Source organism: Callionymus lyra, chromosome 4, assembly GCF_982586985.1.
Source record: "Callionymus lyra chromosome 4, fCalLyr1.hap1.1, whole genome shotgun sequence".
In the NCBI taxonomy this organism is placed as follows: domain Eukaryota; kingdom Metazoa; phylum Chordata; class Actinopteri; order Syngnathiformes; family Callionymidae; genus Callionymus; species Callionymus lyra.
In genome coordinates, this window is record NC_141821.1 from 298,957 (window position 1) to 371,045 (window position 72,089).

At 40.2% G+C, this 72,089-nt stretch overlaps 1 protein-coding gene across 4 annotated transcripts; it reads left to right on the forward strand.

Annotated features, from left to right (window-relative positions):
• Positions 1-17,949: 17,949 nt before the first annotated feature.
• LOC148080516 (enhancer of polycomb homolog 1-like) lies at positions 17,950-55,247 on the forward strand. 4 transcript variants are annotated; one of them, XM_087788380.1, is made up of 15 exons: positions 17,950-18,172; positions 18,543-18,597; positions 27,706-27,865; positions 29,030-29,175; positions 29,255-29,461; positions 29,545-29,693; positions 31,071-31,224; positions 31,332-31,490; positions 31,558-31,647; positions 31,709-31,854; positions 36,563-36,954; positions 49,417-49,538; positions 49,590-49,719; positions 52,612-52,972; positions 53,821-55,247. In XM_087788380.1, the coding sequence occupies exons 3-15, from the start codon at positions 27,766-27,768 to the stop codon at positions 53,888-53,890; spliced, it is 2,226 nt and encodes a 741-aa protein (XP_087644506.1). In that variant the 5' UTR covers positions 17,950-18,172; positions 18,543-18,597; positions 27,706-27,765; the 3' UTR covers positions 53,891-55,247. The 4 variants fall into 4 exon arrangements, 2 of the variants coding, with proteins under 2 accessions (XP_087644506.1, XP_087644505.1); XR_015710853.1 differs by lacking the exons at positions 17,950-18,172; positions 18,543-18,597 and adding an exon at positions 23,229-23,534 and having other exon boundaries at positions 53,821-54,244; positions 54,296-55,247; XR_015710854.1 differs by lacking the exons at positions 17,950-18,172; positions 18,543-18,597 and adding an exon at positions 23,229-23,534 and having other exon boundaries at positions 53,821-54,244; positions 54,340-55,247.
• Positions 55,248-72,089: the final 16,842 nt, after the last annotated feature.

The window sequence follows — 72,089 nt, forward strand, 5'->3', positions numbered from 1 at the left end:
GAAGGTGAAGGTGAAGGTGAAGGTGCAGGTGAAGGTGAAGGTGCAGGTGCAGGTGAAGGTGCAGGTGCAGGTGCAGGTGCAGGTGCAGGTGCAGGTGCAGGTGAAGGTGAAGGTGAAGGTGAAGGTGAAGGTGAAGGTGCAGGTGCAGGTGCAGGTGCAGGTGCAGGTGCAGGTGCAGGTGAAGGTGAAGGTGAAGGTGAAGGTGCAGGTGAAGGTGAAGGTGCAGGTGCAGGTGAAGGTGCAGGTGCAGGTGAAGGTGAAGGTGAAGGTGCAGGTGAAGGTGAAGGTGCAGGTGCAGGTGAAGGTGCAGGTGCAGGTGCAGGTGAAGGTGAAGGTGCAGGTGCAGGTGCAGGTGCAGGTGCAGGTGAAGGTGAAGGTGAAGGTGAAGGTGCAGGTGAAGGTGAAGGTGCAGGTGCAGGTGAAGGTGCAGGTGCAGGTGCAGGTGAAGGTGAAGGTGCAGGTGCAGGTGCAGGTGCAGGTGCAGGTGCAGGTGAAGGTGAAGGTGAAGGTGAAGGTGCAGGTGCAGGTGCAGGTGCAGGTGCAGGTGCAGGTGCAGGTGCAGGTGCAGGTGAAGGTGAAGGTGAAGGTGCAGGTGCAGGTGCAGGTGAAGGTGCAGGTGCAGGTGCAGGTGCAGGTGAAGGTGAAGGTGCAGGTGCAGGTGAAGGTGCAGGTGCAGGTGCAGGTGCAGGTGAAGGTGAAGGTGCAGGTGCAGGTGCAGGTGCAGGTGCAGGTGAAGGTGAAGGTGAAGGTGAAGGTGCAGGTGCAGGTGCAGGTGCAGGTGCAGGTGCAGGTGCAGGTGCAGGTGCAGGTGAAGGTGAAGGTGCAGGTGCAGGTGAAGGTGCAGGTGCAGGTGAAGGTGAAGGTGAAGGTGAAGGTGCAGGTGAAGGTGCAGGTGCAGGTGCAGGTGCAGGTGCAGGTGAAGGTGAAGGTGCAGGTGCAGGTGCAGGTGCAGGTGCAGGTGCAGGTGCAGGTGAAGGTGCAGGTGCAGGTGCAGGTGAAGGTGCAGGTGCAGGTGAAGGTGCAGGTGAAGGTGAAGGTGCAGGTGAAGGTGCAGGTGCAGGTGCAGGTGCAGGTGCAGGTGCAGGTGAAGGTGAAGGTGCAGGTGCAGGTGAAGGTGCAGGTGCAGGTGAAGGTGAAGGTGAAGGTGAAGGTGCAGGTGAAGGTGAAGGTGCAGGTGCAGGTGAAGGTGAAGGTGCAGGTGCAGGTGAAGGTGCAGGTGCAGGTGCAGGTGAAGGTGAAGGTGAAGGTGAAGGTGCAGGTGCAGGTGCAGGTGCAGGTGAAGGTGCAGGTGCAGGTGCAGGTGCAGGTGCAGGTGCAGGTGCAGGTGCAGGTGCAGGTGAAGGTGAAGGTGAAGGTGAAGGTGAAGGTGAAGGTGCAGGTGCAGGTGAAGGTGAAGGTGAAGGTGAAGGTGAAGGTGCAGGTGAAGGTGAAGGTGAAGGTGAAGGTGCAGGTGCAGGTGAAGGTGAAGGTGAAGGTGAAGGTGAAGGTGAAGGTGCAGGTGAAGGTGAAGGTGAAGGTGAAGGTGAAGGTGCAGGTGCAGGTGAAGGTGCAGGTGAAGGTGAAGGTGCAGGTGCAGGGGAAGGTGAAGGTGCAGGTGCAGGTGAAGGTGAAGGTGAAGGTGAAGGTGAAGGTGCAGGTGAAGGTGAAGGTGCAGGTGCAGGTGAAGGTGAAGGTGAAGGTGAAGGTGAAGGTGAAGGTGAAGGTGCAGGTGCAGGTGAAGGTGAAGGTGAAGGTGAAGGTGAAGGTGCAGGTGCAGGTGAAGGTGCAGGTGAAGGTGAAGGTGCAGGTGCAGGGGAAGGTGAAGGTGCAGGTGCAGGTGAAGGTGCAGGTGAAGGTGAAGGTGCAGGTGAAGGTGAAGGTGAAGGTGAAGGTGAAGGTGCAGGTGAAGGTGAAGGTGAAGGTGAAGGTGAAGGTGCAGGTGCAGGTGAAGGTGCAGGTGAAGGTGAAGGTGCAGGTGCAGGGGAAGGTGAAGGTGCAGGTGCAGGTGAAGGTGAAGGTGAAGGTGAAGGTGAAGGTGCAGGTGAAGGTGAAGGTGCAGGTGCAGGTGCAGGTGAAGGTGAAGGTGAAGGTGCAGGTGAAGGTGAAGGTGCAGGTGCAGGTGAAGGTGAAGGTGAAGGTGAAGGTGAAGGTGAAGGTGAAGGTGAAGGTGCAGGTGAAGGTGAAGGTGCAGGTGCAGGTGAAGGTGAAGGTGAAGGTGAAGGTGCAGGTGCAGGTGCAGGTGCAGGTGAAGGTGAAGGTGCAGGTGCAGGTGAAGGTGAAGGTGCAGGTGAAGGTGAAGGTGCAGGTGCAGGTGAAGGTGAAGGTGAAGGTGAAGGTGAAGGTGAAGGTGAAGGTGCAGGTGAAGGTGAAGGTGAAGGTGAAGGTGAAGGTGAAGGTGAAGGTGAAGGTGCAGGTGCAGGTGCAGGTGCAGGTGAAGGTATATGAGTGTGTACAAGAGTGTGTCAGTGTGTATATATGTGTGTGTGTCAGTGTGTACAAGTGTCTGTCAGTGTGTATATGTGTGTGTGTGTCAGTGTGTATATATGTGTGTGTCAGTGTGTATATATGTGTGTGTCAGTGTGTATATATGTGTGTGTGTATCAGTGTGAGTCGCTCCAGGGTAGACTCTCAATTACAAAGTAGACGATCACAGATCACGATCACCCCCCCCTGCCCCCCCCCCCCCTCCACAGATTAATGACAGCCTAGTCGCCACGGCGACTGGAACATCTTATCTACACATCAAGAGAATCTTCTGAACACACACATGAACACACACTATAACACACACTTCTACACACACATGAACACACACTATAACACACACTTCTACACACACATGAACACACACATGAACACACACTATAACACACACTTCTACACACACATGAACACACACTATAACACACACTTCTACACACACATGAACACACACATGAACACACACTATAACACACACTTCTACACACACATGAACACACACATGAACACACACTTCTACACACACATGAACACACACATGAACACACACTATAACACACACTTCTACACACACATGAACACACACTATAACACACACTTCTACACACACATGACCACACACATGAACACACACTATAACACACACTTCTACACACACATGAACACACACATGAACACACACTATAACACACACTTCTACACACACATGAACACACACATGAACACACACATGAACACACACTTCTACACACACATGAACACACACATGAACACACACTATAACACACACTTCTACACACACATGAACACACACATAAACACGCTGATCATCATGTGTTACGAGGGACCAAGTGTTGTGGTTGGTTATTGTGATGCGAGGCGAGAGTGACAGACGTGTGTCGACACCTGTCAATCATGACGGCTGTAGCTGCAGGTAAACGACCAGATACACAGAGGAGAGATGAGGTCAGAGTTCAGAAGATACATGAGGACGTGTCAGAGATTCTCAAATCAACAATGAATGAGATCGACATGAATATGTAAACATACATGAATATACATGAACATATAAACATATAAACATACATGAACATATAAACATACATGAACATGTAAACATACATGAACATATAAACATACATGAACATGTAAACATACATGAACATGTAAACATACATGAACATATAAACATACATGAACATATAAACATACATGAACATGTAAACATACATGAACATATAAACATACATGAACATGTAAACATACATGAACATGTAAACATACATGAACATGTAAACATACATGAACATATAAACATACATGAACATGTAAACATACATGAACATATAAACATACATGAACATATAAACAAACATGAACATGTAAACATACATGAACATATAAACATACATGAACATGTGAACATACATGAACATATAATCATACATGAACATGTAAACATACATGAACATGTAAACATACATGAACATGTAAACATACATGAACATATAAACATACATGAACATATAAACATACATGAACATGTAAACATACATGAACATATAAACATACATGAACATATAAACATACATGAACATGTAAACAAGCATGAACATGTAAACATACATGAACATGTAAACATACATGAACATGTAAACATACATGAACATGTAAACATACATGAACATATAAACATACATGAACATGTAAACATACATGAACATGTAAACATACATGAACATATAAACATACATGAACATATAAACATACATGAACATGTAAACATACATGAACATATAAACATACATGAACATATAAACATACATGAACATGTAAACATACATGAACATATAAACATACATGAACATATAAACATACATGAACATGTAAACATACATGAACATATAAACATACATGAACATGTAAACATACATGAACATGTAAACATACATGAACATATAAACATACATGAACATATAAACATACATGAACATGTAAACATACATGAACATGTAAACATACATGAACATGTAAACATACATGAACATATAAACATACATGAACATATAAACATACATGAACATGTAAACATACATGAACATGTAAACATACATGAACATGTAAACATACATGAACATATAAACATACATGAACATGTAAACATACATGAACATATAAACATACATGAACATGTAAACATACATGAACATGTGAACATACATGAACATGTAAACATACATGAACATGTAAACATACATGAACATATAAACATACATGAACATGTAAACATACATGAACATGTAAACATACATGAACATGTAAACAGTAGTAAACACTCTCGTTTCTCGTGGACAAACACAGTTTCTTCTGCACAAACACTGCAGTTGTTGTTCTCAACACGTTTTGCTCATGAACTCGTTACACAAACTCAAGCAAATGATTTCCGCTGCGAGGAACAGACTCACTTGAAGCCACTGGATCTTTGTGCTGCAGGAAGAATAAACATGTTTTCCTCCTCGAGACGAGGGTTGAAGCAGCAGGAGGAGAGAAGTTTCTCTGGAAGATTAGTCTGGAGTCCAGGAGACAATGAGTGATTGACGAGCAGCTGACTCACATAAGGTGCAACTACTGGACTCGAGGAGTAATACTACAGAGACTCGAGGAGTAATACTACAGACACTGGAGGAGTAATAATACAGAGACTGGAGGAGTAATAATACAGAGACTGGAGGAGTAATACTACAGAGACTGGAGGAGTAATACTACAGAGACTGGAGGAGTAATACTACAGACACTGGAGGAGTAATACTACAGAGACTGGAGGAGTAATACTACAGAGACTCGAGGAGTAATACTACAGACACTGGAGGAGTAATAATACAGAGACTGGAGGAGTAATACTACAGAGACTCGAGGAGTAATACTACAGACACTGGAGGAGTAATACTACAGAGACTGGAGGAGTAATACTACAGAGACTGGAGGAGTAATAATACAGAGACTCGAGGAGTAATACTACAGAGACTGGAGGAGTAATAATACAGAGACTCGAGGAGTAATACTACAGACACTGGAGGAGTAATAATACAGAGACTCGAGGAGTAATACTACAGAGACTGGAGGAGTAATAATACAGAGACTCGAGGAGTAATACTACAGACACTGGAGGAGTAATAATACAGAGACTGGAGGAGTAATACTACAGAGACTCGAGGAGTAATACTACAGACACTGGAGGAGTAATACTACAGAGACTGGAGGAGTAATACTACAGAGACTGGAGGAGTAATAATACAGAGACTCGAGGAGTAATACTACAGAGACTGGAGGAGTAATAATACAGAGACTGGAGGAGTAATACTACAGAGACTGGAGGAGTAATAATACAGAGACTGGAGGAGTAATAGTACAGAGACTCGAGGAGTAATAATACAGAGACTGGAGGAGTAATACTACAGAGACTGGAGGAGTAATACTACAGACACTGGAGGAGTAATACTACAGAGACTGGAGGAGTAATACTACAGAGACTGGAGGAGTAATACTACAGAAACTCGAGGAGTAATACTACAGAGACTGGAGGAGTAATAATACAGAGACTCGAGGAGTAATAATACAGAGACTGGAGGAGTAATACTACAGAGACTCGAGGAGTAATACTACAGACACTGGAGGAGTAATCCTACAGAGACTGGAGGAGTAATACTACAGAGACTGGAGGAGTAATAATACAGAGACTGGAGGAGTAATACTACAGAGACTGGAGGAGTAATACTACAGAGACTGGAGGAGTAATACTACAGAGACTGGAGGAGTAATACTACAGAGACTCAGAGACTGTAAGATACTCTTACAGTGAGTGAGGGAGTCAGTCAGTCAGTAGGTACGTAACTAAGGAAGGAAGGAAGGAAGTAACTAAGAAGGTTAGTAGGTAGGTAAGTAAGTAAATAAGTTACTAAGTTAGTAAGTAACTAAGTAAGTAAGTAAGTAAATAAGTAACTAAGTTAGTAAGTAAGTAAATAAGTAACTAAGTTAGTAAGTAAGTAAATAAGTAACTAAGTAAGTAAGTAAGTAAATAAGTAAATAAGTTAGTAAGTAAGTAAATAAGTAACTAAGTAAGTAAATAAGTAACTAAGTTAGTAAGTAAGTAACTAACTAAGTAAGTAAGTTAGTAACTAAGTAAGTAAGTAAGTAAATAAGTAACTAAGTAAGTAAATAAGTAAGTAAGTAATTAAGTAAGTAAATAAGTAACTAAGTTAGTAAGTAAGTAAATAAGTAACTAAGTAAGTAAATAAGTAACTAAGTAAGTAAGTAACTAACTAAGTAAGTAAGTAAGTAACTAAGTAAGTAAGTAAGTAAGTAAGTAAGTAAATAAGTAAATAAGTAAGTAAGTAAGTAAGCAAGTAACTAAGTACGTAAGTAAGTAAACAAGTAACTAAGTTAGTAAGTAAGTAAGTAAGTAACAAAATAAGTAAGTAAGTAAGTAAATAAGTAACTAAGTTAGTAAGTAAGTAAGTAAGTAAATAAGTAACTAAGTTAGTAAGTAAGTAACTAAGTAAGTAAATAAGTAACTAAGTTAGTAAGTAAGTAAGTAACTAAGTAATTAAGTAAGTAACTAAGTAAATAAGTAAGTAAGTAAGTAAATAAGTAAGTAAGTAACTAAGTAAGTAAGTAAGTAAAAAAGTAACTAAGTCAGTAAGTAAATAAGTAACTAAGTAACTAAGTAAGTAAATAAGTAACTAAGTTAGTAAGTAAGTAAGCAAGTAACTAAGTACGTAAGTAAGTAAACAAGTAACTAAGTTAGTAAGTAAGTAAGTAAGTAACAAAGTAAGTAAGTAAGTAAATAAGTAACTAAGTTAGTAAGTAACTAAGTAATTAAGTAAGTAACTAAGTAAATAAGTAAGTAACTAAGTAAGTAAGTAAATAAGTAAGTAAGTAACTAAGTAAGTAAGTAAGTAAAAAAGTAACTAAGTCAGTAAGTAAATAAGTAAGTAAGTAAGCAAGTAACTAAGTACGTAAGTAAGTAAACAAGTAACTAAGTTAGTAAGTAAGTAAGTAACAAAGTAAGTAAGTAAGTAAATAAGTAACTAAGTTAGTAAGTAACTAAGTAAGTAAGTAATAAATTCCTTCTTCTCTTCAGAACTTCTTCATCATCGACTACATTTGGATTCAATCAATTATAAAAGGCTTTCTTGGTTCAAGTCATTGTTTATCTGAACTGGTCAGAGATGAAGATGTTAGTTTGACGTCGACAATAGTGTTGCTTTTATGAAGGAAAAAATAAATACTCGATTAGATTGAATGACTTCATCAAGTTCAAAACAGTGTCAGTCAAGGACGATCTGTCAATCGTGGTTTTATAGCGTTTAGGTGAAGATATTGATTTAAATAGTTTAAACAACGTAGGTTGAGGTTGTTGACCTTTGACCCAGAGACACGACAAGGGTTCAGGATAAAAAGAAAATGTTAAAACACTCTGACACGATTGTTGATGTCTGTGCAGTGACATCATCACGACGACTGTCACATCAACAGTGTAGCACAAACAAGCCGCCGCAGGAATGCTAATGCAGGCAGAAGCAGTCGATGGCGGAGCGTCTTGAATGACAATGTTTACCAGAGAAATCTTCATCCTGGGAAGTAATATCGTTGCCACGGCGACGGCCAGTGACTCTCTGTGACACGTGTTTGTGCAGATGATCATTTTATCGATTAATCAGCCTGTGAGCTTAGAAGGGCGGGATCTTGCTGAGCTGTCACTCAAACTTAGCTTAGCTTTACCAACAGGAAGTTTATGTATTTTTAACTTTTTGTTTTTGTTCAGGTGTGTTCAGGTGAGTTCAGGTGTGTTCAGGTGAGTTCAGGTTTGTTCAGGTGTGTTCAGGTGTGTTAAGGTGAGTTCAGGTGTGTTCAGGTGAGTTCAGGTTTGTTCAGGTGTGTTCAGGTGAGTTCAGGTGTGTTCAGGTTTGTTCAGGTGTGTTAAGGTGAGTTCAGGTGTGTTCAGGTTTGTTCAGGTGTGTTCAGGTGAGTTCAGGTGTGTTCAGGTGAGTTCAGGTGTGTTCAGGTGAGTTCAGGTTTGTTCAGGTGTGTTCAGGTTTGTTCAGGTGTGTTCAGGTGAGTTCAGGTGTGTTCAGGTGAGTTCAGGTGTGTTCAGGTGAGTTCAGGTGTGTTCAGGTGAGTTCAGGTGTGTTCAGGTGAGTTCAGGTTTGTTCAGGTGTGTTCAGGTGTGTTAAGGTGAGTTCAGGTGTGTTCAGGTTTGTTCAGGTGTGTTCAGGTGAGTCCAGGTGTGTTCAGGTGAGTTCAGGTGTGTTCAGGTGAGTTCAGGTTTGTTCAGGTGTGTTCAGGTTTGTTCAGGTGTGTTCAGGTGAGTTCAGGTTTGTTCAGGTGTGTTCAGGTGAGTTCAGGTGTGTTCAGGTGTGTGACATCAACATTTGTCACTGACTGGACCTGATCGGTCGTTGAAGCATCAGTTCTTCATCAGGTTGAGATGCTGCAGCTCAGGGTGTGGCTGGTGCTGCTATGGAAACTGCTCGCTGGCCTCAGGAGTTCCTGGACTCGCCTGCACAGCAGAGATGGAGACGAGAGGTGTCGCAACAAATCCTCCTGTCGGTAGCTGTCAATCACTGAGATGGATGCGTATGTGACGCAGAGAGAGAGAGAGAGAGAGAGAGAGAGAGAGAGAGAGAGAGAGAGAGAGAGAGAGAGAGAGAGAGAGAGAGAGAGAGAGAGAGAGAGAGAGAGAGAGAGAGAGAGAGAGAGAGAGAGAGAGAGAGAGAGAGAGAGAGAGAGAGAGAGAGAGAGAGAGAGAGAGAGAGAGAGAGAGAGAGAGAGAGAGAGAGAGAGAGAGAGAGAGAGAATGAGAGAGAGAGAGAGAGAGAGAGAGAGAGAGAGAGAGAGAGAGAGAGAGAGAGAGAGAATGAGAGAGAGAGAGAGAGAGAGAGAGAGAGAGAGAGAGAGAGAGAGAGAGAGAGAGAGAGAGAGGGACAGAGAGAGAGAATGAGAGAGAGAGAGAGACAGAGAGGGAGAGAGAGGGACAGAGAGAGAGAGGGACAGAGAGAGAGTAAGAGGGAGAGGGAGAGAGGGAGAGAGAGAGAGAGAGAGACAGAGAGAGAGGGAGAGAGAGAGAGAGAGAGAGACAGAGAGGGATAGAGAGAGGGGCAGAGAGAGAGTAAGAGGGAGAGGGAGAGAGAGAGAGAGAGAGAAGGAGAGAGAGAGAGAAGGAGAGAGAAGGAGAGAGAGGGAGAGAGAGAGAGGGAGAGGGAGAGAGAAGGAGAGAGGGAGAGAGAAGGAGAGAGAGAGAGGAGAGGGAGAGAGAAGGAGAGAGAGAGGGGGAGAGACACAATCATGTGTTCAGTTACATCATGTGTTCAGTTACATCATGTGTTCAGTTACACCATGTGTTCAGTCTCATCATGTGTTCAGTTACATCATGTGTTCAGTTACATCATGTGTTCAGTCTCATCATGTGTTCAGTTACATCATGTGTTCAGTCTCATCATGTGTTCAGTTACATCATGTGTTCAGTTACATCATGTGTTCAGTCTCATCATGTGTTCAGTTACATCATGTGTTCAGTTACATCATGTGTTCAGTTACATCATGTGTTCAGTCTCATCATGTGTTCAGTTACATCATGTGTTCAGTTACATCATGTGTTCAGTCTCATCATGTGTTCAGTTACATCATGTGTTCAGTTACATCATGTGTTCAGTTACATCATGTGTTCAGTTACATCGTGTGTTCAGTCTCATCATGTGTTCAGTTACATCATGTGTTCAGTCTCATCATGTGTTCAGTCTCATCATGTGTTCAGTCTCATCATGTGTTCAGTCTCATCATGTGTTCAGTCTCATCATGTGTTCAGTTACATCATGTGTTCAGTCTCATCATGTGTTCAGTCTCATCATGTGTTCAGTTACATCATGTGTTCAGTCTCATCATGTGTTCAGTTACATCATGTGTTCAGTCTCATCATGTGTTCAGTTACATCATGTGTTCAGTCTCATCATGTGTTCAGTCTCATCATGTGTTCAGTTACATCATGTGTTCAGTTACATCATGTGTTCAGTCTCATCATGTGTTCAGTCTCATCATGTGTTCTGTCTCATCATGTGTTCAGTTACATCATGTGTTCAGTTACATCATGTGTTCAGTTACATCATGTGTTCAGTTACATCATGTGTTCAGTTACATCGTGTGTTCAGTCTCATCATGTGTTCAGTTACATCATGTGTTCAGTCTCATTGTGTGTTTAGTTACATTGTGTGTTTAGTTACATCATGTGTTCAGTTACATCATGTGTTCAGTTACATCATGTGTTCAGTCTCATCATGTGTTCAGTCTCATCATGTGTTCAATAACATCATGTGTTCAGTCTCATCATGTGTTCAGTCTCATCATGTGTTCAGTCTCATCATGTGTTCAGTCTCATCATGTGTTCAGTTACATCATGTGTTCAGTCTCATCATGTGTTCAGTTACATCATGTGTTCAGTCTCATCATGTGTTCAGTCTCATCATGTGTTCTGTCTCATCATGTGTTCAGTTACATCATGTGTTCAGTCTCATCATGTGTTCAGTCTCATCATGTGTTCAGTCTCATCATGTGTTCAGTCTCATCATGTGTTCAGTCTCGTCATGTGTTCAGTTACATCATGTGTTCAGTCTCATCATGTGTTCAGTCTCATCATGTGTTCAGTCACATCATGTGTTCAGTCTCATCATGTGTTCAGTTACATCATGTGTTCAGTCTCATCATGTGTTAAGTCTCATCATGTGTTCAGTTACATCATGTGTTCAGTCTCAACATGTGTTCAGTTACATCATGTGTTCAGTCTCATCATGTGTTCAGTTACATCATGTGTTCAGTCTCATCATGTGTTCAGTCACATCATGTGTTCAGTTACATCATGTGTTCAGTCTCATCATGTGTTCAGTCTCATCATGTGTTCAGTTACATCATGTGTTCAGTCTCATCATGTGTTCAGTTACATCATGTGTTCAGTTACATCATGTGTTCAGTCTCATCATGTGTTCAGTCTCATCATGTGTTCAGTTACATCATGTGTTCAGTTACATCATGTGTTCAGTTACATCATGTGTTCAGTCTCATCATGTGTTCAGTTACATCATGTGTTCAGTTACGTCATGTGTTCAGTCTGATCATGTGTTCAGTTACATCATGTGTTCAGTTACATCATGTGTTCAGTTACATCATGTGTTCAGTCTCATCATGTGTTCAGTTACATCATGTGTTCAGTCTCATCATGTGTTCAGTTACATCATGTGTTCAGTTACATCATGTGTTCAGTTACATCATGTGTTCAGTCTCACCATGTGTTCAGTTACATCATGTGTTCAGTTACATCATGTGTTCAGTCTCATCATGTGTTCAGTTACATCATGTGTTCAGTTACATCATGTGTTCAGTCTCATCATGTGTTCAGTTACATCATGTGTTCAGTTACATCATGTGTTCAGTTACATCATGTGTTCAGTCTCATCATGTGTTCAGTTACATCATGTGTTCAGTTACATCATGTGTTCAGTTACATCATGTGTTCAGTTACATCATGTGTTCAGTCTCATCATGTGTTCAGTTACATCATGTGTTCAGTTACATCATGTGTTCAGTTACATCATGTGTTCAGTCTCATCATGTGTTCAGTCTCATCATGTGTTCAGTTACATCATGTGTTCAGTCTCATCATGTGTTCAGTTACATCATGTGTTCAGTTACATCATGTGTTCAGTCTCATCATGTGTTCAGTTACATCATGTGTTCAGTTACATCATGTGTTCAGTTACATCATGTGTTCAGCTACATCATGTGTTCAGTCTCATCATGTGTTCAGTCTCATCATGTGTTCAGTTACATCATGTGTTCAGTCTCATCATGTGTTCAGTTACATCATGTGTTCAGTTACATCATGTGTTCAGTTACATCATGTGTTCAGTTACATCATGTGTTCAGTTACATCATGTGTTCAGTCTCATCATGTGTTCAGTCTCATCATGTGTTCAGTTACATCATGTGTTCAGTCTCATCATGTGTTCAGTCTCATCATGTGTTCAGTTACATCATGTGTTCAGTCTCATCATGTGTTCAATTACATCATGTGTTCAGTTACATCATGTGTTCAGTTACATCATGTGTTCAGTTACATCATGTGTTCAGTCTCATCATGTGTTCAGTCTCATCATGTGTTCAGTTACATCATGTGTTCAGTTACATCATGTGTTCAGTTACATCATGTGTTCAGTTACATCATGTGTTCAGTTACATCATGTGTTCAGTTACATCATGTGTTCAGTTACATCATGTGTTCAGTCTCATCATGTGTTCAGTCTCATCATGTGTTCAGTTACATCATGTGTTCAGTTACATCATGTGTTCAGTCTCATCATGTGTTCAGTCTCATCATGTGTTCAGTCACATCATGTGTTCAGTTACATCATGTGTTCAGTCTCATCATGTGTTCAGTCTCATCATGTGTTCAGTTACATCATGTGTTCATTTACATCATGTGTTCAGTTACATCATGTGTTCAGTTACATCATGTGTTCAGTTACATCATGTGTTCAGTTACATCATGTGTTCAGTCTCATCATGTGTTCAGTTACATCATGTGTTCAGTCTCATCATGTGTTCAGTCACATCATGTGTTCAGTTACATCATGTGTTCAGTCTCATCATGTGTTCAATAACATCATGTGTTCAGTTACATCATGTGTTCAGTCTCATCATGTGTTCAATAACATCATGTGTTCAGTCTCATCATGTGTTCAGTCTCATCATGTGTTCAGTCTCATCATGTGTTCAGTTACATCATGTGTTCAGTCTCATCATGTGTTCAGTTACATCATGTGTTCAGTTACATCATGTGTTCAGTCTCATCATGTGTTCAGTTACATCATGTGTTCAGTCTCATCATGTGTTCAGTTACATCATGTGTTCAGTTTCATCATGTGTTCAGTTACAGCATGTGTTCAGTCTCATCATGTGTTCAGTTACATCATGTGTTCAGTCTCATCATGTGTTCAATAACATCATGTGTTCAGTCTCATCATGTGTTCAGTCTCATCATGTGTTCAGTCTCATCATGTGTTCAGTTACATCATGTGTTCAGTCTCATCATGTGTTCAGTTACATCATGTGTTCAGTTACATCATGTGTTCAGTCTCATCATGTGTTCAGTCTCATCATGTGTTCAGTTACATCATGTGTTCAGTCACATCATGTGTTCAGTCTCATCATGTGTTCAGTTACATCATGTGTTCAGTCACATCATGTGTTCAGTTACATCATGTGTTCAGTCACATCATGTGTTCAGTTACATCATGTGTTCAGTTACATCATGTGTTCAGTTACATCATGTGTTCAGTTACATCATGTGTTCAGTTACATCATGTGTTCAGTTACATCATATGTTCAGTTACATCATGTGTTCAGTTACATCATGTGTTCAGTTACATCATGTGTTCAGTCTCATCATGTGTTCAGTCTCATCATGTGTTCAGTCTCATCGTGTGTTCAGTTACATCATGTGTTCAGTCTCATCATGTGTTCAGTTACATCATGTGTTCAGTCACATCATGTGTTCAGTCTCATCATGTGTTCATCGACTCAACATATTAAAAACACTTGATTCAAGATGAACGTTGTTGTCGTCATTATGTTTGTCGTCATTATCCAGCAGGATTGTGTTGAGACATTAAACACATGTTCTTTGTGTTCAATGATTATTATGAATTGTTCAACTCTGGCTGAGGAGCCTCTGAACACTCCTGGTCTGCAGCAGATCATGTGACACATGGTTCATGAAACTGACGGAAATACTCACCTGACGAACAGAGTTTGAAACCCAGACGCGGGTCTTTACTGCCCCCTGGAGGATTGGTGATAAATTACATTTCTACAGACGCTGACGTGAAAATTATAAAAATCCTTTATTTAAATCAACTAATTATTGTCAAACATGATATTATTTAGGAATATTTACTTTGAATCTAATGTTGAAATACTTTCTATTATTTACTATTTTCTAACTTCACCTTTTATTCACTTGAACATTTCTAACAAAAATACTAAAGTCCATAAAGTTATATTTAGAGAATGATCTGAGAAGTACTAACACACACCTGTGATCTGAGAAGTACTAACACACACCTGTGATCTGAGAAGTACTAACACACACCTGTGATCTGAGAAGTACAAACACACACCTGTGATCTGAGAAGTACTAACACACCTGTGATCTAAGAAGTACTAACACACACCTGTGATCTGAGAAGTACTAACACACGCCTGTGATCTGAGAAGTACTAACACACACCTGTGATCTGAGAAGTACAAACACACACCTGTGATCTGAGAAGTACTAACACACCTGTGATCTAAGAAGTACTAACACACACCTGTGATCTGAGAAGTACTAACACACGCCTGTGATCTGAGAAGTACTAACACACACCTGTGATCTGAGAAGTACTAACACACACCTGTGATCTGAGAAGTACTAACACACACCTGTGATCTGAGAAGTACTAACACACACCTGTGATCTGAGAAGTACTAACACACCTGTGATCTAAGAAGTACTAACACACACCTGTGATCTGAGAAGTACTAACACACGCCTGTGATCTGAGAAGTACTAACACACACCTGTGATCTGAGAAGTACAAACACACACCTGTGATCTGAGAAGTACTAACACACACCTGTGATCTGAGAAGTACTAACACACCTGTGATCTGAAAAGTACTAACACACACCTGTGATCTGAGAAGTACTAACACACCTGTGATCTGAGAAGTACTAACACACCTGTGATCTGAAAAGTACTAACACACCTGTGATCTGAGAAGTACTAACACACCTGTGATCTAAGAAGTACTAACACACACCTGTGATCTGAGAAGTACTAACACACACCTGTGATCTGAGAAGTACTAACACACACCTGTGATCTGAGAAGTACTAACACACCTGTGATCTGAGAAGTACTAACACACCTGTGATCTGAGAAGTACTAACACACCTGTGATCTAAGAAGTACTAACACACACCTGTGATCTGAGAAGTACTAACACACCTGTGAGCTGAGAAGTACTAACACACCTGTGATCTGAGAAGTACTAACACACACCTGTGATCTGAGAAGTACTAACACACCTGTGATCTAAGAAGTACTAACACACACCTGTAATCTGAGAAGTACTAACACACCTGTGATCTAAGAAGTACTAACACACCTGTGATCTGAAAAGTACTAACACACCTGTGATCTAAGAAGTACTAACACACACCTGTGATCTGAGAAGTACTAACACACCTGTGATCTAAGAAGTACTAACACACACCTGTAATCTGAGAAGTACTAACACACCTGTGATCTAAGAAGTACTAACACACCTGTGATCTGAAAAGTACTAACACACCTGTGATCTAAGAAGTACTAACACACCTGTGATCTGAGAAGTACTAACACACCTGTGATCTGAGAAGTACTAACACACCTGTGATCTGAAAAGTACTAACACACACCTGTGATCTGAGAAGTACTAACACACCTGTGATCTGAGAAGTACTAACACACCTGTGATCTGAAAAGTACTAACACACCTGTGATCTGAGAAGTACTAACACACCTGTGATCTAAGAAGTACTAACACACACCTGTGATCTGAGAAGTACTAACACACACCTGTGATCTGAGAAGTACTAACACTAACCTGTGATCTGAGAAGTACTAACACACCTGTGATCTGAGAAGTACTAACACACCTGTGATCTGAGAAGTACTAACACACCTGTGATCTAAGAAGTACTAACACACACCTGTGATCTGAGAAGTACTAACACACCTGTGAGCTGAGAAGTACTAACACACCTGTGATCTGAGAAGTACTAACACACACCTGTGATCTGAGAAGTACTAACACACACCTGTGATCTGAGAAGTACTAACACACCTGTGATCTGAGAAGTACTAACACACACCTGTGATCTGAGAAGTACTAACACACCTGTGATCTAAGAAGTACTAACACACACCTGTGATCTGAGAAGTACTAACACACCTGTGATCTAAGAAGTACTAACACACACCTGTAATCTGGGAAGTATTAACACACCTGTGATCTAAGAAGTACTAACACACCTGTGATCTGAAAAGTACTAACACACCTGTGATCTAAGAAGTACTAACACACACCTGTGATCTGAGAAGTACTAACACACCTGTGATCTGAGAAGTACTAACACACCTGTGATCTGAGAAGTACTAACACACCTGTGATCTAAGAAGTACTAACACACACCTGTGATCTGAGAAGTACTAACACACCTGTGAGCTGAGAAGTACTAACACACCTGTAATCTGAGAAGTACTAACACACACCTGTGATCTGAGAAGTACTAACACACACCTGTGATCTGAGAAGTACTAACACACCTGTGATCTGAGAAGTACTAACACACACCTGTGATCTGAGAAGTACTAACACACCTGTGATCTAAGAAGTACTAACACACACCTGTGATCTGAGAAGTACTAACACACCTGTGATCTAAGAAGTACTAACACACACCTGTAATCTGAGAAGTTCTAACACACCTGTGATCTAAGAAGTACTAACACACCTGTGATCTGAAAAGTACTAACACACCTGTCATCTAATAAGTACTAACACACACCTGTGATCTGAGAAGTACTAACACACCTGTGATCTAAGAAGTACTAACACACACCTGTAATCTGAGAAGTACTAACACACCTGTGATCTAAGAAGTACTAACACACCTGTGATCTGAAAAGTACTAACACACCTGTGATCTAAGAAGTACTAACACACCTGTGATCTGAGAAGTACTAACACACCTGTGATCTGAGAAGTACTAACACACCTGTGATCTGAAAAGTACTAACACACACCTGTGATCTGAGAAGTACTAACACACCTGTGATCTGAGAAGTACTAACACACCTGTGATCTGAAAAGTACTAACACACCTGTGATCTGAGAAGTACTAACACACCTGTGATCTAAGAAGTACTAACACACACCTGTGATCTGAGAAGTACTAACACACACCTGTGATCTGAGAAGTACTAACACACCTGTGATCTGAGAAGTACTAACACACCTGTGAGCTGAGAAGTACTAACACACCTGTGATCCAAGAAGTACTAACACACCTGTGATCTGAGAAGTACTAACACACCTGTGATCCAAGAAGTACTAACACACCCGTGATCTCAGAAGTACTAACACACCTGTGATCTGAGAAGTACTAACACACCTGTGATGTATTGAAATACATTAATAAATCTACTTCTACGTCACTGATCACCGGAAACGTTAAACCACGTCACGTGACAAACTGAGGCGCCTCGGGTGACGGTGGGCGTGGTCAAGTGGTTCACGGTCCAATCAGAATGTTCGCTTCAAGCCGCTGCTGCTCAGTTTGTTTTTCTTCTCTGGAGTCGAAGCTGTGACTCTGAGACTCCGAGGATTATTGTCTCCACAAGAACATCAAACCTCGCAGCTTCTCTTTCAACTGAACTCTACTTTGTTCCAGGAGGAATTATTCCGAATAACAATCGTTTTGTTCCGAGCTGACCAGCAGCTAACTAGCGTTAGCATAGAAGCTACTAGCTACTAGCATGATAACCAGGAGAACTAAAGTCTGTCGGAGCCTCGACCAGGTTAGTTGTCTTCTGTGACCTTAGTTTGACCCACATCACCATGTTTGGATCAACTAGTTTGACGAGTCACGTTTGTTGACTTGTTGACGAGCAGGGCTAGCGTTAGCATCTGTCTGTTAGCATCGCTGCTGTTTGCTAACATGTTGAAAGAATGTTAACTTTAACTTTAACAATATCGTTGTCTTCGTCGTCACGTGTTTCAAAGTGACTTTCTGTTTAAAACTCATTTACTCATGAGTGTCTTAATGTGTTTCTGCCTCTGAACAATGTCTTCACCAAGAGTGACTCTCTTGTAACTTCTGCATGTTCTTCTTCTAATGTTGTCTTATAATAATAATAATAATACTCTCTTCATACTTCTCACCCTCAGACCTCCAGCACAGGTGAACATGGAGCAGGTGTTTGGATGATGTTCACCATCTTACGTGAGTCATGACACATGTTCTAAACCTGCTCTGTGTTGAGATCATTCACTGGTTCTTCAGTTTCTAATCCGCCATCAAAAAGATCCAATGTTTACGACGCTGGAAATAAAAGTTTTCTGATCCTATGAATGTGTTTTGGTTCCAACTGTTCAGGTGTTTATCCACCTCTGGCTGGAGGTTCAGAGATGATCAGATAAACATGAAATAAATGTATCAAAACAATATCCAGCGACACGTTAGTTGACAAATCATGAAAGGAATTCATGAAATCATTAGTCGGCATTTCATACGTCGTAAGTCCAATTTTTTTCTTAGAAATATCAGCATATGAAAAAGAAAACTTGTTAGTTTACTTCTCAAAGTATCAGGTAACATTTATTGAAAGAGATGAAAGAACAGATTCAGTACAAACTTCAGAAATATACGTTTTCTTTGATGCATGAAGTGTGTTTGGAGCCAATTCTTATGTCGCTCCGAGCCACGTGTCCAGTGTCTTCTGTGCAGGAAAGATTTCAAAATCCAAATGATTAGAGTTTACCAAGAATTCATGTCTAAACATTTTTGTCCCCAAACCTGTGAAATTGACGTGATATTTTAAAATGTTGGTGGATTGTCAAGTTGGCTCAATATTTAACGTTTAATATTTAACTATGGTTTAATCTCCCTTGAATGGCTGCATGAGAAGAAGCAGGTCCTGCCACAACAAAAGGTTACGAACATCTGGTTCGTTGTTATCTCATCTGCACAAACCTGGTCACGTTAACTTCAATGAAGAGTTTTCAACACACTCCACACATTAGTTGAACTTGGATCAGTTGTGTTTGGTGACCAGAACTAGCAGCTGGGAGGCTGGTTCTGGTTCTTCAAGATGGCCCAGATGTTTGGCTTCAGGTCCTGGTAAAAAGAGTATGTAAAGAACTTGTGTAGCCTCGACTGTCATGAGGAGTTTGTCACTTTGTAACTCGTGTGTGCGTGTGTGTGTGCGTGTGTGTGTGTGTGCGTGCGTGCGACTGCTCTGAAAAAAGTGGTCTTTTGCGTGCGTTCAAATGTTAGTAAAACTTAAAGCTTCTAAATTCCATAAAACATTCATGTTTCCACTTCCTGCTGCTGCGACTCCTGCTCAGACTGATTTGTTTTAAAGTCATTTCTACCGGTTCCTGGACTTACAGTAAATACTTAATCACGACTCCACCATCTAGCGTCGACTCCACCATCTAGCGTCGACTCCACCATCTAGCGTCGACTCCACCATCTAGCGTCGACTCCACCATCTAGCGTCGACTCCACCATCTAGCGTCGACTCCACCATCTAGCGTCGACTCCACCATCTAGCATCGACTCCACCATCTAGCGTCGACTCCACCATCTAGCGTCGACTCCACCATCTAGCATCGACTCCACCATCTAGTGCGTCTCAATTCTTAGTATGTAAATATAGTGCTCCATACACACTAAATTGTCACTAAAACACTAAAAAACTGAGTATGGATTGATGGATACTATCTACACTAAACGACTCCATCTTAGTGAAGTTGTAAACGGAAGTTACGTCATATATATGTACAACACACCTATATATATATATATATATATATATTCATATACTTACAGGTGTATTTTCCGCAGCAGTACGAGGATAAACATGTCTCTGCTGCTGATACCAGCTTAAATATCTCGAGAATATTTCGATTCTCATGTTTTTTCTTTATTTCTTTTTCCAAACTTGCAAAACGTGCTGCCAGCAGGTGTCGCTAGTGTTCCTACAGCTGGTTGAAACCATCGTTAAATAGAAGTAGAAGAAGAAGCTGTCGCGTCATTTCCTGTTAGTGTGTAGCAGCAGAGTTTGATTTGAGACAAACTGTGGAGGATTAGTTACTAGTTAGTACGTACACTATCCTGATGATACTAACTTCTAGTATACTAAGAGAAGTATGTTTGAGACATACTATCTGTGGAGGATTAGTTACTAGTTAGTACGTACACTATCCTGATGCATACTAACTTCTAGTATACTAAGAGAAGTATGTTTGAGACATACTATCTGTGGAGGATTAGTTACTAGTTAGTACGTACACTATCCTGATGATACTAACTTCTAGTATACTAAGAGAAGTATGTTTGAGACATACTATCTGTGGAGGATTAGTTACTAGTTAGTACGTACACTATCCTGATGATACTAACTTCTAGTATACTAAGAGAAGTATGTGATTTGAGACATACTATCTGTAGAGGATTAGTTACTAGTTAGTATACTAGAAGTTAGTATGCATCAGGATAGTGAACGTACTAAGAGAAGTATGTGATTTGAGACATACTATCTGTAGAGGATTAGTTACTAGTTAGTACGTACACTATCCTGATGATACTAACTTCTAGTATACTAAGAGAAGTATGTTTGAGACATACTATCTGTGGAGGATTAGTTACTAGTTAGTACATACACTATCCTGATGATACTAACTTCTAGTATACTAAGAGAAGTATGTTTGAGACATACTATCTGTGGAGGATTAGTTACTAGTTAGTACGTACACTATCCTGATGATACTAACTTCTAGTATACTAAGAGAAGTATGTTTGAGACATACTATCTGTGGAGGATTAGTTACTAGTTAGTACATACACTATCCTGATGATACTAACTTCTAGTATACTAAGAGAAGTATGTTTGAGACATACTATCTGTGGAGGATTAGTTACTAGTTAGTACATACACTATCCTGATGATACTAACTTCTAGTATACTAAGAGAAGTATGTTTGAGACATACTATCTGTGGAGGATTAGTTACTAGTTAGTACATACACTATCCTGATGATACTAACTTCTAGTATACTAAGAGAAGTATGTTTGAGACATACTATCTGTGGAGGATTAGTTACTAGTTAGTACGTACACTATCCTGATGATACTAACTTCTAGAATACTAAGAGAAGTATGTTTGAGACATACTATCTGTGGAGGATTAGTTACTAGTTAGTACGTACACTATCCTGATGATACTAACTTCTAGTATACTAAGAGAAGTATGTGATTTGAGACATACTATCTGTAGAGGATTAGTTACTAGTTAGTATACTAGAAGTTAGTATGCATCAGGATAGTGAACGTACTAAGAGAAGTATGTGATTTGAGACATACTATCTGTAGAGGATTAGTTACTAGTTAGTACGTACACTATCCTGATGATACTAACTTCTAGTATACTAAGAGAAGTATGTTTGAGACATACTATCTGTGGAGGATTAGTTACTAGTTAGTACATACACTATCCTGATGATACTAACTTCTAGTATACTAAGAGAAGTATGTTTGAGACATACTATCTGTGGAGGATTAGTTACTAGTTAGTACGTACACTATCCTGATGATACTAACTTCTAGTATACTAAGAGAAGTATGTTTGAGACATACTATCTGTGGAGGATTAGTTACTAGTTAGTACATACACTATCCTGATGATACTAACTTCTAGTATACTAAGAGAAGTATGTTTGAGACATACTATCTGTGGAGGATTAGTTACTAGTTAGTACGTACACTATCCTGATGATACTAACTTCTAGTATACTAAGAGAAGTATGTGATTTGAGACATACTATCTGTGGAGGATTAGTTACTAGTTAGTACATACACTATCCTGATGATACTAACTTCTAGTATACTAAGAGAAGTATGTTTGAGACATACTATCTGTGGAGGATTAGTTACTAGTTAGTACGTACACTATCCTGATGATACTAACTTCTAGTATACTAAGAGAAGTATGTGATTTGAGACATACTATCTGTGGAGGATTAGTTACTAGTTAGTACGTACACTATCCTGATGATACTAACTTCTAGTATACTAAGAGAAGTATGTTTGAGACATACTATCTGTGGAGGATTAGTTACTAGTTAGTACGTACACTATCCTGATGATACTAACTTCTAGTATACTAAGAGAAGTATGTGATTTGTTCCACATGTTTAAGATTGTTTTGACCTTCTTCTGTCGCCAGAATAAAAAAAATGGCACGAGTTTGATTTTCCAAAGTCAAAGGGAATCTTCTGAGTCACAATGTTGTCATAAGAGTGTCTCTTGAAGACGTCGATGTTAGCTTAGCTTAGGTAGAAGTTTGTTGATAAATCAATGTGTTTCTCAAACTCGTTGACTGAGTTCTATCTGTTACAACTTAAACATGTTTTATTTTCCACGATCACAAGAAACGCTGTTTAATGAAGAGCTTATGAGCGAATATAACTTGTGTATGAGGAGAATTGATGACGTCATGGAGAGCAGGTCTTCTGCCACAGGGAGGCGACCTTGACCCGGTGATGGACGTGATTGTAATACAGGTTATAAAGCTTTATCCATAATGACTGATGAGTGGATTTATAGATGGTTCTCATGACAACCTGTGGTCAACAGGGTGGTGTGTGTGTGTGTGAAGTGTGTGTCAGAGCGAAGTGTCTTAAGTTCGGTACTTTATCGATTATTCTCGACTGATGTTCAGCAGATGTGCTGAAGTTCACGCGTGAAGGTGAGTTGACGTCAGTGCGCAGACTCGTCATCGCTCTGGTCACTGATCTTCTCCCGCCCTCTCGCTCCCGCGCTCCGTCTGAGGCGCGCCTGCGCGGGAATGGCTGTTGGTGGCGGGGCGTGCACGAGCGAGTAATGTCCGCCATGTTGGCCATGGCGTGGTGAGCCGGGAGCGGCGGAGGACCACCAGCACCGACGGAGACCCGGGTCTGCGCTCACTCTGACCCGCGCAGGCTCGTGCGTGTCTTCCCGCCAACATGAGCAAGCTGTCGTTCCGGGCGCGAGCTCTGGACGCGAGCCGAGCCCTGCCCGTGTTCCGCTGCGAGGACCTGCCGGACCTGCACGAGTACGCGTCCATCAACCGGGCGGTGCCGCAGATGCCCACCGGGATGGAGAAGGAGGAGGAATCGGTGCGTAGGGTCCGTGTGTTCGCTGCTCAGCTGGATGTGCGCAGCTCTCATGGCCGCCATGTTGTCTGCGCGAGGCTCGGCGGACCGCCTCGGGTACCGAACCAGGCGGACCCGCAGTCGCACCCGCGGCGCCGTGACGCTGTCGTCGAGCGATATTGGGGTTCAAGCCCGCGCTAGCTTTGGAGGTTCTGGTTCAAAACAGCGTTTATTGCACAAAGACGTCACGTGACGCGTCTCTGTCCCGCCATTTTGTTGGCCGAGTGTCTGCAGTGAACGGCAGCGGCCGCCAGGGGGAGACCGTGAGTCGGTGCGGGATGACAGCAGTGTTGACAGATGAGCACGTGGTGTTGTTTAGATCCGATCATACCTGTGATGGTGTGTTGTTTAGATCCGATCATAGCTGTGATGGTGTGTTGTTTAGATCATACCTGTGATGGTGTGTTGTTTAGATCCGATCATACCTGTGATGGTGTGTTGTTTAGATCTGATTATACCTGTGATGGTGTGTTGTTTAGATCCGATCACACCTGTGATGGTGTGTTGTTTAGATCCGATTATACCTGTGATGGTGTGTTGTTTAGATCTGATCATACCTGTGATGGTGTGTTGTTTAGATCTGATCATACCTGTGATGGTGTGTTGTTTAGATCATACCTGTGATGGTGTGTTGTTTAGATCTGATCACACCTGTGATGGTGTGTTGTTTAGATCATACCTGTGATGGTGTGTTGTTTAGATCTGATCATACCTGTGATGGTGTGTTGTTTAGATCTGATCACACCTGTGATGGTGTGTTGTTTAGATCTGATCATACCTGTGATGGTGTGTTGTTTAGATCTGATCACACCTGTGATGGTGTGTTGTTTAGATCTGATCATACCTGTGATGGTGTGTTGTTTAGATCTGATCATACCTGTGATGGTGTGTTGTTTAGATCTGATCATACCTGTGATGGTGTGTTGTTTAGATCCGATCATACCTGTGATGGTGTGTTGTTTAGATCTGATCACACCTGTGATGGTGTGTTGTTTAGATCATACCTGTGATGGTGTGTTGTTTAGATCTGATCATACCTGTGATGGTGTGTTGTTTAGATCTGATCATACCTGTGATGGTGTGTTGTTTAGATCTGATCACACCTGTGATGGTGTGTTGTTTAGATCACACCTGTGATGGTGTGTTGTTTAGATCTGATCATACCTGTGATGGTGTGTTGTTTAGATCTGATCACACCTGTGATGGTGTGTTGTTTAGATCTGATCACACCTGTGATGGTGTGTTGTTTAGATCACACCTGTGATGGTGTGTTGTTTAGATCCGATCATACCTGTGATGGTGTGTTGTTTAGATCTGATCACACCTGTGATGGTGTGTTGTTTAGATCACACCTGTGATGGTGTGTTGTTTAGATCACACCTGTGATGGTGTGTTGTTTAGATCTGATCACACCCGTGATGGTGTGTTGTTTAGATCTGATCACACCCGTGATGGTGTGTTGTTTAGATCTGATCACACCTGTGATGGTGTGTTGTTTAGATCTGATCACACCTGTGATGGTGTGTTGTTTAGATCTGATCATACCTGTGATGGTGTGTTGTTTAGATCTGATCACACCTGTGATGGTGTGTTGTTTAGATCTGATCACACCTGTGATGGTGTGTTGTTTAGATCTGATCACACCTGTGATGGTGTGTTGTTTAGATCTGATCATACCTGTGATGGTGTGTTGTTTAGATCTGATCACACCTGTGATGGTGTGTTGTTTAGATCTGATCATACCTGTGATGGTGTGTTGTTTAGATCTGATCACACCTGTGATGGTGTGTTGTTTAGATCTGATCATACCTGTGATGGTGTGTTGTTTAGATCTGATCATACCTGTGATGGTGTGTTGTTTAGATCTGATCACACCTGTGATGGTGTGTTGTTTAGATCTGATCACACCTGTGATGGTGTGTTGTTTAGATCTGATCATACCTGTGATGGTGTGTTGTTTAGATCTGATCACACCTGTGATGGTGTGTTGTTTAGATCTGATCACACCTGTGATGGTGTGTTGTTTAGATCTGATCATACCTGTGATGGTGTGTTGTTTAGATCTGATCACACCTGTGATGGTGTGTTGTTTAGATCTGATCATACCTGTGATGGTGTGTTGTTTAGATCTGATCACACCTGTGATGGTGTGTTGTTTAGATCTGATCACACCTGTGATGGTGTGTTGTTTAGATCTGATCACACCTGTGATGGTGTGTTGTTTAGATCTGATCACACCTGTGATGGTGTGTTGTTTAGATCTGATCACACCTGTGATGGTGTGTTGTTTAGATCTGATCACACCTGTGATGGTGTGTTGTTTAGATCTGATCATACCTGTGATGGTGTGTTGTTTAGATCTGATCACACCTGTGATGGTGTGTTGTTTAGATCTGATCATACCTGTGATGGTGTGTTGTTTAGATCTGATCATACCTGTGATGGTGTGTTGTTTAGATCTGATCATACCTGTGATGGCGTGTTGTTTAGATCTGATCACACCTGTGATGGTGTGTTGTTTAGATCTGATCACACCTTTGATGGTGTGTTGTTTAGATCTGATCATACCTGTGATGGTGTGTTGTTTAGATCTGATCATACCTGTGATGGTGTGTTGTTTAGATCTGATCATACCTGTGATGGTGTGTTGTTTAGATCACACCTGTGATGGTGTGTTGTTTAGATCTGATCATACCTGTGATGGTGTGTTGTTTAGATCACACCTGTGATGGTGTGTTGTTTAGATCTGATCACACCTGTGATGGTGTGTTGTTTAGATCTGATCACACCTGTGATGGTGTGTTGTTTAGATCTGATCACACCTGTGATGGTGTGTTGTTTAGATCATACCTGTGATGGTGTGTTGTTTAGATCTGATCATACCTGTGATGGTGTGTTGTTTAGATCTGATCACACCTGTGATGGTGTGTTGTTTAGATCATACCTGTGATGGTGTGTTGTTTAGATCTGATCATACCTGTGATGGTGTGTTGTTTAGATCTGATCATACCTGTGATGGTGTGTTGTTTAGATCTGATCACACCTGTGATGGTGTGTTGTTTAGATCTGATCACACCTGTGATGGTGTGTTGTTTAGATCTGATCACACCTGTGATGGTGTGTTGTTTAGATCTGATCACACCTGTGATGGTGTGTTGTTTAGATCTGATCACACCTGTGATGGTGTGTTGTTTAGATCTGATCACACCTGTGATGGTGTGTTGTTTAGATCTGATCACACCTGTGATGGTGTGTTGTAACAATACAAGAATATTGACCACTTGTGTTTGACGTGGTAGTACTTTGTGTTCTTAGAACATTTTGAATGAAACGAATGTCCTTGAAAGATGTATTTAATCTGGTAACTTATCATCTGATGTATGGTTGACTTGATCAGATCCTTAACGTGTCCAATGTTTTCATGTGTTGGAGAAGATTTGTTTTTGTAATGCTTTTTGACACTAGTTTGTCTCATTGAATTTTATTGTGTCTGAAGGTATCTGGTTGAGGTTTATCGTCAGACGTAAACACACTGTACACGTCCACGCCGCTCATTACATCACAGTGACAAGAGATAAAGAGTTTTACTACGCTCGGCTCACTGACCCACATCCTGTCCACCAACAATAGATGGTTCTAGTGGAGCTGTGACCCGTGTTGAGGTCTCTCTGGATACTTTAGCATAGATGAGACGCTGTAGATCTTGGTCACTGTGCGATTGTTGTGTTTTGTTGGTCACTGTGCGTTTCTTGTGTTTTGTTGGTCACTGTGCATTTGTTGTTACCTTCTTGACTGATGGTTGGTTATCAAACTCACAAATAAAGTAGATATGATGAGTCTTGAACGGGGAGACTTTTAAGATGATTTTTAAGAGGACTCTTCTTGAACGTGATGACTTTTAAGATGACTCTTCTTGAACGTGATGACTTTTAAGATGACTTTTAAGAGGACTCTTCTTGAACGTGATGACTTTTAAGATGACTTTTAAGAAGACTCTTAATCATGGAGAGGGCGTCTGCCTCGGACTGAAGCCGGTAGTTGGTTCCACAGCAGAGGGTCTTGAGAACTGAAGGTTCCATATGTACATGTATAGGATCCCAGAACGTTCCTCACTCTGCCTTCCTTCCGTCTACAGGAACACCATCTCCAGCGGGCCATCTCTGCGCAGCAGGTCTACGGCGAGAAGCGAGACAACATGGTGATCCCGGTCCCAGAGGCGGAGTGCAACATCACGCACTACGAGTCGCTCTACCCCGGGGAGTTCAAAATGCCAAAGCAGCTTATTCACATACAGCGTGAGTAGCATGTTACCTCGTCTTATCAGTAGCATGTTACCCCGTCTTATCAGTAGCATGTTACCCCGTCTTATCAGTAGCATGTTACCCCGTCTTATCAGTAGCATGTTACCCCGTCTTATCAGTAGCATGTTACCCCGTCTTATCATTAGCATGTTACCCCGTCTTATCATTAGCATGTTACCCCGTCTTATCATTAGCATGTTACCCCGTCTTATCAGTAGCATGTTACCTCATCTTATCAGTAGCATGTTACCCCATCTTATCAGTAGCATGTTACCTCATCTTATCAGTAGCCTGTTACCCCACCTTATCAGTAGCATGTTACCCCGTCTTATCAGTAGCATGTTACCCCGTCTTATCAGTAGCATGTTACCTCATCTTATCAGTAGCCTGTTACCCCACCTTATCAGTAGCATGTTACCCCGTCTTATCAGTAGCATGTTACCCCGTCTTATCAGTAGAATGTTACCCCGTCTTATCAGTAGCATGTTACCCCGTCTTATCATTAGCATGTTACCCCGTCTTATCACTAGCCTGTTACCCCGTCTTATCACTAGCCTGTTACCCCATCTTATCAGTAGCATGTTACCTCATCTTATCAGTAGCATGTTACCTCATCTTATCAGTAGCATGTTACCTCATCTTATCAGTAGCATGTTACCTCATCTTATCAGTAGCATGTTACCTCATCTTATCAGTAGCATGTTACCTCATCTTATCAGTAGCATGTTACCTCATCTTATCAGTAGCATGTTACCTCATCTTATCAGTAGCATGTTACCTCATCTTATCACTAGCATGTTACCTCATCTTATCAGTAGCATGTTACCTCATCTTATCAGTAGCATGTTACCTCATCTTATCAGTAGAAGTTGGAGCGAGAGTTCACCTTCTACGGTTGTTTATTCCGCTTCAAATTGACCTCAGTGTTTTGCTCTTGACATATTTAGAAATGAAACGGAACAAACGGGTCCAACATCACTAACACTCTTGGATCAACATGAGTTGACCTTCAAACCTTCTTAAAGACGTTGCAATGATTTCCTAAAGATTGAGAGAAAGTTGACGAGAAGACGCTTGTTTTGTAGCAACGATGCATTCAAAGTAAAAACGAATCCTGACGCGTCGCCTCCGATACTCAAACCCTTGTTCGTCTCTCAGCTTTCAGTTTGGACACAGAACAGCCGGACTACGACTTGGATTCTGGAGATGAAACGTTTGTGAATAAGCTGAAGAAAAAGATGGAAATCACGGCGCTGCAGTTTGAAGAGATGATCGACCGCCTGGAGAAAGGCAGCGGACAACAGGTGCTTGAATGAAGTCCTCGTGTGATTCAACAAACCAGTGTTTGGCTCTTTTTTTCATGCCGTTTGTCTGATGTTGCAGTTTGTGAGTCTGCAAGAAGCAAAGCTGCTGCTGAAGGAGGACGACGAGCTCATCAAGGAGGTGTTCGACTACTGGAGTCGCAAGAGGAAAGTGAGCAAGAGTGGAGCTCTGAGCACCAACGTGAAGCAGGAGAGGAGGGACGGATCCAGCACCAGCGACCCCTACGTGGCCTTTCGCAGACGGACGGAGAAGATGCAAACTCGAAAGGTGGCGATGGCTTCACGCTTGTCTTTTAAACCGTATGGAACCGTTGCAACATAACGACTCCAATCATGATGTCGTGTCTGTAGAACCGGAAGAACGACGAGGCCTCGTACGAGAAGATGCTGAAGCTGCGGCGGGATCTGAGTCGCGCCGTCACCATCTTGGAGATGATCAAGAGGCGAGAGAAGAGCAAGAGGGAACTTCTGCACCTCACGCTGGAGATCGTGGAGAAGAGGTGAGCCTTGTTTGTACGAGGTCACTGCTAGGACACAAACGCTGTGTTTGGATCAAAGTTCTGTCAGATGTGTTGGTTTGGGAGTAACTTGAAGGTGGTAACTATCTGAACGCTCGAGGTACTTTGATCCGTCTGAACACGACCTCTAAACTGAAGGATGTACTGTGAAGGTAGCAGCTCTCCTTTCAATGTCCTCTTATCCTGCCCGGATCTGTGTTCACATCCACGGATGGATTCCCTGATCGTCTTCATCGATGCGAGGAGTAGATCGCGTGACGTCATGTAAGAAAAATGCTGCAGAGAGCTTTGATCGGCGGCTGTGCATGTCAATCAAATAGATATCGTACTGATTGGTTGACGAGCTGCACGTACTTTCATGTGAAGCAAGAATGAAAGGAGCAAAAACTTCCCGACAGTTTCACGCAATTTGGAAAAACAAGAAGGAATTATGTTTCTTGATATTAATAATGTACAACAAACACAATGAAACCTTCTCTACGAGACAGAAACATCATGGGGTCACTTCCATCAAAGTGAAGGTTCAAATGAAGGGGTTCTCCTCATGTGATCATGAGATTCATCCTTAAAACACTTGTATCGACACAACATCACATGACGACTGTAAACACGTGTTTACATGTGAGTAGAACAAGAATACACGCGTGTGCAGTATAGTGATGTGAAGATGAATAAGTTACTGATGAAGTTACTTCAAGTTTTAAAGAAGCCACTGAAAACTAAAGTTTTCGTTCTAACAACCGTGTAAAATGTAAACATTGATCCTGGAGCACGTGTTGGATTCATGTCACGAATGTTTAACATGAACAAATATAAACCGTGAGTCCAGTTTGGGTTCATGATTTAATTTAAATAAGACATAATGAGACGTGGAAAGGGATGAACCTGTCTGAATGAAGGAGATTTGACACGACAGGCTTGAGCTTCAGGTCTCATGGACATGTTATGAAGTTACTCTCAGAGTGAAGGTATCTAAATATGAGAAGATACGCTCCTGTATTCTTTGACTCTATGAAGATGATTAAATCCACACATCCTTCCATCATGACGGTCAGTCATCTGAGTAAAGTATGTACTTGTGTTGATTTGATGAAGTAGATGTTTTGGTCTTGATCTTTATAAAAGAAGCTTGTGAACCGTGTGGACACTCCTGCTCTTCATGATGCACCAGAAGCTCTGCTTGATACTCTTGATAGTTGTTGTTGAAGGATTCTTTACAAGAACGATTCTTACAATCAGATTCAAGCGAAGTTGCCGTTTCCACGATGAAGATCCAAGGCTTCTGTACCTTCGTCGCCGTCATGACATTTTGTTTCAGCAATCCATGGTTTTCATGTGTTGACGTATGATCTGTTCTAGGAACACGGTGCCTGACTTTGGCTGTGAGCTGATGGCCGAGGCTCTGGCTCAGCGCTCGCTTGTCAAGCCCATGTACAGCCTCCCCAACACCCCCCTCTCAGTGAACAACCAGTACCGGCATCAGGACCACCTGGACTTGAAGGACTATAAGAAAGTAAGACTTCACTGCGTGTAGAGAAAGATGTTTAGAAATGAAATGATGTATAAACGAGATGAACAAAAGTTCCTGGTGTAGTTTATTAAAGTGAACCTCTGTGACAGCTGGACAAGAGTGAGACGGTTGCAACCAAGAGAACCTATGAAAAGAAACCCAAGATCCCTCAGCTGTCGACGCCTCTTCATTCTGGTCCCTCTGTGTTCAATCCCAAAGACCTCAACCAGTATGACTTCCCCAGCTCGGACGAGGAACCGTACTCGCAGGTGGGTCTTTGAATCGCTGATGTAAAGGAACGTTGATCATTTGGGTTTGAACTGATGTTCCTCACAGATTCATTCAGGATCCTCTGAGGCCGAGGAGGAGAACGACCCAGACGGCAGCTTTGTGTTCCGGAGGAAGGCCGGCTGTCAGTACTACGCTGTGAGTGTCCTGGACTTTAGCGTCGATCCGTGCATGAGATCTAACGCTTCTCTGCTGCTAGCTGCGTCAGAAGCAGGGCAGCTGGCCGTGGGTGAGCCCGCTGGAGGGAGGCCTGGGTCAGCCTCGCTTCCGCTTCTGTGTCACCTCGTTGAACATGCCTCCGCGGTGCATTGGTTTAGCTCGTCGTCGTGTCGCTCGAGGAGGCAGGTGAGTGGATGACATGTGACCTGAACTGATACCAGATCGTATCCATGCATTCTTTTGTACAAGGAAGGTGTTGAATAATGAAGGTACAATAAGTCAAGCAACACTTCATATGTTCAAATACACGTATAGTTCGTATGTCGTTCAAATACACGTATAGTTCGTATGTTGTTCAAATACACGTATAGTTCGTATGTCGTTCAAATACACGTATAGTTTGTATGTCGTTCAAATACACGTATAGTTCGTATGTTGTTCAAATACACGTATAGTTCGTATGTCGTTCAAATACACGTATAGTTCGTATGTCGTTCAAATACACGTATAGTTCGTATGTTGTTCAAATACACGTATAGTTCGTATGTCGTTCAAATACCTGATAGTTCGTATGTCGTTCAAATACACGTATAGTTCGTATGTTGTTCAAATACACGTATAGTTCGTATGTCGTTCAAATACACGTATAGTTTGTATGTCGTTCAAATACACGTATAGTTCGTATGTCGTTCAAATACACGTATAGTTCGTATGTTGTTCAAATACACGTATAGTTCGTATGTTGTTCAAATACACGTATAGTTCGTATGTCGTTCAAATACCTGATAGTTCGTATGTCGTTCAAATACACGTAAAGTTCGTATGTTGTTCAAATATACTTATGAACTATAAGTGTATTTGAACATATGAACTAAATGTTCAAATACACTTATAGTTCGTATGTCGTTCAAATACACTTATAGTTCGTATGTTGTTCAAATACACGTATAGTTCGTATGTCGTTCAAATACACGTATAGTTCGTATGTCGTTCAAATACACGTATAGTTCATATGTCATTCAAATATACTTATGAACTATAAGTATATTTGAACATATGAACTATATGTTCAAATATACTTATGAACTATAAGTGTATTTGAAAATATGAACTAAATGTTCAAATATACTTATGAACTATAAGTATATTTGAACATATGAACTAAATGTTCAAATATACTTATGAACTATAAGTGTATTTGAACATATGAACTATATGTTCAAATACACTTATAGTTCGTATGTTGTTCAAATACACGTATAGTTCGTATGTTGTTCAAATACACGTATAGTTCGTATGTCGTTCAAATACACGTATAGTTCGTATGTTGTTCAAATACACGTATAGTTCGTATGTCGTTCAAATACACGTATAGTTTGTATGTCGTTCAAATACACGTATAGTTCGTATGTTGTTCAAATACACGTATAGTTCGTATGTCGTTCAAATACACGTATAGTTCGTATGTCGTTCAAATACACGTATAGTTCGTATGTTGTTCAAATACACGTATAGTTCGTATGTCGTTCAAATACACGTATAGTTCGTATGTCGTTCAAATACACGTATAGTTCATATGTCATTCAAATATACTTATGAACTATAAGTATATTTGAACATATGAACTATATGTTCAAATATACTTATGAACTATAAGTGTATTTGAAAATATGAACTAAATGTTCAAATATACTTATGAACTATAAGTATATTTGAACATATGAACTAAATGTTCAAATATACTTATGAACTATAAGTGTATTTGAACATATGAACTATATGTTCAAATACACTTATAGTTCGTATGTTGTTCAAATACACGTATAGTTCGTATGTTGTTCAAATACACGTATAGTTCGTATGTCGTTCAAATACACGTATAGTTCGTATGTTGTTCAAATACACGTATAGTTCGTATGTCGTTCAAATACACGTATAGTTTGTATGTCGTTCAAATACACGTATAGTTCGTATGTTGTTCAAATACACGTATAGTTCGTATGTCGTTCAAATACACGTATAGTTCGTATGTCGTTCAAATACACGTATAGTTCGTATGTTGTTCAAATACACGTATAGTTCGTATGTCGTTCAAATACCTGATAGTTCGTATGTCGTTCAAATACACGTATAGTTCGTATGTTGTTCAAATACACGTATAGTTCGTATGTTGTTCAAATATACTTATGAACTATAAGTGTATTTGAACATATGAACTATATGTTCAAATACACGTATAGTTCGTATGTCGTTCAAATACACTTATAGTTCGTATGTTGTTCAAATACACGTATAGTTCGTATGTTGTTCAAATACACATATAGTTCGTATGTCGTTCAAATACACGTATAGTTCGTATGTTGTTCAAATACACGTATAGTTCGTATGTCGTTCAAATACACGTATAGTTTGTATGTCGTTCAAATACACGTATAGTTTGTATGTCGTTCAAATACACGTATAGTTCGTATGTTGTTCAAATACACGTATAGTTCGTATGTCGTTCAAATACACGTATAGTTCGTATGTCGTTCAAATACACGTATAGTTCGTATGTCGTTCAAATACACGTATAGTTCGTATGTCGTTCAAATACACGTATAGTTTGTATGTTGTTCAAATACACGTATAGTTCGTATGTCGTTCAAATACACGTATAGTTTGTATGTCGTTCAAATACACGTATAGTTTGTATGTCGTTCAAATACACGTATAGTTCGTATGTCGTTCAAATACACGTATAGTTCGTATGTTGTTCAAATACACGTATAGTTCGTATGTTGTTCAAATACACGTATAGTTCGTATGTTGTTCAAATACACGTATAGTTCGTATGTCGTTCAAATACACGTATAGTTCGTATGTCGTTCAAATACACGTATAGTTCGTATGTCGTTCAAATACACGTATAGTTCGTATGTCGTTCAAATACACGTATAGTTCGTATGTTGTTCAAATACACGTATAGTTCGTATGTCGTTCAAATACACGTATAGTTTGTATGTCGTTCAAATACACGTATAGTTCGTATGTCGTTCAAATACACGTATAGTTCGTATGTTGTTCAAATACACGTATAGTTCGTATGTTGTTCAAATACACGTATAGTTCGTATGTCGTTCAAATACCTGATAGTTCGTATGTCGTTCAAATACACGTAAAGTTCGTATGTTGTTCAAATATACTTATGAACTATAAGTGTATTTGAACATATGAACTAAATGTTCAAATACACTTATAGTTCGTATGTCGTTCAAATACACTTATAGTTCGTATGTTGTTCAAATACACGTATAGTTCGTATGTCGTTCAAATACACGTATAGTTTGTATGTCGTTCAAATACACGTATAGTTCGTATGTTGTTCAAATACACGTATAGTTCGTATGTCGTTCAAATACACGTATAGTTCGTATGTTGTTCAAATACACGTATAGTTCGTATGTCGTTCAAATACCTGATAGTTCGTATGTCGTTCAAATACACGTATAGTTCGTATGTTGTTCAAATACACGTATAGTTCGTATGTTGTTCAAATATACTTATGAACTATAAGTGTATTTGAACATATGAACTATATGTTCAAATACACGTATAGTTCGTATGTCGTTCAAATACACTTATAGTTCGTATGTTTTTCAAATACACTTATAGTTCGTATGTTGTTCAAATACACGTATAGTTCGTATGTTGTTCAAATACACGTATAGTTCGTATGTCGTTCAAATACACGTATAGTTCGTATGTTGTTCAAATACACGTATAGTTCGTATGTCGTTCAAATACACGTATAGTTTGTATGTCGTTCAAATACACGTATAGTTTGTATGTCGTTCAAATACACGTATAGTTCGTATGTTGTTCAAATACACGTATAGTTCGTATGTCGTTCAAATACACGTATAGTTCGTATGTCGTTCAAATACACGTATAGTTCGTATGTCGTTCAAATACACGTATAGTTCGTATGTCGTTCAAATACACGTATAGTTCGTATGTTGTTCAAATACACGTATAGTTCGTATGTCGTTCAAATACACGTATAGTTTGTATGTCGTTCAAATACACGTATAGTTTGTATGTCGTTCAAATACACGTATAGTTCGTATGTCGTTCAAATACACGTATAGTTCGTATGTTGTTCAAATACACGTATAGTTCGTATGTCGTTCAAATACCTGATAGTTCGTATGTCGTTCAAATACATGTATAGTTCGTATGTTGTTCAAATACACGTATAGTTCGTATGTTGTTCAAATATACTTATGAACTATAAGTGTATTTGAACATATGAACTAAATGTTCAAATACACTTATAGTTCGTATGTCGTTCAAATACACTTATAGTTCGTATGTTGTTCAAATACACGTATAGTTCGTATGTCGTTCAAATACACGTATAGTTCGTATGTCGTTCAAATACACGTATAGTTCGTATGTCATTCAAATATACTTATGAACTATAAATATATACGAACATATGAACTATATGTTCAAATATACTTATGAACTATAAGTGTATTTGAACATATGAACTAAATGTTCAAATATACTTATGAACTATAAGTATATTTGAACATATGAACTAAATGTTCAAATATACTTATGAACTATAAGTATATTTGAACATATGAACTACATGTTCAAATATACTTATGAACTATAAGTGTATTTGAACATATGAACTAAATGTTCAAATATACTTATGAACTATAAGTATATTTGAACATATGAACTAAATGTTCAAATATACTTATGAACTATAAGTGTATTTGAACATATGAACTATATGTTCAAATACACGTATAGTTCGTATGTCATTCAAATACACTTATAGTTCATATTGTTCGTCCATGTTTATTTTAGTGCGTCACTCATTTTCCTTTGCTCACAGGATCCTCTTGGACCGAGCTCACACAGGACTGGACGACAACAGCACCTGCCAACAAGAACTGCACACTTCTTCTCCACTTCCGAGCTCCCCTTTACGCAACGCTAACGCCTGTACCTCAGAAAATAATACCTCGGACCCCACCAGCTCCCCTCGTCATGTCCCGCCAGCCAGACAGACACCCGTGGACCTCAACCAGATTCTGTTGAACATCAAATCTTGCCGCTGGAGGCACTTCAGACCACGGACGCTCTCGCACCCTCCCTCAGATAGAGGGGAATTGTCTTTAAGTGGATCTAGGGATTTAAGTGGATCTCTGTCAGGACTTACCCGGAACTTGTCTTCTGGACCTAGCTCCCAGAACCGAACTGGTCCAGCTCCTCCTCCTATCAAGGGTGAGTGTTTTGTTATAACAACCATTATTTTCATTGGTTCTTCTTTTGACCTGAATCAAAAGAACCTTGTTTCACAAACATGTTGATGCTTGTTTTTGGATCTTTGTGGTCAAAATGTCGAGTACGAAACTCTTGTTGTGAACAGTGAAATAACTTCAGCTGAAGTCCATGTTGTGAGACCAGACCAGACTAGATGAGTTAAAATGTGATGAACTAAAAGCTTAAGTGAAGACCACAGTGATGCTGTGCTTCTGTTGGACCTGCTGTTGTTTACAACATGGAGCTCTTAATGTGGGTGTTTAATGGACGGATGTGAACTTGTCAAATTGTTTCTTAATGCAACAATTGTCTTTTTCAAAGCCTGGTGTTTGATGCAAGTCGTCTGAAGCCAAGAGTTCAACAAAGGTCATAGTTCACTGACTCCAGGGCAGAAAGATGCTTCTCTTGTGCCTGCACTGGATACATTTATGATGATGCGTAACACAGACTCCACACTTCTGAAGATGAAACCACACAAACTCACAAACCAGCTCCTCACGTGCTCTTTGAGACGAGCATCACGGTCACAGTAGTCGTGTCGGGGGTTCATCTTTGTGTTCTGGCGTTCTGTTCATGTTCAAGTGTGTGTCTGACGATGTGGTTCTTGAAAAACAACAGGTTTTATCCACACAGACAGTTTGATGAAGCATGTCTTTCTGCTTGATCCCCTCTGAGCCCCTGAGTGACGTTAAGTCACATGACCTTTCAACTGTCACAGCTCACGGTGAGACTCGTTCCTTCATCTCATCTGACAGAAGCTCCAGACTGAGAACATTTTCATTTGAATCATGTTGATATAGAACGTGGCAGAAATGATGCACAACCTTAAGCTACTTTTGGTGAACATTGTTTTTACTCCATCACTAGCCTAACTCAACATTGTTTATAGAGACCTTTCAAACAACAGTCGACAAAAGACAAGTACATAAACGTAACGCCTCAAATAAGAACATTTAAAAACTAAGGTTATACAATACAAATAAAAGGCACTAAACAGCTACAGAGTCTGGTGCTGTTAAAAGTGGGTTTTGAGACAGGATTTAAAGATGGACAGTGAGGAGCGAGAAAGCTCTGTCCCCTCTAAGCTTCCTCTTGGACCTCGGCACTACCAGGACCATGATGGTCCACTGGACTTGTTTCCAGCAGCACGGCACTGTTTTCAGTACCGGTTTCACTCTGAATCGACGCCATGATGGTGACGTCGAGCGACTGATTTGTCAGAGTAGCTTTGAAGAAGGGAAAGACGTGGCAGTGGAGGGGGAAACTTCCTTGTAGAAGAAACCTGGAGAAGAACCAGACTCGATGTTGACGGCCTCCTGCTTAGACCGGCCGGGAGGGTGGAGGGGTAAGAGAGTCCATGGAGGTGCTGGAGAGAACTCTGGATACTGAGGAGGTGGAGCCTGGAGCCCAGGGAGAGAAGACAAGTGTTTAGACTGCACAGGTGATGAACAGAATGAAGGAAAGGAGAGCTCTGTGTCTAAAAGTCCAGAAACCTTAACATTGTATCTGCTGAGCTCGAGTTAGTCCTGACTATAGGCTTTATCAAAAGCTTTAAGATGAATCTTAAACATAGAGTGTGTCTTCCCTCCGGACTGAAGCCGGTAGTTTGTTCCACAGCAGAGGGGCTTGAAAACTGAAGGCCCTGGCTCAAATCTACATTTAGAGATTTGTTGTGTAACTAAAAGATGTGAGTTTAAGATGGTTACTAGAAGGTTGATAAGTTTGGATTAGATCTTTGATGAGCTCAAGGATGTTAAATTGTATCTAAACGTTATCAGCAGCAAAGACGTGTCATCCTCCTACTGTTGTCCTGAAAATGCATATATATATATACACACAGACATAACTTCCGTCTACAACATCACTAAGATGGAGCTGTTTAGTGTAGATCAGTGGTTCTTAACCTGGGCTCGATCGAACCCTAGGGATTCGGTGAGTCTGTCTCAGGGGTTCAGAGGTCTGGACACACCCGACTCATCGTATAAATTCGTGACGACACACTTGACCATCACTGGCTGCAGATGATCACGCTTCACTGTTTGTTCAATCCATGCTGTGGTGAGTTTAGTGCTCAGTAGTCGACGTGCAACTGTCCTGGTAGTACTAGTGTGATTTCTTTAATATTTTAATCCATACTAACTATGTTGGGAAAAAGAAGAAAGTGGACGAATATGTACGACATGGGTTCACATGTATACTAAATGTGATGGGAGTGAGTACTATCTGCATGATTTGAAACAACAAGTTGAGCAGCTCTAGTCTCGCACCAGCAAAACTAAAGGAACACTTCTTGAAGCTGCAAGGAGACGGGAATACAGAAACATATATACATATCTATGTCTTGAATTAAAAAAAATAAAACAGCGGAAGTAAACAATAATACAATGTGGAGTGTTTAGAAGTGCGTTACAGTGGCATATATGCAGCATTCAGAATTACAAACACACACATGACTAGTATTATCACTTCTGTGTTTGGTGAATTACAGTCGGTGATTTGAATGATTACGTTACAAACCACAGACATGCTGCGTTCGTACGCGATTACAACTCAGACATTCTCCGTTATTATTACATATGACCAGAGGTCTTGCGTTTTGGTCTCAGTCAGGACAGGAGTGTTGAGAAGGAACTGAAGGTTCTGAGAGACTTGAACGTCCGACACAACAAGAGATGAGTTTCTCAGCATCAAGGGAAGAAAAGATGTTTGTTACGAAGTCTTTGTTTCATGTGAGACTTGGAGGATCAAAGATGGTTGACAGTGGAGCAGCAGGAGTCCATGTTGATCATTAGTTAGAGATGGTTGACGTGTTGTGGATCAACTAGTAGAACCTGAGTTTAGTTCGAGTTCAGTCAGAGTTTGGATCATCCAGGACTTTATGTGACTGTCTGGTCTCTTCCAAATCTCATGTTCTTTGTCGTGAAGCTGCTTTACATGCTTAATAAAGTTAGTGCTGTTGAATCTTGTAGCTTCATTTCTCCTCCAAACATCCACGTCTTCAGAGCCACTGCATAGTTGTTTTAAAATATCCAGACAGTATCATGAATAAAAAGTCAATATTTCCTTACACCCCACAATACCCTGTCAAGTTATGAGTAGAGCTGAGCATATAAATGGATATTAACTTTGCAGAAAGACTAAGTTACTGACGCAGAAGGTCTTCTTCTGCATAGTCGAACGAAGACTCCAGAAACAAACTCCCTGTGCTTGACAGATGTGTTGGAGAACTTGGGATTCAAAATATAGACGTTTGTCAGTTTGCAAACTGTGTGGCTGAAGGTTAATGCAGCTTAAATACAAGAAACCTACGAGCATCTAAAGCAGCATCACCTGGAACACCTGAAGAGTGTTTTAACTTCATCACGTTGACGTCTAAACGTCTTCATTCAACAACTCAAGTTGACCTAATGTCCAGCTGAGATGTTGCTGATGTGTTTTCACTTGATTCAGATCCAGACTGGCTCAACCTTCACTTCCTAGAAACAATGATTCCAATCTGTGAATTTAAACTCCCTTTGTCGGTTCATTCTTTTACACTTTGAAATCATGTTCACTTCTTGTAGCCTGGATTACTCGCGTTTAAGTAGCGCTCAGAAGTTAGAATTACTTCCGTGGATATACTGAGCTAAGTCAGCGCGCCAGCAAGATGCATCGCCATAGCAACCGAGCCTAACAAGCTGCACAGTTCACAGACAGACGGAGACGTAAACAACAACGAGACATAGAAGTACAAATTGACAACTTTACAGAACGTGACACTGATTAATCAAAGTGTGCATTTAAGAAATGCTTGATTTATATGATAAATTATAATTTATCGCACATGTTTCCCATATTTATATGTGACGACATCACGATATCGATATTTTTTCGAAATACTGTGCAGCCTTACCTGGAAGTGATTTGGCTTTAATTTACTGAATGATACGTCGTTGTCGTGTCTATTATTAATATAGATATTCAAGATGTTCATACATGTCAAATGTCGGATCAAAAATACATTTAACAAGTTTAGTTCGGTCATAACGTTAAACACTTTACTAACTTTACGCCCAACTTTTGTGAGTCTGACTCAAACTAGTTTATTGGATTTGTTGTTGTGATGTATGATTATACTGAGTGTTCTTTTATTTTCAAAACCTTCTTAATCTTGAAGCAGGGACGACTCTAAGAGTGTTTATTATTTAGTATAGTTGACTCTATTCTATAAGTGTTTTTATTATTTAGTTTTGTGTTGACTTGATAATCTTGACACGCAGGTGTGTTTACTTTGTTGCACATTGTCATCCTTACTAGTTAGTTTCTCCAACTTGTCAACTGCAGGTTAAAGGAGTTTCTTTTTTGTTTTGTTCTCTAAATGCTGGTAAACATTAAACACTTTATTTGAATAAATACCAACTTTGTAATTCAAAATGTGGTCATTTTGAATTAAAGCAATAGTTTAATTTCAACACTGGTATCGTCTGAAGAGCCCAGATATCAGTGTCGAGTCTTAAAGTGCGATCAGTGCATTAATATCACAAACTCTCGCGCTTTGGGAACAACTTGGACTTCATTTGACATGTTTACCATAAACCTCTGCTGATTGACAGCTGAAGGCACACACACACTTTGAGAAGGACACACACAGTCAGTGTTATCAGTCATTAGTTAAATAAAATAAAAAGTTAAATTAGTCCTTCTCAAAGTTCTTCTTCTGACTCTAGAGCGTCAGTACCTCGGGTCACATGGAGATCTAAAGAACACGTTGTGTACACAGTACATGTCTTTTAATGACCATCAAATATTGAGCTGTTCACTAGTTTCACTAGTTCTATTCAAATATACATAAACTGCTCAAAGTTGTTTTTTTATTGACAGTTATAAAATAAATGAAGCAGCTCTTTTTAAATTCTCATGTATTATGTTTTCTTTTCTTGAATATTGTACAGATATCAAAATATATGCTAGAAATATGGAAATGGATGGATGATGGATGGATGGATGATAGATGATGGATGATGGATGGATGATAGATGATGGATGGATGGATGATGGATGGATGGATGATGGACACTTGGTTGATCGTTCAGTCAAACCTGGTCCTTGTTTCTTTAATGGTGATCAAGGTGCAGCAGTGGTTCTAGTGTGAAGCGTCTGATTTGTTGACGTTTTTTCTTCAACTAAAGCTTTGATCATTTTGTGTTCACTAATGTGTTCACTAATGTGTTCACCAATGTGTTCACCAATGTGTTCACCAATGTGTTCACCAATGTGTTCACCAATGTGTTCACCAATGTGTTCACCAATGTGTTCACCAATGTGTTCACCAATGTGTTCACTAATGTGTTCACCAATGTGGTCACCAATGTGTTCACCAATGTGTTCACCAATGTGTTCACCAATGTGTTCACCAATGTGGTCACTAATGTGTTCACTAATGTGTTCACTAATGTGTTCACTAATGTGTTCACTAATGTGTTCACTAATGTGTTCACCAATGTGTTCACCAATGTGTTCACCAATGTGTTCACCAATGTGTTCACCAATGTGTTCACCAATGTGTTCACCAATGTGTTCACCAATGTGTTCACTAATGTGTTCACTAATGTGTTCACCAATGTGTTCACCAATGTGTTCACCAATGTGTTCACCAATGTGTTCACCAATGTGTTCACCAATGTGTTCACCAATGTGTTCACCAATGTGTTCACCAATGTGTTCACCAATGTGTTCACCAATGTGTTCACCAATGTGTTCACCAATGTGTTCACCAATGTGTTCACCAATGTGTTCACCAATGTGGTCACCAATGTGGTCACCAATGTGTTCACCAATGTGTTCACTAATGTGTTCACTAATGTGTTCACTAATGTGTTCACTAATGTGGTCACTAATGTGGTCACTAATGTGGTCACTAATGTGGTCACTAATGTGGTCACTAATGTGTTCACTAATGTGTTCACTAATGTGTTCACTAATGTGGTCACTAATGTGTTCACTAATGTGGTCACTAATGTGTTCACTAATGTGGTCACTAATGTGTTCACTAATGTGTTCACTAATGTGTTCACTAATGTGTTCACTAATGTGTTCACTAATGTGGTCACTAATGTGGTCACTAATGTGTTCACTAATGTGTTCACTAATGTGGTCACTAATGTGGTCACTAATGTGGTCACTAATGTGGTCACTAATGTGGTCACTAATGTGGTCACTAATGTGTTCACTAATGTGGTCACTAATGTGTTCACTAATGTGTTCACTAATGTGGTCACTAATGTGGTCACTAATGTGGTCACTAATGTGGTCACTAATGTGTTCACTAATGTGGTCACTAATGTGGTCACTAATGTGGTCACTAATGTGGTCACTAATGTGTTCACCAATGTGTTCACCAATGTGGTCACTAATGTGTTCACCAATGTGTTCACCAATGACTAATGTGGTCACTAATGTGGTCACTAATGTGTTCACTAATGTGGTCACTAATGTGGTCACTAATGTGGTCACTAATGTGGTCACTAATGTGGTCACTAATGTGTTCACCAATGTGGTCACCAATGTGGTCGCCAATGTGGTCGCCAATGTGGTCGCCAATGTGGTCGCCAATGTGGTCGCCAATGTGGTCGCCAATGTGTTCGCCAATGTGTTCGCCAATGTGTTCGCCAATGTGTTCGCCAATGTGTTCGCCAATGTGGTCACTAATGTGGTCACTAATGTGGTCACTAATGTGGTCACTAATGTGTTCACTAATGTGTTCACTAATGTGGTCACCAATGTGTTCACTAATGTGGTCACTAATGTGGTCACTAATGTGTTCACCAATGTGTTCACTAATGTGTTCACCAATGTGTTCACTAATGTGTTCACTAATGTGGTCACCAATGTGTTCACTAATGTGGTCACTAATGTGTTCACCAATGTGTTCACTAATGTGTTCACCAATGTGGTCACCAATGTGGTCACCAATGTGGTCACCAATGTGTTCACTAATGTGTTCACTAATGTGTTCACTAATGTGGTCACTAATGTGGTCACTAATGTGGTCACCAATGTGGTCACCAATGTGGTCACCAATGTGGTCACCAATGTGGTCACCAATGTGTTCACCAATGTGGTCACTAATGTGGTCACCAATGTGGTCACCAATGTGTTCACTAATGTGGTCACTAATGTGTTCACTAATGTGGTCACCAATGTGTTCACTAATGTGGTCACCAATGTGTTCACTAATGTGGTCACTAATGTGGTCACTAATGTGTTCACCAATGTGTTCACCAATGTGTTCACCAATGTGTTCACCAATGTGGTCACCAATGTGGTCACCAATGTGGTCACTAATGTGGTCACTAATGTGTTCACTAATGTGGTCACTAATGTGGTCACCAATGTGTTCACCAATGTGGTCACTAATGTGGTCACTAATGTGGTCACTAATGTGGTCACTAATGTGGTCACTAATGTGGTCACCAATGTGTTCACTAATGTGGTCACTAATGTGGTCACCAATGTGTTCACTAATGTGGTCACTAATGTGTTCACCAATGTGTTCACCAATGTGTTCACCAATGTGTTCACTAATGTGGTCACTAATGTGGTCACTAATGTGGTCACTAATGTGTTCACCAATGTGTTCACTAATGTGGTCACCAATGTGTTCACTAATGTGTTCACTAATGTGGTCACTAATGTGGTCACCAATGTGTTCACCAATGTGGTCACCAATGTGGTCACCAATGTGGTCACCAATGTGGTCACCAATGTGGTCACCAATGTGGTCACCAATGTGTTCACCAATGTGGTCACTAATGTGGTCACTAATGTGGTCACTAATGTGGTCACTAATGTGGTCACTAATGTGGTCACCAATGTGTTCACTAATGTGGTCACCAATGTGGTCACCAATGTGGTCACCAATGTGGTCACTAATGTGGTCACTAATGTGGTCACCAATGTGTTCACTAATGTGGTCACTAATGTGGTCACCAATGTGGTCACCAATGTGGTCACCAATGTGGTCACCAATGTGGTCACTAATGTGGTCACTAATGTGGTCACTAATGTGGTCACCAATGTGTTCACTAATGTGGTCACCAATGTGGTCACCAATGTGGTCACCAATGTGGTCACCAATGTGGTCACCAATGTGGTCACCAATGTGGTCACTAATGTGGTCACTAATGTGGTCACTAATGTGTTCACCAATGTGTTCACCAATGTGTTCACTAATGTGGTCACCAATGTGGTCACCAATGTGTTCACCAATGTGGTCACTAATGTGGTCACCAATGTGTTCACCAATGTGGTCACTAATGTGGTCACCAATGTGGTCACTAATGTGGTCACTAATGTGGTCACCAATGTGGTCACTAATGTGGTCACCAATGTGGTCACTAATGTGGTCACCAATCCGGTCACTAATGTGGTCACTAATGTGGTCACCAATGTGTTCACCAATGTGTTCACTAATGTGGTCACCAATGTGGTCACTAATGTGGTCACCAATGTGTTCACCAATGTGGTCACTAATGTGGTCACCAATGTGGTCACTAATGTGGTCACCAATGTGGTCACTAATGTGGTCACTAATGTGGTCACCAATGTGTTCACCAATGTGTTCACTAATGTGGTCACCAATGTGGTCACCAATGTGTTCACCAATGTGGTCACTAATGTGGTCACCAATGTGTTCACTAATGTGGTCACTAATGTGGTCACTAATGTGGTCACCAATGTGGTCACTAATGTGGTCACTAATGTGGTCACTAATGTGGTCACCAATGTGTTCACTAATGTGGTCACTAATGTGGTCACCAATGTGGTCACTAATGTGGTCACTAATGTGGTCACTAATGTGGTCACTAATGTTCTGCTGCTTCTTCTAGTTGTGTTGAGACGGTGAAACAAACTCCAGCAGGTGATTTCTTTCTACGAGGATGAAGGTTCTGTTGATGATAGTCAGTTTCTCATGGTTTGAAAAGTAGTTATTAATTTTTCTTTGGATGTGAACATTTTTGAAGACGTCCTGATCATTATGACTCACATGACATGATGACGACTCACTGAAGGTTCATACATGGACCTCTGAGGTTCTGCTACATGGAACTATTGAATGAGATGCAGCGAGGAGGTTTGTGACGCTTCTGTTATGAACTGTTGCTCTTTAGCTTCTGTTATGAACTGTTGCTCTTTAGCTTCTGTTATGAACTGTTGCTCTTTAGCTTCTGTTATGAACTGTTGCTCTTTAGCTTCTGTTATGAACTGTTGCTCTTTAGCTTCTGTTATGAACTGTTGCTCTTTAGCATCTGTTATGAACTGTTGCTCTTTAGCTTCTGTTATGAACTGTTGCTCTTTAGCTTCTGTTATGAACTGTTGCTCTTTAGCTTCTGTTATGAACTGTTGCTCTTTAGCTTCTGTTATGAACTGTTGCTCTTTAGCTTCTGTTATGAACTGTTGCTCTTTAGCTTCTGTTATGAACTGTTGCTCTTTAGCTTCTGTTATGAACTGTTGCTCTTTAGCATCTGTTATGAACTGTTGCTCTTTAGCTTCTGTTATGAACTGTTGCTCTTGAGCGTCTGTTATGAACTGTTGCTCTTTAGCTTCTGTTATGAACTGTTGCTCTTGAGCTTCTGTTATGAACTGTTGCTCTTTAGCTTCTGTTATGAACTGTTGCTCTTGAGCGTCTGTTATGAACTGTTGCTCTTTAGCTTCTGTTATGAACTGTTGCTCTTTAGCTTCTGTTATGAACTGTTGCTCTTGAGCGTCTGTTATGAACTGTTGCTCTTGAGCGTCTGTTATGAACTGTTGCTCTTTAGCGTCTGTTATGAACTGTTGCTCTTGAGCTTCTGTTATGAACTGTTGCTCTTTAGCTTCTGTTATGAACTGTTGCTCTTTAGCTTCTGTTATGAACTGTTGCTCTTTAGCTTCTGTTATGAACTGTTGCTCTTTAGCTTCTGTTATGAACTGTTGCTCTTTAGCTTCTGTTATGAACTGTTGCTCTTTAGCTTCTGTTATGAACTGTTGCTCTTTAGCTTCTTTTATGAACTGTTGCTCTTTAGCTTCTGTTATGAACTGTTGCTCTTTAGCTTCTGTTATGAACTGTTGCTCTTTAGCTTCTGTTATGAACTGTTGCTCTTTAGCTTCTGTTATGAACTGTTGCTCTTTAGCTTCTGTTATGAACTGTTGCTCTTTAGCTTCTGTTATGAACTGTTGCTCTTTAGCTTCTGTTATGAACTGTTGCTCTTTAGCTTCTGTTATGAACTGTTGCTCTTGAGCTTCTGTTATGAACTGTTGCTCTTGAGCTTCTGTTATGAACTGTCGCTCTTTAGCTTCTGTTATGAACTGTTGCTCTTGAGCGTCTGTTATGAACTGTTGCTCTTTAGCTTTCGTTATGAACTGTTGCTCTTGAGCTTCTGTTATGAACTGTTGCTCTTTAGCTTCTGTAATGAACTGTTGCTCTTTAGCTTCTTTTATGAACTGTTGCTCTTTAGCTTCTGTTATGAACTGTTGCTCTTTAGCTTCTGTTATGAACTGTTGCTCTTTAGCTTCTATTATGAACTGTTGCTCTTTAGCTTCTGTTATGAACTGTTGCTTTTTAGCTTCTGTTATGAACTGTTGCTCTTTAGCATCTGTTATGAACTGTTGCTCTTTAGCTTCTGTTATGAACTGTTGCTCTTTAGCTTCTGTTATGAACTATTGCTCTTGAGCTTCTGTTATGAACTGTTGCTCTTTAGCTTCTGTTATGAACTGTTGCTCTTTAGCTTCTGTTATGAACTGTTGCTCTTTAGCTTCTGTTATGAACTGTTGCTCTTTAGCATCTGTTATGAACTGTTGCTCTTTAGCTTCTGTTATGAACTGTTGCTCTTTAGCTTCTGTTATGAACTGTTGCTCTTGAGCTTCTGTTATGAACTGTTGCTCTTTAGCTTCTGTTATGAACTGTTGCTCTTGAGCTTCTGTTATGAACTGTTGCTCTTTAGCTTCTGTTATGAACTGTTGCTCTTTAGCATCTGTTATGAACTGTTGCTCTTGAGCTTCTGTTATGAACTGTTGCTCTTTAGCATCTGTTATGAACTGTTGCTCTTTAGCTTCTGTTATGAACTGTTGCTCTTGAGCTTCTGTTATGAACTGTTGCTCTTTAGCTTCTGTTATGAACTGTTGCTCTTTAGCTTCTGTTATGAACTGTTGCTCTTTAGCTTCTGTTATTTTATCACAAGGTTCTGGAGGATTGTTGCGTCACCAGGTGTTTGACTGTCGTGATGTTCCTCACAAGGTTCTGAAGGATTGTTGCGTCACCAGGTGTTTGACTGTCATGATGTTCCTCACAAGGTTCTGGAGGATTGTTGCGTCACCAGGTGTTTGACTGTCATGATGTTCCTCACAAGGTTCTGAAGGATTGTTGCGTCACCAGGTGTTTGACTGTCATGATGTTCCTCACAAGGTTCTGGAGGATTGTTGCGTCACCAGGTGTTTGACTGTCATGATGTTCCTCACAAGGTTCTGGAGGATTGTTGCGTCACCAGGTGTTTGACTGTCATGATGTTCCTCACAAGGTTCTGAAGGATTGTTGCGTCACCAGGTGTTTGACTGTCGTGATGTTCCTCACAAGGTTCTGAAGGATTGTTGCGTCACCAGGTGTTTGACTGTCATGATGTTCCTCACAAGGTTCTGGAGGATTGTTGCGTCACCAGGTGTTTGACTGTCATGATGTTCCTCACAAGGTTCTGGAGGATTGTTGCGTCACCAGGTGTTTGACTGTCATGATGTTCCTCACAAGGTTCTGGAGGATTGTTGCGTCACCAGGTGTTTGACTGTCATGATGTTCCTCACGATGTTCTGAAGGATTGTTGCGTCACCAGGTGTTTGACTGTCGTGATGTTCCTCACAAGGTTCTGAAGGATTGTTGCGTCACAAGGTGTTTGACTGTCATGATGTTCCTCACAAGGTTCTGAAGGATTGTTGCGTCACCAGGTGTTTGACTGTCATGATGTTCCTCACAAGGTTCTGGAGGATTGTTGCGTCACCAGGTGTTTGACTGTCGTGATGTTCCTCACAATGTTCTGGAGGATTGTTGCGTCACCAGGTGTTTGACTGTCGTGATGTTCCTCACAAGGTTCTGAAGGATTGTTGCGTCACCAGGTGTTTGACTGTCGTGATGTTCCTCACAATGTTCTGGAGGATTGTTGCGTCACCAGGTGTTTGACTGTCGTGATGTTCCTCACAAGGTTCTGAAGGATTGTTGCGTCACCAGGTGTTTGACTGTCGTGATGTTCCTCACAAGGTTCTGGAGGATTGTTGCGTCACCAGGTGTTTGACTGTCGTGATGTTCCTCACAAGGTTCTGGAGGATTGTTGCGTCACCAGGTGTTTGACTGTCGTGATGTTCCTCACAAGGTTCTGGAGGATTGTTGCGTCACCAGGTGTTTGACTGTCATGTCTTCTTCAGTGTTGACGGCCGAGCAGTTCCAGCAGCACCAGGAGCAACTGGCTCTGATGCAGAAGCAGCAGCTGCAGCAGAAGAACCAGCAGCACCAGGTCCACACCACTGCAGTGACGCTGCACACACAGGTGCGTGATGTCCATGTTGTCAGGTGTGGATCTAACGTGACGCTGTTGCAGGCTCTGGTCTCCAAGACTCTGGACCAGGCCAGCGCTCAGTTCGCGGCGTCGGCTCTGCTCACCTCAGAACATCTGCCTGGAAATGGGTCCAAGGAGGAGGTTCTTGCTGGTGGTGTCAACGGAGTGACAGGTGTGTTGTTGTGTATTTGATGTTGAGGAGTGAACACGTGTGTGACGACAACATCATTACATTGTTTTACAGTATTTTGTTGTTACACACGTTTGTTTTTAATACACGACGTAAATACTTTATTAAGAAACGCTTGTTTGTAGCAACAGTAAATAAACTTGTTTCCGGTGAAAATATAAATAAAACAGTTTGACTCTTGATAGAAACACTCGTCGAGTACACACGGGCGTCAAAGTAACGAGTACACACGGGCGTCAAAGTAACGAGTACACACGGGCGTCAAAGTAACGAGTACACACGGGCGTCAAAGTAACGAGTACACACGGGCGTCAAAGTAACGAGTACACACGGGCGTCAGTAACGAGTACACACGGGCGTCAAAGTAACGAGTACACACGGGCGTCAAAGTAACGAGTACACACGGGCGTCAAAGTAACGAGTACACACGGGCGTCAAAGTAACGAGTACACACGGGCGTCAAAGTAACGAGTACACAAGGGCGTCAAAGTAACGAGTACACACGGGCGTCAAAGTAACGAGTACACACGGGCGTCAGTAACGAGTACACACGGGCGTCAAAGTAACGAGTACACACGGGCGTCAAAGTAACGAGTACACACGGGCGTCAGTAACGAGTACACACGGGCGTCAAAGTAACGAGTACACACGGGCGTCAAAGTAACGAGTACACACGGGCGTCAGTAACGAGTACACACGGGCGTCAAAGTAACGAGTACACACGGGCGTCAAAGTAACGAGTACACACAGGCGTCAAAGTAACGAGTACACACGGGCGTCAGTAACGAGTACACACGGGCGTCAAAGTAACGAGTACACACGGGCGTCAAAGTAACGAGTACACACGGGCGTCAAAGTAACGAGTACACACGGGCGTCAAAGTAACGAGTACACACGGGCGTCAAAGTAACGAGTACACACGGGCGTCAAAGTAACGAGTACACACGGACGTCAAAGTAACGAGTACACACGGGTGTCAAAGTAACGAGTACACACGGGTGTCGGTAACGAGTACACACGGGTGTCAGTAACGAGTACACACGGGCGTCAAAGTAACGAGTACACACGGGCGTCAAAGTAACGAGTACACACGGGCGTCAGTAACGAGTACACACGGGCGTCAAAGTAACGAGTACACACGGGCGTCAAAGTAACGAGTACACACGGGCGTCAAAGTAACGAGTACACACGGGCGTCAAAGTAACGAGTACACACGGGCGTCAGTAACGAGTACACACGGGCGTCAAAGTAACGAGTACACACGGGCGTCAAAGTAACGAGTACACACGGGCGTCAGTAACGAGTACACACGGGCGTCAAAGTAACGAGTACACACGGGCGTCAAAGTAACGAGTACACACGGGCGTCAAAGTAACGAGTACACACGGGCGTCAAAGTAACGAGTACACACGGGCGTCAAAGTAACGAGTACACACGGGCGTCAAAGTAACGAGTACACACGGGTGTCAGTAACGATTATACGGGCGTCAAAGTAACGAGTACACACGGGCGTCAAAGTAACGAGTACACACGGGTGTCGGTAACGAGTACACACGGGTGTCAATAACGAGTACACACGGGCGTCAAAGTAACGAGTACACACGGGCGTCAAAGTAACGAGTACACACGGGCGTCAAAGTAACGAGTACACACGGGCATCAAAGTAACGGGTACACACGGGCGTCAGTAACGAGTACACACGGGCGTCAAAGTAACGAGTACACACGGGCGTCAAAGTAACGAGTACACACGGGCGTCAAAGTAACGAGTACACACGGGCGTCAAAGTAACGAGTACACACGGGCGTCAAAGTAACGAGTACACACGGGCGTCAAAGTAACGAGTACACACGGGCGTCAAAGTAACGAGTACACACGGGCGTCAAAGTAACGAGTACACACGGGCGTCAGTAACGAGTACACACGGGTGTCAGTAACGAGTACACACGGGCGTCAAAGTAACGAGTACACACGGGCGTCAAAGTAACGAGTACACAGGGGCGTCAAAGTAACGAGTACACACGGGCGTCAAAGTAACGAGTACACACGGGCGTCAAAGTAACGAGTACACAGGGGCGTCAAAGTAACGAGTACACAGGGGCGTCAAAGTAACGAGTACACAGGGGCGTCAAAGTAACGAGTACACACGGGCGTCAAAGTAACGAGTACACACGGGCGTCAAAGTAACGAGTACACACGGGCGTCAAAGTAACGAGTACACACGGGCGTCAAAGTAACGAGTACACACGGGCGTCAAAGTAACGAGTACACACGGGCGTCAAAGTAACGAGTACACACGGGCGTCAAAGTAACGAGTACACACGGGCGTCAAAGTAACGAGTACACACGGGCGTCAAAGTAACGAGTACACACGGGCGTCAAAGTAACGAGTACACACGGGCGTCAAAGTAACGAGTACACACGGGCGTCAGTAACGAGTACACACGGGCGTCAAAGTAACGAGTACACACGGGCGTCAGTAACGAGTACACACGGGCGTCAAAGTAACGAGTACACACAGATGTGAGTACACACAGATGTGAGTACACACAGATGTGAGTACACACAGATGTGAGTACACACAGATGTGAGTACACACAGATGTGAGTACACACAGATGTGAGTACACACAGATGTGAGTACACACAGATGTGAGTACACACAGATGTGAGTACACACATCTGTCAACGACTTTGAACAAATGCTGAAGCTCGACACAACTGTTGCGACATCACAGGCTTTAAATCCTGCTCTCTGATTGGACGATGACCACGAGATGAGTCAGTCAAATCTCGTGAATCTGGATCTGAAGCGACCGATGGTCGTCGAGCAAACGTCGAGGTCTCCGGTTGAAGTCCTGTCTTCTCCTCCCCAGGCTCGCTCAAAGGTTTACATCCTGGTCCTGGTCCGACCCACCCGTCCACGCTCACCCCCTCCTCACCCAACCTCCTGCAGGCCTCGCTCACCTCCGGGTCGCTCGTCCCCGCCGCCCTCGCCTCCTCGCCCGCCGCCGCCCTCCTTGGCTGCCACGCCACCAGCAACACCAGTCCTGCCAGCACTCAGGTCCTCATCGCCAACAACATCTGTCTGAGCGTCCCCTCGGCCGCCGCCCTGGGGCGCCACCTCCCCCGAACCCTCGCCACCGTCACGCCGTCTGCCTTAAAGCTCAACGCCGCCGCCGCCAACCTGCAGATGCCCAAAGTCTCCGCAGCCTCGTCCATCGACATCGCATCCAGGTGAGACCACCTGAAGGTCCAGGTGAGACCACCTGAAGGTCAAGGTGAGACCACCTGAAGGTCCAGGTGAGACCACCTGAAGGTCAAGGTGAGACCACCTGAAGGTCCAGGTTCCCTGTCCGTCCTAGAAGACTTGAGTCATGACGCGTGAAAGTATTAGTACTGTAGTATGACTGTAGTAGTTTAACTGTAGGAGTATAACTGTAGTATGACTGTAGTAGTATAACTAGGAGTATGACTGTAGGAGTATTACTTTAGTATTATAACAGTAGGAGTATTATTGTACTATAACTGTAGTAGTTTAACTGTTGTATGACTGTAGTATTATAACTGTAGGAGTATTATTGTAGTATGACTGTAGGAGTTTAACTGTACTATGACTGTAGTAGTATACCTGTAGGAGTATTATTGTAGTATGACTGTAGGAGTTTAACTGTACTATGACTGTAGTAGTATACCTGTAGGAGTATTATTGTAGTATGACTAGTAGTTTAACTGTATTATGACTGTAGTAGTTTAACTGTAGTACGACTGTAGTATTATAACTGTAGTATGACTGTAGATGAGTATGACTAGTATGATGACTGTAGTAGTATTACTGTAGCAAGTAAGTCATTTATATCTATAGAGCGCTTTTTTTAGACCAGGTTCACAAAGCGCTTAAAAAATATAAAATAAATACTAAAGGTCAAGATAACCGAGTGAAAAACACGACAGAAAATCAAATGTCTTGATGTTTCTTTAGTAGTATGACTGTAGTATCATTACTGTGGTAGCATTATTACTGCAGTACTCTTTGAAGTTTCCTCATGACATGCACACTCTGACCCCTGACCTCTGACCCCCAGGGAGAACCACGAGGAGGACAAGAGCTCTCTGAGTGGACTCGACAACACAGTGGCCATGGAGGTGACGTAGCAGCGGGAGTCACGACTCTGAGTGACGGCGACTCAGCTTTTTAATCTTTGGTTACTTTTCAAATGTGTATATTCTAAAAACAAACCTGTACAGTGAGAACATGTTTGTAATATCGGCGTGTACAGAACATACGTATCTACACACCAGGTCACGGAGGACCAGTCATTGATGCGACTCGAGAGAACGAGTCACGAGTCATGAGTCGCTGTGACTCGAGCGCACGAGTCATGAGTCACGAGTCACGAGTCATGAGTCGCTGTGACTCGAGCGCACGAGTCATGAGTCATGAGTCATGAGTCATGAGTCACGAGTCACGAGTCATGAGTCGCTGTGACTCGAGAGAACGACTCATGAGTCATGAGTCATGAGTCACGAGTCACGAGTCATGAGTCGCTGTGACTCGAGAGAACGACTCATGAGTCACGAGTCATGAGTCGCTGTGACTCGAGAGAACGACTCATGAGTCACGAGTCACGAGTCATGAGTCATGAGTCGTCACAGGAGCTGCTGGTCATTATTTATTGTGTCGTGTTTACACTTCCTCTTGTTTTCATTTCTTCTGTTGTTGTTGTTGTTGTTAGCTCCACCCCTCTGACCCCTCTGACCCCTCTGACCCCTCTGACCCCTCTGACCCCTCTGACCCCTCTGACCCCTCGACCCCTCTGACCCCTCTGACCCATCGACCCCTCTGACCCCTCTGACCCCTCTGACCCTTCGACCCCTCGACCCCTCTGACCCCTCGACCCCTCTGACCCCCACATCTGACCGTTACTACGAGTGTTTAGATGTTTGATTGACATGTGAATGTAGTGACTCGCCCGGTCATGTGACCAGACCAGTGCTGGCGTCAGAGTCGGATCCGAACCTGAACAAGCAGCGACTCGAGTCAACGGTTCGACTCGTTCGATACTTGAGTCGGAGAAGAAAACGTCTTGGAATGACTCACGGGTGCAGCAAGGCCTGCTGGGAAATGAAACAAAGATTCTCACCTACAATGCAATGAAGTGTCAGTGCTCCCCCTGCTGGAGGCCTGCATTACTGCAGCGTGTTCATGAACAACCTCCAGGGTCTTTTCCCAGAAGCCTTTGCTTCTGATTCAAGCACCATTTCCTCTCCGCCCCCCCCTCACCTGTTTTCATTTGGTTGTCGTGGTGACGTCGACGTGTTCGTGCATCATTCCACGGAGAAGAAAAGGTTTTAATTGAATCTTCGTTTGGGTTCCTTCAAAACAAAAGCGTCTCCAGATGGTTCCTGCGGGAATGAAGCGATTCTCTTCTGTGAAGAGTCGAGTCAGAGAGTCGTGACTCGAGCGTCTGGAAACACGAGGAAACAATAAAACCCAGACTTTAAATGTGAAGCTTCGTCTCCTTTGTTCTGACCCTCAGGCCCCGCCCCCTTCTGTGGTGACCTTTGAGGGTCTCAAGTTAGAGGAGAGTCGTTGAGCCTGTGATGGTCACGGAGGAACCAGAGTGGATGAAGTGGCGTCAAGAGTAGGATGTGGACACGAGTTTCCTGCGACTTCATATGGTCCTGGAGTGAAGGGAGCACCTGGAGCGAGAACACCTGGTCTGTGTGACGCGTGACAGGAAGTGTAATGAGCGCAGACAGTGGGTCACTTAGAGTCATTACAAGTGGACCTTTGTCCCCTGAAGTGTGTGTGTGTGTGTGTGTGTGTGTGTGTGTGTGTGTGTGTGTGTGTGTGTGTGTGTGTGTGTGTGTGTGTGTGTGTGTGTGTGTGTGTGTGTGTGTGTGTGTGTGTGTGTGTGTGTGTGTGTGTGTGTGTGTGTGTGTGTGTGTGTGTGTGTGTGTGTGTGTGTGTGTGTGTGTGTGTGTGTGTGTGTGTGTGTGTGTGTGTGTGTGTGTGTGTGTGTGTGTGTGTGTGTGTGTGTCCTGGAGTCGTGAAAACAAATTGAAATACAGGAATTATTTTCTGCTTGTTGTCAAGTATTTGTTTGAATAAAGTTCAATATTATGTTTATTTTAAAACACGTGATCCAACATATGAACACGCTCTACACATGAGGATCAGACACTGATGCACGTCTGACTCCTAAGCTGCTGCCACAGGTGGAGGTCAAAGGTCGTGTTGAAGACCAGGAAACGACAGGTGAGTTGAAATTTGAAGAGGTCACAGTTGTGAAGGTCAGAGTTTATAAAATTAAACTTTATTTCAAGTGTCTCATAACAAGAAACTTTACAGTTGAACCAAGACTAAAGTGGAGAAAGAAAAACAGATCAATTCAACAATGAGTGACCGGATGGGGGGAAGACAGATGAATAAAGAGAAGAGTGAGGGAGGATACAGTGAGAGAAAAGAAGAGAGAAGAGTGAGGGAGGATACAGTGAGAGAAAAGAAGAGAGAAGAGTGAGGGAGGATACAGTGAGAGAAAAGAAGAGTGAGGGAGGATACAGTGAGAGAAAAGAAGAGAGAAGAGTGAGGGAGGATACAGTGAGAGAAAAGAAGAGAGAAGAGTGAGGGAGGATACAGTGAGAGAAAAGAAGAGTGAGGGAGGATACAGTGAGAGAAAAGAAGAGAGAAGAGTGAGGGAGGATACAGTGAGAGAAAAGAAGAGTGAGGGAGGATACAGTGAGAGAAAAGAAGAGAGAAGAGTGAGGGAGGATACAGTGAGAGAAAAGAGGAGAGAAGAGTGAGGGAGGATACAGTGAGAGAAAAGAGGAGAGAAGAGTGAGGGAGGATACAGTGAGAGAAAAGAAGAATCATCTATAAACAGAACTGGTGACTCGACCAGTGACTCGTCGACTCTGGAGAATCTGTTAAAACAACTGAAGGTCGAATCAGGTCAAGATCTTCCAGCCAACGTTCGCTGACCTTCAGGAGCCTCAAGAGCCACATGAGAGGTCAGCAGGACCCGACGTGACCTTTGGCCTAAACAACGGCGAGAAGTTCCCTGCGGGTCCCACAGAACCGTGTCCAGATCCTGAGGTGGATCCTGAGGTGAATCCTGAGGTGGATCCTGAGGTGGATCCTGAGGTGAATCCTGAGGTGGATCCTGAGGTGGATCCTGAGGTGAATCCTGAGGTGGATCCTGAGGTGGATCCTGAGGTGGATCCTGAGGTGAATCCTGAGGTGGATCCTGAGGTGGATCCTGAGGTGAATCCTGAGGTGGATCCTGAGGTGGATCCTGAGGTGGGTCCTGAGGTGGGTCCTGAGGTGGATCCTGAGGTGGATCCTGAGGTGAATCCTGAGGTGGATCCTGAGGTGGATCCTGAGGTGGATCCTGAGGTGGGTCCTGAGGTGGATCCTGAGGTGGATCCTGAGGTGGATCCTGAGGTGGATCCTGAGGTGAATCCTGAGGTGAATCCTGAGGTGGATCCTGAGGTGGATCCTGAGGTGGATCCTGAGGTGGATCCTGAGGTGGATCCTGAGGTGGATCCTGAGGGTCGTAGACTCTGTTGACTTCAATCCTTGAGTCGGTCTCAACAGGAAAACTCACGTCCAATGAAGCTCTTCAGTTCTTTTAGGTCCACGAGGGTCGACCTTCACAAATGTTCTCTTCCAAAGAGATGATACTTTCACCGACCACTCGACATAAAACATTTCATTTAAGGCTGAAAGACCCGAGAACCAAGATGTGGTCAAAGTAAACCAGACTCTCCTGACTAGAACTTGATCAATACATGTGAGTTAACTAGAACTTGATCAATACATGTGAGTTAACTAGAACTTGATCAATACATGTGAGTTAACTATAACTTGATCAATACATGTGAGTTAACTATAACTTGATCAATACATGTGAGTTAACTATAACTTGATCACTACATGTTAGTTAACTATAACTTGATCAATACATGTGAGTTAAATATAACTTGATCAATACATGTGAGTTAACTATAACTTGATCAATACATGTGAGTTAACTATAACTTGATCAATACATGTGAGTTAACTAGAACTTGATCAATACATGTGAGTTAACTAGAACTTGATCAATACATGTGAGTTAACTATAGCTTGATCAATACATGTGAGTTAACTATAACTTGATCAATACATGTGAGTTAACTATAACTTGATCAATACATGTGAGTTAACTATAACTTGATCAATAAATGTGAGTTAACTATAACTTGATCACTACATGTGAGTTAACTATAACTTGATCAATACATGTGAGTTAACTATAACTTGATCAATACATGTGAGTTAACTAGAACTTGATCAATACATGTGAGTTAACTATAGCTTGATCAATACATGTGAGTTAACTATAACTTGATCAATACATGTGAGTTAAATATAACTTGATCAATACATGTGAGTTAACTATAGCTTGATCAATACATGTGAGCTAAATATAACTTGATCAATACATGTGAGTTAACTATAACTTGATCAATACATGTGAGTTAACTATAACTTGATCAATACATGTGAGTTAAATATAACTTGATCACTACATGTGAGTTAACTATAACTTGATCAATACATGTGAGTTAAATATAACTTGATCAATACATGTGAGTTAAATATAACTTGATCAATACATGTGAGTTAACTATAACTTGATCACTACATGTGAGTTAAATATAACTTGATCAATACATGTGAGTTAACTATAACTTGATCAATACATGTGAGTTAAATATAACTTGATCAATACATGTGAGTTAAATATAACTTGATCAATACATGTGAGTTAACTATAACTTGATCAATACATGTGAGTTAAATATAACTTGATCAATACATGTGAGTTAACTATAACTTGATCAATACATGTGAGTTAACTATAGCTTGATCAATACATGTGAGTTAACTATAGCTTGATCAATACATGTGAGTTAACTATAACTTGATCAGTACATGTTAGTAACTATAACTTGATCAATACATGTGAGTTAACTATAACTTGATCAATACATGTGACTTAAATATAACTTTATCAATACATGTGAGTTAAATATAACTTTATCAATACATGTGAGTTAACTATAACTTGATCAATACATGTGAGTTAAATATAACTTGATCAATAAATGTGAGTTAAATATAACTTGATCAATACATGTGAGTTAACTATAACTTGATCAATACATGTGAGTTAACTATAACTTGATCAATACATGTGAGTTAAATATAACTTGATCAATACATGTGAGTTAACTATAACTTGATCAATACATGTGAGTTAAATATAACTTGATCAATACATGTGAGTTAAATATAACTTGATCAATACATGTGAGTTAACTATAACTTGATCAATACATGTGAGTTAACTATAACTTGATCAATACATGTGAGTTAACTATAACTTGATCAATACATGTGAGGTAACTATAACTTGATCACTACATGTGAGTTAACTATAACTTGATCAATACATGTGAGGTAACTATAACTTGATCAATACATGTGAGTTAACTATAACTTGATCACTACATGTGAGTTAACTATAACTTGATCAATACATGTGAGGTAACTATAACTTGATCAATACATGTGAGTTAACTATAACTTGATCAATACATGTGAGTTAACTATAACTTGATCACTACATGTGAGTTAAATATAACTTGATCAATACATGTGAGTTAACTATAACTTGATCAATACATTTGAGTTAAATATAACTTGATCAATACATGTGAGTTAACTATAACTTGATCAATACATGTGAGTTAACTATAACTTGATCAATACATGTGAGTTAACTATAACTTGATCAATACATGTGAGTTAAATATAATTTGATCAATACATGTTTGTAACTATAACTTGATCAATACATGTTAGTAACTATAACTTGATCAATACATGTTTGTAACTATAACTTGATCAATACATGTGAGTTAACTATAACTTGATCAATACATGTGAGTTAAATATAATTTGATCAATACATGTTTGTAACTATAACTTGATCAATACATGTTTGTAACTATAACTTGATCAATACATGTGAGTTAACTATAACTTGATCAATACATGTGAGTTAACTATAACTTGATCATTACATGTTAGTTAACTATAACTTGATCAATACATGTTTGTAACTATAACTTGATCAATACATGTTTGTAACTATAACTTGATCAATACATGTGAGTTAACTATAACTTGATCAATACATGTGAGTTAACTATAACTTGATCAATACATGTTTGTAACTATAACTTGATCAATACATGTGAGTTAACTATAACTTGATCAATACATGTTTGTAACTATAACTTGATCAATACATGTTTGTAACTATAACTTGATCAATACATGTGAGTTAACTATAACTTGATCACTACATGTGAGTTAACTATAACTTGATCATTACATGTTAGTTAACTATAACTTGATCACTACATGTGAGTTAACTATAACTTGATCAATACATGTGAGTTAACTATAACTTGATCACTACATGTTTGTAACTATAACTTGATCAATACATGTTTGTAACTATAACTTGATCAATACATGTTTGTAACTATAACTTCATCAAAACATGTTTGTAACTATAACTTGATCAATACCTGTGAGTTAACTATAACTTGATCAATACATGTGAGTTAACTATAACTTGATCACTACATGTGAGTTAACTATAACTTGATCAATACATGTGAGTTAACTATAACTTGATCAATACATGTTTGTAACTATAACTTGATCAATACATGTGAGTTAACTATAACTTGATCAATACATGTTTGTAACTATAACTTGATCAATACATGTGAGTTAACTATAACTTGATCAATACATGTGAGTTAAATATAATTTGATCAATACATGTGAGTTAACTATAACTTGATCAATACATGTGAGTAAACTATAACTTGATCAATACATGTGAGTTAAATATAATTTGATCAATACATGTGAGTTAACTATAACTTGATCAATACATGTGAGTAAACTATAACTTGATCAATACATGTGAGTAAACTATAACTTGATCACTACATGTTTGTAACTATAACTTGATCAATACATGTTTGTAACTATAACTTGATCAATACATGTGAGTAAACTATAACTTGATCAATACATGTGAGTTAAATATAATTTGATCAATACATGTTTGTAACTATAACTTGATCACTACATGTTTGTAACTATAACTTGATCAATACATGTGAGTTAACTATAACTTGATCACTACATGTTAGTAACTATAACTTGATCACTACATGTTTGTAACTATAACTTGATCAATACATGTGAGTTAACTATAACTTGATCAATACATGTTAGTAACTATAACTTGATCACTACATGTTTGTAACTATAACTTGATCAATACATGTGAGTTAACTATAACTTGATCAATACATGTGAGTTAACTATAACTTGATCACTACATGTTTGTAACTATAACTTGATCAATACATGTGAGTTAACTATAACTTGATCAATTCATGTTTGTAACTATAACTTGATCAATACATGTGAGTTAACTATAACTTGATCAATACATGTGAGTTAACTATAACTTGATCACTACATGTGAGTTAACTATAACTTGATCACTACATGTGAGTTAACTATAACTTGATCACTACATGTGAGTTAACTATAACTTGATCAATACATGTTTGTAACTATAACTTGATCAATACATGTGAGTTAACTATAACTTGATCAATACATGTGAGTTAACTATAACTTGATCACTACATGTGAGTTAACTATAACTTGATCACTACATGTGAGTTAACTATAACTTGATCACTACATATTAGTTAACTATAACTTGATCAATACATGTTTGTAACTATAACTTGATCAATACATGTGAGTTAACTATAACTTGATCAATACATGTGAGTTAACTATAACTTGATCAATACATGTGAGTTAACTATAACTTGATCAATACATGTGAGTTAACTATAACTTGATCACTACATGTGAGTTAACTATAACTTGATCAATACATGTGAGTTAACTATAACTTGATCAATACATGTGAGTTAACTATAACTTGATCACTACATGTGAGTTAACTATAACTTGATCACTACATGTGAGTTAACTATAACTTGATCAATACATGTGAGTTAACTATAACTTGATCAATACATGTGAGTTAACTATAACTTGATCAATACATGTGAGTTAACTATAACTTGATCAATACATGTGAGTTAAATATAACTTGATCAATACATGTGAGTTAACTATAACTTGATCAATACATGTGAGTTAACTATAACTTGATCACTACATGTTAGTTAACTATAACTTGATCAATACATTTGAGTTAACTATAACTTGATCATTACATGTTAGTTAACTATAACTTGATCAATACATGTTTGTAACTATAACTTGATCATTACATGTTAGTTAACTATAACTTGATCAATACATGTTTGTAACTATAACTTGATCATTACATGTTAGTTAACTATAACTTGATCAATACATGTTTGTAACTATAACTTGATCATTACATGTTTGTAACTATAACTTGATCAATACATGTTTGTAACTATAACTTGATCAATACATGTTTGTAACTATAACTTGATCACTACATGTGAGTTAACTATAACTTGATCAATATATGTGAGTTAACTATAACTTGATCAATACATGTGAGTTAACTATAACTTGATCAATACATGTGAGTTAAATATAATTTGATCAATACATGTTTGTAACTATAACTTGATCAATACATGTTAGTAACTTTAACTTGATCAATACATGTTTGTAACTATAACTTGATCACTACATGTGAGTTAACTATAACTTGATCAATACATGTGAGTTAACTATAACTTGATCAATTCATGTAAGTTAACTATAACTTGATCACTACATGTTTGTAACTATAACTTGATCAATACATGTGAGTTAACTATAACTTGATCACTACATGTTTGTAACTATAACTTGATCACTACATGTAAGTTAACTATAACTTGATCAATACATGTGAGTTAACTATAACTTGATCAATTCATGTTTGTAACTATAACTTGATCAATACATGTGAGTTAACTATAACTTGATCAATACATGTGAGTTAACTATAACTTGATCACTACATGTGAGTTAACTATAACTTGATCAATACATGTGAGTTAACTATAACTTGATCACTACATGTGAGTTAACTATAACTTGATCAATACATGTGAGTTAACTTTAACTTGATCACTACATGTGAGTTAACTATAACTTGATCACTACATGTGAGTTAACTATAACTTGATCAATACATGTTTGTAACTATAACTTGATCAATACATGTGAGTTAACTATAACTTGATCAATACATGTGAGTTAACTATAACTTGATCACTACATGTGAGTTAACTATAACTTGATCAATACATGTGAGTTAACTATAACTTGATCAATACATGTTTGTAACTATAACTTGATCAATACATGTGAGTTAACTATAACTTGATCACTACATGTTAGTTAACTATAACTTGATCAATACATGTGAGTTAACTATAACTTGATCAATACATGTTTGTAACTATAACTTGATCAATACATGTGAGTTAACTATAACTTGATCAATACATGTTAGTAACTATAACTTGATCACTACATGTTAGTAACTATAACTTGATCACTACATGTTAGTAACTATAACTTGATCAATTCATGTTTGTAACTATAACTTGATCAATACATGTTAGTAACTATAACTTGATCACTACATGTGAGTTAACTATAACTTGATCAATACATGTTTGTAACTATAACTTGATCAATACATGTGAGTTAACTATAACTTGATCAATACATGTGAGTTAACTATAACTTGATCAATACATGTTTGTAACTATAACTTGATCACTACATGTGAGTTAACTATAACTTGATCAATACATGTTTGTAACTATAACTTGATCAATACATGTGAGTTAACTATAACTTGATCAATACATGTGAGTTAACTATAACTTGATTAATACATGTTTGTAACTATAACTTGATCAATACATGTTTGTAACTATAACTTGATCAATACATGTGAGTTAACTATAACTTGATCAATTCATGTTTGTTACTATAACTTGATCAATACATGTGAGTTAACTATAACTTGATCACTACATGTGAGTTAACTATAACTTGATCACTACATGTTTGTAACTATAACTTGATCACTACATGGGAGTTAACTATAACTTGATCAATACATGTGAGTTAACTATAACTTGATCAATACATGTTAGTAACTATAACTTGATCAATACATGTGAGTTAACTATAACTTGATCAATACATGTGAGTTAACTATAACTTGATCAATACATGTGAGTTAACTATAACTTGATCACTACATGTTAGTAACTATAACTTGATCACTACATGTGAGTTAACTATAACTTGATTAATACATGTTAGTAACTATAACTTGATCACTACATGTGAGTTAACTATAACTTGATTAATACATGTTAGTAACTATAACTTGATCACTACATGTTAGTAACTATAACTTGATCACTACATGTGAGTTAACTATAACTTGATCAATACATGTGAGTTAACTATAACTTGATTAATACATGTTAGTAACTATAACTTGATCACTACATGTGAGTTAACTATAACTTGATCACTACATGTTAGTAACTATAACTTGATCACTACATGTGAGTTAACTATAACTTGATCACTACATGTGAGTTAACTATAACTTGATTAATACATGTTAGTAACTATAACTTGATCACTACATGTGAGTTAACTATAACTTGATCACTACATGTTAGTAACTATAACTTGATCACTACATGTGAGTTAACTATAACTTGATCAATACATGTGAGTTAACTATAACTTGATTAATACATGTTAGTAACTATAACTTGATCACTACATGTGAGTTAACTATAACTTGATCACTACATGTGAGTTAACTATAACTTGATCAATACATGTTAGTTAACTATAACTTGATCACTACATGTTAGTAACTATAACTTGATCACTACATGTGAGTTAACTATAACTTGATCAATACATGTGAGTTAACTATAACTTGATCACTACATATTAGTTAACTATAACTTGATCACTACATATTAGTTAACTATAACTTGATCACTACATATTAGTTAACTATAACTTGATCACTACATGTTAGTAACTATAACTTGATCACTACATGTTTGTAACTATAACTTGATCACTACATGTGAGTTAACTATAACTTGATCACTACATGTGAGTTAACTATAACTTGATCAATACATGTGAGTTAACTATAACTTGATCACTACATATTAGTTAACTATAACTTGATCACTACATATTAGTTAACTATAACTTGATCACTACATGTGAGTTAACTATAACTTGATCAATACATGTTAGTAACTATAACTTCATCACTCCATGTGAGTTAACTATAACTTGATCACTACATGTGAGTTAACTATAACTTGATCAATACATGTTTGTTAACTATAACTTGATCACTACATGTGAGTTAACTATAACTTGATCAATACATGTTAGTTAACTATAACTTCATCACTACATGTTTGTAACTATAACTTGATCAATACATGTTAGTAACTATAACTTCATCACTACATGTTTGTAACTATAACTTGATCACTCCATGTGAGTTAACTATAACTTGATCACTACATGTGAGTTAACTATAACTTGATCAATACATGTTAGTAACTATAACTTCATCACTACATGTTTGTAACTATAACTTGATCACTCCATGTGAGTTAACTATAACTTGATCACTACATGTGAGTTAACTATAACTTGATCAATACATGTTAGTAACTATAACTTGATCACTACATGTTTGTAACTATAACTTGATCACTACATGTGAGTTAACTATAACTTGATCAATTCATGTTAGTTAACTATAACTTCATCACTACATGTTTGTAACTATAACTTGATCACTACATGTTAGTAACTATAACTTGATCACTACATGTTAGTAACTATAACTTGATCACTACATGTTAGTAACTATAACTTGATCACTACATGTTAGTAACTATAACTTGATCACTACATGTTAGTAACTATAACTTGATCACTACATGTTAGTAACTATAACTTGATCACTACATGTTAGTAACTATAACTTGATCACTACATGTTAGTAACTATAACTTGATCAATACATGTTAGTAACTATAACTTGATCACTACATGTTAGTAACTATAACTTGATCACTACATGTTAGTAACTATAACTTGATCACTACATGTGAGTTAACTATAACTTGATCAATACATGTTAGTAACTATAACTTGATCACTACATGTTAGTAACTATAACTTGATCACTACATGTTAGTAACTATAACTTGATCACTACATGTTAGTAACTATAACTTGATCACTACATGTTAGTAACTATAACTTGATCACTACATGTGAGTTAACTATAACTTGATCAATACATGTTAGTAACTATAACTTGATCACTACATGTTAGTAACTATAACTTGATCACTACATGTTAGTAACTATAACTTGATCACTACATGTTAGTAACTATAACTTAATCAATACATGTTAGTAACTATAACTTGATCACTACATGTTAGTAACTATAACTTAATCAATACATGTTAGTAACTATAACTTGATCAATACATGTTAGTAACTATAACTTGATCACTACATGTGAGTTAACTATAACTTGATCACTACATGTTAGTAACTATAACTTGATCACTACATGTTAGTAACTATAACTTGATCACTACATGTTAGTAACTATAACTTGATCACTACATGTTAGTAACTATAACTTGATCAATACATGTGAGTTAACTATAACTTGATCACTACATGTTTGTTACTATAACTTGATCACTACATGTTAGTAACTATAACTTGATCAATACATGTGAGTTAACTATAACTTGATCACTACATGTTAGTAACTATAACTTGATCACTACATGTTAGTAACTATAACTTGATCAATACATGTTAGTAACTATAACTTGATCACTACATGTTTGTAACTATAACTTGATCACTACATGTGAGTTAACTATAACTTGATCAATTCATGTTAGTTAACTATAACTTCATCACTACATGTTTGTAACTATAACTTGATCACTACATGTTTGTAACTATAACTTGATCAATACATGTTAGTAACTATAACTTGATCAATACATGTTAGTAACTATAACTTGATCACTACATGTTAGTAACTATAACTTGATCAATACATGTTAGTAACTATAACTTGATCACTACATGTTAGTAACTATAACTTGATCAATACATGTTAGTAACTATAACTTGATCAATACATGTTAGTAACTATAACTTGATCACTACATGTTAGTAACTATAACTTGATCAATACATGTTAGTAACTATAACTTGATCACTACATGTTAGTAACTATAACTTGATCACTACATGTTAGTAACTATAACTTGATCACTACATGTTTGTAACTATAGTGAACCCTTTCGATGAGGGTAGTCCTGTAATAAAATCCAGGGCCACATGAGACCAAGGGTGTTACAGGACAGGTAAGGACTGCAGCAGACCGGCAGGCGGCTGATGTGACGTCTTGTTTTGGGCACATATGATGCAAGCCGCCACAAACTCGCTCACATCTCTCGCCATCCCGGGCACCAGAATCTCTGTTTGAGAAAACCCATAGTGCGATGAACACCAGGGTGATTGGTGAGGCGTGAAGAGTGACCCCACTGAAGAACTTGTGGTCGCACTCCTGCTGGAACATACCGACAACCTGGGGGCCCCCCTCCTGGGTCGGGCTCCTGCTGTTGAGCCCCCTGAACCACTGTGTCAATCTACCAGGTGATTGGGGCAAGGATGCGAGTGAGGGGCACAATGGGCTCTGGAGAACTGTCACGACCTGAACACTCATATCGTCGAGGGCATCCGGCTTCAGATTCTTCCAACCTGGACGGTATGAAATATTGAAATCAAACCTGTTGAAAAACAGGGCCCAGCGAGCTTGGCGAGGATTTAAGCGCTTGGCCTGCTGGATATATGCCAGATTCTTATGGTCTGTCCAGACCTGAAACGGATGCTCGGAACCTTCAAGCCAATGGCGCCACTCCTCCAGAGCCAACTTCACGGCCAGCAGCTCCTTGTTTCCCACATCGTAATTTCTCTCGGCTGGTAGAAGACGCCGAGAGAAGAATGCACAAGGGTGGAGCTTTTTGTCCTTAGGAGAGCTTTGGGACAAAACCGCCCCCACTCCCACATCTGAGGCATCCACCTCGACAACAAATGGTATGGAGGGGTCTGGGTGAATCAGGACCGGTGCAGTGGTAAACTTTGTCTTAAGTTCCGTAAATGCCTTCTCAGCCCCTGGAGACCAATGAAATCGTGAAGGAGGGCCCTTTACCAGGGCTGAAATAGGAGCAGCAATCGAGCTAAAGCCCCTAATGAAGCGTCGATAAAAATTAGCGAACCCCAAAAAGCGCTGAACTTGTCTGACAGAGTCAGGTTGAGGCCAATCTTGCACCGCTTTGACCTTGCTTGGGTCCATTCTGACACTGCCCTGCTCCACAATGTACCCCAGAAACTTGACTGTGGGGGCATGGAAGACACATTTCTCCGCCTTGACAAAGAGTTGGTGCTCCAACAACCTCTGGAGAACCCTCTTAACATGAGACACATGCTCCAGATAGGACTTTGAAAAAATCAAAATGTCATCCAAATACACATAGACAAAATGTTCAAGCATCTCCCTGAGGACATCATTGACCAACGCCTGGAAAACTGCGGGAGCATTCGAAAGTCCAAAGGGCATGAGCAGATATTCATAGTGCCCCCGTGAAGTGTTGAACGCCGTTTTCCACTCATCTCCCTCTCGTATGCGCACCAGATTATAGGCATTCCTAAGGTCCAACTTGGTAAAAAACGATGCACCCTGAAGTTGTTCAAATGCTGTGGACATGAGAGGGAGTGGGTAGCGATTTTTAACGGTGATGCTATTTAGGCCCCTGTAATCAATGCAGGGTCTAAGCCCCCCATCTTTCTTCCCCACAAAGAAAAACCCGGCTCCAGCTGGAGATATAGAGGGGCGAATGAAACCTGCAGCTAAAGCCTCATCAATATAGCCCGCCATAGCTGATGTTTCAGGTTGTGATAACGAATACAGGCGGCCCCTGGGGGGCGTAGTGCCTGGGAGGAGATCGATGGAACAATCATACGGCCTATGCGGAGGAAGGGTGGAAGCCTTCCGTTTACTGAAGACCTCACTAAGTTCAACATACTCTGCCGGAACCCCACTGGGAAGATTAGACACAGAAGACGAAGAGTCGGAAGAAGTCACGGGCTCAAGAGCCCAAAGAGTCAGGGGAACACTGGGGGTAGCAGCAGGAGGCCCCAGGCCCAAAGGTTGGAGTCGCACCAAGTCTGAGTCCCTCATGTGAGAAGCACAGTCTGGGCCCCAGCTCAGCACCTGCCCCGCCCTCCAATTGATGTGGGGGTTGTGTTCCTTGAGCCATGGGTGTCCCAGAATGAGGGGTAACTGAGGTGTATCAATAAGAAAAAACTTAATCGCTTCCGTGTGATTGCCAATGCAAATGCAAATCGGGCAGGTGACCTTCTCAACCCTACCCCTACCCAACGGTCGCCCATCCACTGCGGTGATTGCAAGTGGACAAGGAAGATCAAACATTGGTAGATTGAGATTACGGGCCAGGGTTGAGTCCATAAAACTACCTGCTGCTCCTGAGTCAACAAATGCCGAAAAAGTGCGCCAGTCTCCATCCCAAAATAACTCAAAGGGCAAGTAAGTGTGATTATCCACACAAGGGGAAATATTATGACTTGGCGAGACCTCCCCACGGTCTTCAGAGTCTACTCGTTTCCCTGCATACCGGGTTTTTGCATTGAGGGGCACTGGCGAATGAAGTGACCTCCCCTGCCACAGTATAGACAAGCTCCACTGCTCATACGTCTCTGTCTCTCCGCAGAGGTAAGCCGTCTGCATGGGTTCATGATCATCACTGCTAAGGGGCCCCTTAGGCAAGTTAGTTGTTTCACAAGAGATGCTGGACTCCTCAGACATTGGGCGGGGGTACCCCTGTTTTCTCTCCCTGTTGCGCTCACGAATTCTGTTGTCAATTCTAATGAGATTAAATCCTCAAGTGAATCCGGAACCTCACGGGAAGCTAGCTCATCCTTAACCCTCTCAGATAAGGCATTACCAAAAGTGGTCACTAGAGCCTCCCTGTTCCAACCTGACTCCGTAGCTAAAGTTCGGAATGGAATTGAAAATTCTGCAACGCTTGAAGAGCCCTGACGTAACCTAAGGAGGCGTTTGGCAGCTTTGTGGTCACTTACATCATGGTCGAACACCTGCCTCATCTCTGCCATGAAGAGAGCAGAGTCAGCGCAGACCGGTGTCTGTTTATCCCACAAGGCTGTAGCCCATGCAAGGGGCTTGTCTGAAAGAAGGGATATTATATATGCGACCCAGGCTCGGTCTGTGCTAAACATAGAGGGTCGTAACTCAAACACTAAACTGCATTGGGTTATAAATCCCTTACACCTCCCTGGATGCCCGTCATAGCGGACTGGGGTTGCCAGCTTGGTCTCCTGGACTACAAAAGGGTCATGGGGTGGAACTGGAGGTGCTTGGGCGAGGGTTGGCCCAGGTGGCTGTAAACGGGCCAGTATCTCCCGCAGCATGCAGTCCTGCGAGGCCTGTTGCTCCACAATGGCGCGTAGCGTTTGATCGTGTGAGTCCAATAGGACTCCTTGAGCTGAAATTGCCTGTCTATGGACCTCTAAACTGTTCCCAGCAGCACTAGTGGGGCCCGCTGTGCCCTCCATTGGGCTGCTCATTCTGTAACACTTGGTGTGGGGGAAAGGGAGGTTTGGGGCACAGGTGCGGACCCAGGGGTGTCTTAAAGTTATCCCCGGAGGGATAACCACAAAATCGCACAAGCGACTACAGGGGAGGGGAGAAAACAAAAAGCACAAGCCTACCTTTTAATAACCAAAACTAAAGTGAGAACCAAACCACTGCTTCCAAGCAGCTGAACGAAAGACAAGAAACATGATTATTTTTTTCTAACTCAGAGGGCACTCAGAGTGAACTGGGGTCTCAGGGCAGATATAGCCTCGTCACACCTGATTGCAGAGAGTGAATCAGTCACCATCAGGCGAAACACTCCGTTTCCTCACAATAACTTGATCACTACATGTTAGTAACTATAACTTGATCACTACATGTTAGTAACTATAACTTGATCACTACATGTTTGTAACTATAACTTGATCACTACATATTAGTTAACTATAACTTGATCAATACATATTAGTTAACTATAACTTGATCACTACATATTAGTTAACTATAACTTGATCAATACATATTAGTTAACTATAACTTGATCACTACATATTAGTTAACTATAACTTGATCAATACATATTAGTTAACTATAACTTGATCACTACATGTTAGTTAACTATAACTTGATCACTACATGTTTGTAACTATAACTTGATCACTACATATTAGTTAACTATAACTTGATCACTACATGTTAGTAACTATAACTTGATCAATACATATTAGTTAACTATAACTTGATCACTACATGTTAGTTAACTATAACTTGATCACTACATGTTTGTAACTATAACTTGATCACTACATATTAGTTAACTATAACTTGATCACTACATATTAGTTAACTATAACTTGATCACTACATGTTAGTAACTATAACTTGATCAATACATATTAGTTAACTATAACTTGATCACTACATGTTAGTTAACTATAACTTGATCACTACATGTTTGTAACTATAACTTGATCACTACATGTTAGTTAACTATAACTTGATCACTACATGTTAGTTAACTATAACTTGATCAATACATGTTAGTAACTATGACTTGATCAATACATATTAGTTAACTATAACTTGTTCACTACATATTAGTTAACTATAACTTGATCAATACATATTAGTTAACTATAACTTGATCACTACATATTAGTTAACTATAACTTGATCAATACATATTAGTTAACTATAACTTGATCACTACATGTTAGTTAACTATAACTTGATCACTACATGTTAGTTAACTATAACTTGATCAATACATGTTAGTAACTATAACTTGATCAATACATATTAGTTAACTATAACTTGATCACTACATATTAGTTAACTATAACTTGATCACTACATATTAGTTAACTATAACTTTATCACTACATATTAGTTAACTA

Excerpts from the sequence above, each read along its gene's own strand:
- LOC148080516 (XM_087788379.1), top strand. The coding sequence starts at position 23,382 with ATGAGCAAGCTGTCGTTCCGGGCGCGAGCTCTGGACGCGAGCCGAGCC. Across the intron at positions 29,694-31,070 it reads CTGGAGATCGTGGAGAAGAG|GAACACGGTGCCTGACTTTG; the intron begins GTGAGCCTTGTT and ends GATCTGTTCTAG. Across the intron at positions 31,648-31,708 it reads CCGGCTGTCAGTACTACGCT|CTGCGTCAGAAGCAGGGCAG; the intron begins GTGAGTGTCCTG and ends CTCTGCTGCTAG.